Raw genomic sequence first — 60,948 nt, 5'->3', positions numbered from 1 at the left:
TTTTTTGAGTCAAAAATGGGAAAAACCTATTTTTACCCCATAAAACCCCCCATAAACCCCTGATCCCATGGTCCGATCATGCTGGATCGCGAACTCGTTCGAATAAACGTAGGTTTACACGTTTGTACCAAATTTCATCAAAATCGGATCATTTTTGCTCGAGTTATCGTGCTAACGGACAGTATATATACTAGTTGACCCGGCGAACGATGGAAAGAAAGTACCGTTACGTTTAATTTTCAAGATGATCTCGTTCGCATCGCTCAATCACGTCCTGGTTGAAGTTCGTTCGCTACGCTCACTCACCTTTGGGTTGGAGCTCGTTCGCTACACTCACTCACCTTTAGGTTGGAGCTCGTTCGCTGTGCTCACTTGCCTTCAGGTTAGCTCGTTCGCTACGCTAACTCGCCTCCAGGTTGAAGTTCGTTCGCTACGCTCACTCACCTTTGGGTTGGAGCTCGTTCGCTACGCTCACTCACCTTTAGGTTGGAGCTCGTTCGCTGCGCTCACTTGCCTTCAGGTTAGCTCGTTCGCTACTCTAACTCGCCTCCAGGTTGAAGTTCGTTCGCTACGCTCACTCACCTTTTGGTTGCAAATTAGCTGTTGTCATAAATGTAAAAGAAATAATAGTGCTGCACCCTGTTGGTAATCCTTGTAACTTTAATGCTATTGAACATCATAGAACAGAACCAACTTGTTTAATTGAAACAGCTGTTAAGATTCATTAATTCCATTTCTCATAAGGTTAACATGGGAAACTCCAGAGCCACTGGGGCGGAGCCCTTTTAAGAATTTCAAAACGGGAAATAGTTTACGTCCGATTCGCATACCTACAGAATTTACACACCAAATTTTATAACGATCGGTGAAGTCGTTCCGGAGGAGTTTGCAGACAAACACTGTGACACGAGAATTTTATATATTAGATACCTATATACATAAATATATAAATATATATATATATATATATGAATTTGAACGAATGTTGTTTTTGGCCTCTAGGGACCTCAAAACGAAAAAAAAAATCCGTCCCGCGTCCAGGTCTTACCATGAGTACTACGGTAATAGCTTATTCCCTATATGGGAAATTCGCTAATAAGATGTTCAGAACTTTAAAATTAGCAAATGTGATAGAGACAAAAGTATAGTTAGGTAGGTATAGTCTAAAAGCTCAACCGATGTTATTGTAGTAATTCAAAATTGACCATTGGTCTATTAATCCGGCATCTGTTATCAACATAGATGTTAAATAACACATCCTCATAATTCATCACTACCACACTATTAGTTATGATTGAACTGTTTGTATGTGTGACAATTCCTGATTCACTAAACCTCATATCATAAATAAACATGACATAGATATAGCCAGGGAAAAATAAAACTAGAATTCCAAAATAAATGCTTCTTTCAACAAAAATAACACTCATTACAACTAGTTCACCTATTAATTTTAAAATACTGTTACTTGAACTGCACCTTATATATAAAAATAGACAATACATCAAATTAAAATTATAAAACTGACACACTGGACACTTTGGAACATGTATGCAATTATGTTCAAGATCTTCATTAGACTAAACCTTAATATAAAGTAATAAATAATACAAAACCATAACGTAGCTACTACTATGAAATAAAAAATTAAGTAAAAAATCTAATACTACATGAAATGGTTTATATTTTGTTTACATTTTAATAATTAATTAAAAATATCAATGGTAAGAAACAACGAAATAACCTAAGATAGTTTTATCTGATATTACATAAGTACTAATTTTTATATAAATACTAAAACTCATAGAAACATTGAATGTTGACTAGATGGACATAAGGTTAAAATTAAGATTCATTTCTTCTTAACCCCAAGTCAGTTGTACTTCGTTAGTTGTAACTTAACCTGGAACAAAAAAAATTGTTTTAGCGAAAAATGTTAGCGAATTTCCCTATATAGGGAAGCACCAACAAATTTCCTGATAAGAAAGATTGACAAATATCTCCCTACAGTAAAGTTGCTAGTTCCATAGTCTTCATGGCAAGACCTAGTTTTGTATTTGATCTTTTAGCACTTAAAAACCCCAAAACCAAAAAAATCATTCCTCATTTATTCATTCAGATGCCATAAAAGCTCAATTAAAATAGAATCCGCGCAGGCACTTGTTACTGTGTGGCATTTAGCTGGTCTCTTACAAAGATTGAAAACAAGAAGAAAAAACTCAAACTTTTGTGCAAACAAGATCTATTTCATCTTGAAATACCAATGACTCTCTCCAATTAATTAACCAATTAACATGTGTATTTTCCAGAATCCTATTTCCAAGACACCAATGTAATTTACATTCATATTTTAATTGAATATGAAAGCTAGCTGTGTGATTGTGAAATGGAGTGAGATTACCTGTGTAGCTTTCTAACTGACTAAGTCAACTTGATCTTTATCCAGGAATTATTAAAAGCCCAATCAACGATGAAGAACATCTACTTTCAGTTCTAAACCATCTAAAAGCTATTGACTAGGCCTATTCTCAAAATATCACCAGTAACTTTTTGGTCATGAGGCAAGCACTATAACCACTCAACAACCCAAATATTTTTTGGCTTGCACATTGCAAATACTTTGTTACTAAGTTCTGTTCCATCGTTTGATTTGAATTTCAAAGTTTCAAAGGAATGAAAGTCTTTAAACGTTCAAAAGCATACTTACGGTCTTGTGACATGGGATAGAGGAATGTGGTGACAGAATCCCTGCCTAGAGGACTCTCAGCGACACAGGTGAAGTGACCCATGTCTGACCAACGGACCGCTGAGATCATCAGGTCTCCAGAGTCTAGAACCTGTCAACATAGATCATCATTGTTACACTACGATGGCTTACATTATCATCATCATTATCATTATCATACGTGCGTAGGCTGAGTATGAAAGGAAGAGTGTAGATGGGAGTGAGATGATTGCTCACTGCAATCTTAGTGTTGTTGTCTAAGCTTATAAGCTTTGTTACCAACTAAATATCATTTATGAAAAGTCAAATAATCAAGGATAGCCCAGGTTCTGACCATCAAAAAGCAACTGACTTTTCTCAGGTGAGTTGAGAAATAAAAGACGGTTCTCTTTTTCCTAGGATACATTCCTTTATTCACTATCAGGTCTCACAAAGCCCGTCATACAGAAGAGTTTAACATCTGGTAGACTGTTTATACTGTACGTTATAATCACGATCAATTTTGACCAATCATCATCAGACACAATCGCAGTCTGAGTCAGTGATCTGAGTAGTCAATTTGATCCAATGATGAATCCATACAAATTTAAAAAAATATATATGGTATTAAATTATTGTAGTGTCAAAACAAAAAGGAGTAAATAATTCTACGAAGGTTGTTTAAAGAAAGTGTCTGTATCTAGCAGGTTACAGGTCAAAGTGTGTTCTGAAAACTCCCCTTAGGCAGTGCTATGAAATGACTACCAGTAATAAACCATTTGTGAGTAGCCAGGATTAAGTTTCACAATTTAGACTAGGTGTTACCAGATAACTGGAACTGGAGCTTGCGGTTTAAACTCACCTTATACCTATCGTCAGTCTGTAAGTCGTCACCAGAGATGAGTCGGTTCTGACCATCCAGCCAGTAGACCTGGGGACTTGGAGTTCCAGAGGTGACACAAGGGAGCGTTACGTCGTTGCCGATGGTCTCCATCATGTTGGGACTCCACGCGAGCACCCGAGGTGGCGACATCATTGGCTGTGAGCAGGAGGGCAGCAGACCTGAGGCGTTGTTACCTGCATAATGAATTTGATGTTAGGAATCAGATTTAAACATTGATTATGTTAATATTGAGGACTTTAAATGTAGATCTTGGTAGATATTCTGTTCCCATGTTAAAGCTGTACCGGTATAGCTAGTTATGGAAAAAAATAATGTGGTTGAATTAAGTCACCGACAGAGTGCACACAATCACACACTCTCATTTCTGTTATACTTCAACTTTGTAACAAGCCAAACTAAAAATATAACTTATTGTAAATTTTAATATCATTTTAAGTTACATAGACTCTAATAGTTTTAAAAACCAGAAGATAAAATATAATTTTCAATTTTTACTGTTGCAAACTCTTGTGATGGCTCATTCAACTGTGTTAAATAAAAATATGACTAGACCTGGTCCATATAGACGGAATGTCTACTTATTTAGTATCCGAGAGTCAATGATGTAATAAAATTGACTTTTGTAATTACAGGTAGATAAACGTTCATTTCTCTAATAACCTAAGCTACCAGACTCCATTCATTTTTGTATATTTCCTAACAAATCATCCATTCCTTTTCCTTCTAATCCCTCAAAAAAGTAAGATCTGAATTATTGCTAGACATGGTGAAATAAAAAGAGTAAGCCTACCTGAGACGGAGAGTATTGATGGTAGGGAAGTGACAGTCTCGGTTCCTGATATCGCTACACAGGTGTATTGTCCTGCGTGTCTCGGAGTGACGCAGTCCAGTACAAGCCGAGCCTTGACGTTACCCAGTCTCAGGCCTCCAATGCTATTGCTCTCGTCTACACCCTGCGTACAGCATAGGTCAGTTATGAAGATGATGCTTTGAGCTGCGTACAGCATTGGTCAGTTATGGAGATCGAGATGATGCTTTGAGCCATGTACAGCATTAGTCAGTTAGATGATGCTTTGAGCTGCGTACAGCATTAGTCAGTTATGGAGATCGAGATGATGCTTTGAGCTGCATACAGCATTGGTCAGTTATGGAGATCGAGATGATGCTTTGAGCTGCATACAGCATTGGTCAGTTATGGAGATCGAGATGATGCTTTGAGCTGCATACAGCATTGGTCAGTTATGGAGATCGAGATGATGCTTTGAGCTGCATACAGCATTGGTTAGTTATGGAGATCGAGATGATGCTTTGAGCTGCGTACAGCATTAGTCAGTTATGGAGATCGAGATGATGCTTTGAGCTGCATACAGCATTGGTCAGTTATGGAGATCGAGATGATGCTTTGAGCTGCATACAGCATTGGTCAGTTATGGAGATCGAGATGATGCTTTGAGCCACTTACAGCATTAGTCAGTTAGATGATGCTTTGAGCTGTGTACATCATTGGTAATCAGTCATGTAGGTGATTGATGCTTTTAACCAAGAGAGTAAAAGGATAGAGGAATATAAGGTTTTGATTGAGGTAAAAAAACAACAAGAATATGGTTTTTCATTTTATTGGTACAACTTTCTCTATATTTTAAAATACATTTAAAGTATTAACTTGAACAAACATTTTTTTAAATAATTTTTCAGTAATTAAGTTTATCAGTCAATCATGAACAAGTTAGAGCTCAATAATACTGTATGTTTCCATTCGGATTCAACCCAATTATTTATTTTCCAAGACAATTGATAATCTATTCTGGAGAGGCCCCTGATTGCAATGCAGTGTGTTTGTGAGAATAAATACATAATATTTATACTGTGATTAGATAGATTTGAAGGTTTAAAGAGTATCTCAATATCTCTCCAAACAAATAACACACATTATGTGTTGAGGACATTAGTTCTCAACCAAAAACACATTGTCCTAGGTCCATATCTTCCAACACGTGACCTTGGCTTGAATGCAAATATGTTGACAGGGGATGATTCAGTATTTATTTTATTTAATTCAATCTCATACTCACATTTCCACGAAACTAACAAATAATGGTTTGTTGCATTGTCAATTAATTCATTACTTCATGTTTAACGTTTAACTACTGGGAAATTAAGTAAATCAAAAAGAGAAATTAATTAATGTTGTTACCTGTGAGGCTGGCTGGTTGTTGTGGTACCACTGGACGGTGGGTGGAGGGCTGCCATTGGCTTCACACTCAAGCTCCAGTCTGCCACCTACAGACACTCTGGACATGCGAGGTCCACTGTGCTTGATACGCACCCAGTTACGAGCCTCGTACACAGTAGGGCCTGCAGCTGTTAAACATACAATACAGATAATGTTAAACAATTTACTTGATTTTGTATAACAAAACTGCATATTAAACATTTAGCAAGATATTTGATGCATCAACTTAATGAAACTATCAACCAAGGATTTAAAATTCAACCAAAAATATGCAATATGTATAGACTTCTGTATTTTCACCCCACGCTGTAAATAAAACATTGTTGGAACAAACATGATTGGAATTCCTCCCATTTTGTTTTGATTTTCTGTTTAGATTTCGTCACCAGCATTGCAACCCATAAAGCCCATGTTAATTTTTTAATTTTAAATTATTTTTTTGTGCTTATGTTTGAGCCTATTTTAATTTATAAAGGGATTCTGCACATCTACAGGAAAATATCTTTCCAACACGATGCGTAGATTTTCCCCGTGATGCACACAACTTTGAGTGATCCATCCTTCATACCAACGTGTGCGTTACAGTTTTGTACTTTGCGTTTGCTATGTGGATTGTGGAGGATGCGGTTTTGGAAAATTTAGTTCTTTAAATATATGGTATGAAATAGTTACATATCTACCATAATGTTCTACCAGCACTTCACTTAAACTAAAGAAACTCCCCCGCCACAGCAAACATGTGGACTAAGCGAATTTCCATTTTCTTGATTTGATTTTTACAGTATTTGCTTAAATATGGGGACTGATTTACTTTTTCATTTCGATGTCCCGAGAGGCCAAAAACACACTCCGTTCAAATTCATATGTATAAGAGTAAATATAGTGTGTGTGTCCGTTATTCCAATAACTTGAGTAGAAATATGATCCGATTTTGATGAAATTCGGTACAAACGTGGAAACCTACGTTTATTTGAAAAAGTTCGTGAACAAGCATGATCTACTATGGGAACGGGGATTTAAGGGGTAAAAAATTGTTTTAAGCGAATTTCCCATATAGGAAATAAGCTATTACCGTAGGTCTCATGGACCTGGTTCCGGGGCCGATTTGTTTAAATTATAAAGGAGGTAAGATCTAATACATGGTATATATTTCTTCAACTAAAAGCTGTAACAAAAACTAAGAAAACTGCAGTTTTACTGAAAACCTCCTGATATCTGGTTGTTCAAACTTGTTAGACAGTTTGCATACGATAATGTTAAAATTTGAAATATTTATTTTAAATTGGGGAGTAGGTCTATGAGTTTCGCATCGCAGATATTTTAGTTACAAAGCAATGTATTAATTTAAAACATAATGTTGTTACATCATGAAAACAAGATTTTTTTAACACTTAATTTTCAAAATAACTTTATCTAATTAATTGTTTTAATATCTTAAAAAAACAATCTTATAAAACACCACATCGAATACTATAATATCCTCAAGCACATTGAACCTACGTTAAGTTAAACTATGGCTCAATACACACTTTCATTCACAATTCATAGAATGATGTGTGGGAATGAAACAAGTGTAATCTGAAGAGATAAAGAAGGCTGTGACAGGGTAGTAGGAATGTCCTATAGGAAGTCAGATCTCAAGTTCCCACGAAGGAATGCGTAATTCATCATATCAGGAACTGGAAGTCAACAGGAAGTAGGTTGCCATTTCTAACCGCCAAGCACAAAACAGCGCTGGTGTCGCTCATTTTATATTCACGCCGATAAGGACCAAGATTTTCGCTTGGTTTTTAGTTTTAGTTCTGGAACAATATTGGAGGAAAAATTACGGTAAAATAATTTAGGAGAAATGCTGAAATGTCAGGCCATTGAGTTTCTGTAACCTCCAACGCTTGTCTTCGCCCGGGCACTTTGATGGTGCACTCAGTCGTGCTAAAAGCCTCCGATGCTGCAAGGAGATTCATACTCACTGCCGGAGGTCAGAGACAGTGCAGTGTGACCCCTGGTTTGACAACGGAAGATAATCCGAACAATTAATATATTTATTTATGAAGATATTTTTGTAAACAGTGTAAATTAAATTTAACCATAAATAAGGTTTTATTCGTTTTTTGTGATTTTAGACTAATTTATTTGTTAATTTAAAAAGCCAGTAAAATACGGTGAAATATTTGTGGGAATAGATGGGTTTTTTGTAATGTTTCCCAGTTTCCGAAAACACCCTTCAGGGTAAAATCGTTATGAAAGACCAGGGCAAGTGAAACACTTAAATAATTTGAAAAAATCGCATCACTAAGTACTCAAAATATTACTAGGAACTTTTTACTGGGAATCTATTTCATACTAGTGGTCACTTGCGTTTAATTCACCAAATACTGTAGCCGATTCGTCATAATCTCACGAACATTTTCACATTACTATCTGGAATCAATAAACCCCCCATTACTATAACTTGTACGATGATAATCAACAAATAACGCCCGATATTAGGTCAGAAATTTACTACGCGACTGTAATAATTGCATCATTATATAGATTAATGTCTAAAAATATCGATGATAGTGGGCTGGTGTAGACATTGATAAGTATTGTATGAATGAAGGAGTTAAAGGTCGCGTGGTGCCTGGCGGATGTGATAAGGTCCGGGCAGGTCAAATCTTATCTCAGCCCAGGCCTTATCAGTCCTGTGATCAGTTACATAAATTTTCCTTGATGCATCACGATATGTAATACATGATATTTTCGCTGTAAGAAAATCACACGGTACTTGTGAACAATTTTGCAAATAAATTTACCACTTCAGTTCGTACTGTTCAAATAAAACGTTTATGTAGTTCAAAAATAAAAAATTATGTATTTTATCTCAAAAACGATGACACAATTTACCCCAGACAAACAAATGAAAAGAAAAAAATACCCTTTAAATAACATGAAACCTACAAGTAAGTATCATGAATTTTGCTGTAATATAAAAAGGGGTTGATTATTATTGCTGGTGAATGGTCGATGTTTTATTCAAATCGTAATAACAGCGCAACTAAATAAATTAACTATACAGGGCTAGTATTGAAGCCCTATTTATTTCTGATAAAACAGATAGGCTACAGTAAAATGTCTTTTTGGGGGGTAAAAAATGAACACTGGTAATTAATTGCTGTGAAAGTTAACAAAAACGGGCTACCGATATGCAGTTTTTAATAATAAATTGATTTATCACACATTATAAAGCCCTTCGAGGGCTAGGCCGCTTAAAAAAATAGAATTGCGCCAGTCTACAAATACTAAATTAGTTAAAACGTGTTTCATTTTTAAACAAACGTCAGTGTCAATAGGGTCTAAGCTATGTTTCACAATTTCACGGATTCTATTTTTTATAAAATTTGTATAGGCCTATTTTTAACAACAGTTTTTTTTTTACTAAAAGATTTTCAGTTTTTATGTTACAAAAATATCTATTTCTTCAAATGCAATATAATCTTTAATGCCATATAAATGTTTTTATTCATGAATCTGTAATGTTGCGTTTACCATGTTGCCTATCCTATCAGTTAGCTGATAAAACATCACAGTATAACTCTTAGCGATGCAACTCAAGCATATTCATGTAAATTGAAGATTTGATTGACGAGAGTATAGGAAGTAAAATGTTCCACTTAATGCAATGTAAACGAAATTACGCAGATTTTAGTCATAGATTATTACAACAATAACCCTAATATAAATTCAAATAGAAGTGTGTCTTCCACTAAAAACAGTTTAATGACAAAAGGGGGTTTTAAAATTAGTTTTTAAATGCCCTGTGGCTTGAATAACAATACCTGACTAAAGAAAATTTATACTGTTAGTGCAATTTAAATATTAAACTGGATAATTACACAATTTCTAAAAAAATGATATACAATTTCGATCAAACCTGTAGAAACCGCTTAACAACCGCAAATTCCAGAACACTCTGTTTTATTTAACACTTCACGTTATATATTGCCGTAATTGTTCTTTCTTTTGAATCGGAGGAGGAAAAATATATAGATTAATTTCTAATGTATGTAGTAGAGAGAGTTTACGATCACTTTTCACATTAGGCCTACATGTTGTTGATGTTATTCTAACTTTTTTTACTGTTTCACCAAATTTGGAATTATTTTAACACCATAAAATCTGTATGTAAACTATAATTTTCTTCTAATATTGAAACCGATTAAATCAGCGCACGCTTTGATTTTAGGCTATAAAATACAGTAAGAGAACAACATTTAATCGGCGCTCTCACAAAAAATTTAGTTTTTAATGTAGACCATAAAATACAGCAAGAGAACAGCATTAAATCAGTGCTCTCGCTAAAAAATTTTAGTTTTTAATGTAGACCATAAAATACAGCAAGAGGACAGCATTAAATCAGTGCTCTCGCTAAAAAATTTTAGTTTTAAATGTAGGCCATAAAATACAGTAAGAGAACAGCATTAAATCAGTGCTCTCGCTAAAAAATTTTAGTTTTAAATGTAGGCCATAAAATACAGCAAGAGAACAGCATTAAATCAGTGCTCTCGCTAAAAATTTTTAGTTTTAAATGTAGGCCATAAAATACAGTAAGAGAACAGTATTTAATCGGCGCTCTCACTAAAATTTTGATTTTTTAATGTAATCTGTCAACTGGACAGCAAACTAATTTCAAAGTTTCAGATTTTTTCATAGGATGAGAATGCAGTATCGAAAACCACAGCTAAAATAACAGAGCTCCTCGATCGTGATGACTTGCAATAAAATTGTGATGAGGATGAATTTTAGCCTTAATTTAAGCTAAGCGCAACGTGTCCTGCGATCAGTCTACTACTACTTCCATCGTTGGAGGAATTTCATCAGAAAATCTCTACGGGGATGTTAAAAATTCATTTACAGCAAATTTAATATTTATCAAACTATGATAACAGGACAAAAACAATTTCAAACAAACATCGGAAGATGCGGTTTCAGTATTGTTTTTAAATAACGAAGTTCGTGAACTAGTCGAGAGCTATTTTGAGCATAACTTGCGTCAATCTTGATAATAAATCTTAGGTCTATGACGATTGTAACCTTTTAAATCGTTAGAAGATAGTAACCTGATTAACTTTCTATTTAAAATTGATCAATTCCGCATTAAGCATAAATGAAAACAAAATAAAATTTTAATTCTTGTAATCGGAGCCCGTCTTCCTTGATTGTAGATGTGTTTATTTATCTGACTACGGGATATTTGATTATACAAAATCAATTTACTCTGTCAAATTGCATTCCTGATCAGAAGCTGCAGATAGTGTATTTTATCTAGCATACTCCGAATGAGATATCTGTAGTAGGAGAGCATTTTTTATTTTAGATGGAACTTCGAGTGCAATTTTTAATGCGCCTCTATTTTAAACTGAGTTTAACATGTTTTAGGTGCGTAAGTACAGTTTACATAAAATGAATTACCTCATGTAAAAACAATGCCGTATAAGGTTAAAAATTACAGTATAAATATTGTCAAAAATGTCCCGAAATAGTTATTTGTGTAACTAGTGGGCAAAGTTGCACTTTGCTGCACACGAGAGCAATGTTTACATGCTCGCCTGCGGCTCGTGCGGAATGATCTCGAGTGCAGCAAAGCCCTTTTGCACTCGTGTTACACATTATATTTTTCCTACAGTCACTATAAAGCATTTAAATAATTAGTCTTTCAAACACTATTCAACACGTTTTTAGGTTCAGCTGGCAATACAAATAGGTGCCCTAGAGAAAGTAGTACCCGGTCCGTATCACTCCGCTATTTTTTCCTCAGCAAGAAATGTGCTCCGCGACTTGAGAATATAGTTCCGTATGTTTTTGCAATTTGAAGTGGTTTCCGCGCCTAAAAAATGCTTTAAATATATTTTCTTGTTTATTAAGATCGTAGGAATGTTTTAAAAACGTTTAAAAGAAAAGTCCAGAAAGTTCAGAAATACCGAAACTATAAACACGAAATGACAGGTTAAATCGTAATTATAATAGTCAATCAGCTGCTCTAAGTATTATTATATTTAAGTGTTGCCAACCTATTTCTAAGCGTACACGGATTACGTGCATAATAGAACCACGCTGTTTTGTGTTGTTTCGTTGGAATCCTGAGGTGCGCTAAAGTATAAACCGTACGACAAAGTATAAATATGCAGCAATTAGCAGCTTTCTGTACTATAAACAGTACAAGGAAGCCAACTTTGTCGGGCGACTGTAGGAAAAATATAATTTCTACTAGTAATCCCCATTAAGCATGTAAAGAATGACAGCAAAAAACTAAACTTATCATACATAGAAATATATCAACTTTGGTCAATATCACAATATTCCACCGTCATAGCAAACCTGGTTGTCTTAGTACCTAAAGAGGTTTTTTAAAGCTAAAACTAAAGATCTCCATATTAATCCAATAGGCCTAGTACACGTCAAATATGTTCATTTTAGCCAAACTATGAACTACAAAATCATGAAAATGTCATTATGTCATTATGCTTTTACTAGTGGATCGAAATAAATATATTGGTACCCCAAAATTGAAATGAGCTTTAATTCAAGTTTACGTCGATTAAAAAACTGTATTGAATCATACTGTATTTGATTAACAGGTGTGTGAGTGTATACTTAAACTCTTTAAAAATGAAAAGCGAATTATATTAAGGGGGAAAGGGATTTATGCAAAGGGGGTTAATGCAACCAAAAGTGGTCCACTTAAGGTCCTTCGATAATTTACACTCTAAACTATTGATTTATTTCAAGGTACATTGAGCAATTAATCAAAGCTAGATCACTGTATTGTATTTTTTACATTAACCATAAAATATTTCAACGAAATGTTCTTTTCCTCAGAAGTATTATTACCGTAAAGAATTCGAGTACAACCATCGATTAAATTACATAGACATCGTGGTAGGTATTTACTAAATTTAGTGAGAATAAAATAGATTTCACGCATAAATCCGACACTACACGTGTACAAAAACACGCATAATTAAGAGTCCCTTCGAAAAAAGTGTTTCAAGTTTTTTGCCAATAGTCTGGTCGGGTTTCCTGTAGCGTTGACGTCATCGCCATTTGTTCCCCCGCCCTCTGCTCAAAGGCCCGCCAGAAGGTGGCATTCGGTCTCCGATCCACGGAACGGTCGTTTTTGCCGCGTAATGACCGTTGACTCATTGGTTCTGAATGTTAGGAATTCCCTCTATTCTGGTTGGATACTATAGTCGTGTACTTTTGATCTTTTGACTGTTATTTTGAGGAACCAAGTCGATGATTATAATTTTTTTTATTAAATAGTATCTTTACTAACAAGCAATGAATGTAACAAGTATTTTCTCATGTCTTTAAGACGTATTCGTTTCGCAATTAATTTTGAAATTTAGATGTAGGCCTATTGTATACAGCCCTAAAATAAATTGATGATTTATAGTAAATTCATAAGGTATGAATATTTTAGCTATCGGCATTTTGCCGACAGTAACAAGAAATGGTGCAGATAATTATGATTAAAAAATATGGAAATACACCGTAGATGCAAGGATACAAAATAATGTTTAGGATGAAACCATACTGACTAACATGTCAATGATGAAACCAAAAATTCCATAATTTTATCAGAACTTAAATAAATATCTAAAATAAACAGGATTTTTTCTAGACTATGGGACTTAGGGGCAAAAGATAAATAGTTGACTAGGAATAAGTTTATCAACTTACCACCATATTTAGCTACCGGCGAAAGCGAGTTCTGTAAAAGAAAACACACTTTATGTAAACCCATTTTTAGGTAAAATCTATTTTACATAACAAACTGCAGAACCTTACCACAATGTGTCTTAAAAAACAGAATTCAACTTCAATCAGTATATCTATGTCCTCACTATTACAAGGTTGTAAGGTTGTAAATATTGTGTAGGAACAAAACATGCACAGCTAAAGCTAAAAACTAAAAATTCCCTTTTTAAAATTTTCTTAAAATTATAATAGCTGCAACGCACAAGACAAAACTAGATTTTTACCATACAAAACCCTTAAATTAATGTTAAGTTACTTTTCCTGACAGACCAACCAATCTCGTATGATATGCTTATGATATTCCGGACAAGCACTAATTATCAACCAATTATTTAAATTTAAAACCTTACTTTGAATAAACCGGTTTTGGGGAACCGTGCGGCAGAAATGAGGGGCACGTTAGAAAAATGATGTAAGAACGAAATTGTTTCAGTAATATTAACCAGGCAAAGAGGAAATGTATTATTATACAAGTTTTACTAAATTAAACAAGCAAAAGGTAAACATGAAAACTGTAGGGGAAGTCTTCACTTGACGTTCGGTAAGGTTAATTTTTTCACTGAACACAAAAATGTAAGTTATTCATCCTACATTATTTTCACCTGACGCAAGCATGATGTGAAATAGAGTTGGTTGAATTCGGTTTTAATTTATGCATGTACATACATCAAAATGCGTAGCCCTTTAATTTACTGCAGCCAGTAAACTACATTGATTTGAAAATGTAGTACGGAATACAAGGATAACTGCCGGATACATAAATATTTATAGTTAGGTACAAACATTTTAGTACAAATAATGACCAGGACAGAGCTTAGTCTTAAAATTAATTTAATCAAAAATATAAATCGTACTACTACACACTCCATGTAGCATTTTAAAAGTACATTGAATTATGTAATTTTATTTCAAATTGCACCTTAACAATCACTGCACTTGGCAGTAGGTGCAATTCATTTATTAAAATATGTATATCGACTAAATTTCCAACCATTTTCTGAAAAAGAGTTTCCAAGTGAATGTATAGTCGTAAATTAAATTTTACCCTACACAGGTTAAAATAGATGTTTATTGATCTTACGTAGGGTTTTTAGTAAAACAAATTAATATGTTTATCTTTTAAGTTTCTACAAATGATGTAATAAAGGTGTGGCATAATCATCATTACAAAAATTCATTTTGAAACCTTCTTATGCAAGTTATTTTGCTGAGCTGATTATTTATCAATTAAGCTATTCTAATACAAAAATAATGAAAATTAAACATACCTCGTCGATGAACAGTGGAGTCCGGTAAGGTATTCTTGCTGCGCTTGCGTAGAACAGGAAAGCTGCCACGAGGGGTAGCGCGCACGGCGACATCGTCTGTAGACAGAAAGTGAGGTTAGGAACAGTCTGAATCTCTCACTAGCGGCGTGTCGCGGACAACTGACTACTGAGTACTGCCGCTAGCCGGTAGAGACCGGTAGTGGTCAACAATGGTGTCTAGCGGCCCAGGGCACAAAGTGATGTATGCCACAGAGTTGGAGTGGTGGGGATTAGTTTGACACCCTTTTGATTTGATTTGAATACTGAAGAGCTTAAGTAGACATATCATCATTATGGGATAGCTGTAGATCTAGATATTGTTGTTAATATACATCGCACGTAGTTGGGTGAACAGAATGTGTTTGGTCTAAAATTTTTCTAAAATACCTTCTCTCCTATCTAAAAAAATTTGGACATTCCTCGTTCTTCCCTTGGTGTCTTTACAATCACACCAAAATACCGACGGAATCGAACCATTGTTAGTAAATGCAGCTAAATACTTGTTTTCTATCCTCATCAGGTTTTTAAACCGCACAGTATTAAGTTTTATTTCACTTTTATGTTTCACGCTTGTGTTATTTTTCCTTTAAAAAAAAACTGTTCAACCTTTGTCACATTGCTATCTGAAGTCGACCTTTTTTACATAGCTTCAGAAATGTATAACCCATTGAAGATTGCGATGACCATAAACGATAGGCCTATACATTTTCTAATACAATTAATTAATAAAGTAAAATGAAGCCTGCATGGAGATGTATACGGAGCAGATTAATTAATAAAGTAAAATGAAGCCTGCATGGAGATGTATACGGAGCAGACGTACACTCTTATTGTGCACCGCGTCGCTAGACATATCAGCTGATCATGTTGTATTGTTGCGTAACCCAAGTGAGTGAACTCGGCGATACCTACGTCATGTCTTTCGCTTTTGAGAACCAAATCTGAAAATTAGGTCGCTTTCGTATGGCATTGTTCACTTATCAAGAACTAATTTCGTGGTATGTGCCAATTAATGTTTTAAATGTGTCCGTTGTTATCTTCGATATTACTGCAAATGATAGTCAAGTCCTCTACTGTAGGAAATAGGAAATAGTGACCATTTATATTTTAATGATAATTTAAGTGGACTTTGCTTAATGATCACCCGTAAACCTGAAGCTGCCGAATGGGATTTTAATGTTTAATCAGAACAAATTAAGCTTTATCATTTGGAAGAAAAGTAGAATATGGATAAGACGTTAAAACTACCTATTTTTAACTTGTAACTTAAAAGCCTATTTTCCCATATCCTATTGTCTACAATCTGACTGTGGTTAAACATACAACTGAAGGAACAGCTATTCAATTGCGATTCACAAGTGCGTGCTCGTTTTAGCGAATTTCCTTATAGGGAAGTAGCTATTACCGTAGGTCTCATGGTAAGACTTAGGCCCGGGACCGATTTACTTTTTCATTTTGATGTCCCAAAGGCCAAAAACACCATTCGTTCAAATTTTATATATGTATATATAGATTTATATAATATATATGTGTCCGGGAACACGATAACTTGAGTAATTTTTATCCGATTTTGATGAAATCTGGTTTGAAGGTGTAAGGCGGGATAAACTTTAATTACTTATTAATTAATAAACTTTAATTCTTATTAATTACTATTCGCAGGTGCGCTAGATCATAAGCTTTAAAATGACACTTCAATCGTAAAAATTGGTTAAGTAGGGCTGCTGGAAAAGAGATGTAACCCTTACTGTATTTATTATTCTGTGTGTATTTTGCTTGTAACATATATCGATGGGAATTTTTAAATCTAAAGAAGAAAGTTCTGAGTTTGGGATGTGTTCTACCTTTGACAATTTATACAACTAGACAATCCATCTTCGTGTTAAAGTTGTCATCAGTTTTTTAAATCAAAATGGACGCAGTTGTAGTGAGCCGCCGACAGATTGCACTGCTGTAATTACTGATTCAACACATGTTGGCCAATATGCGGCCAATTTTACCAAGATAAACTGATCAGAGGACTTACTGTAAGCTATAGTATCTTTTATGTCAATCATCTCTACAACAAAAGTGAAGGTAGAAAATCGCACTGTGTGACTGGTTCAGAGAACTACAGTATGTTCGTTTTTAATGAAAATTTAGGGACAACTTATACATATAGGTAGATGTCTACTTCAGTACCCAAAGATCAATGGCTATAGCCTGAAAATTCTATAGTAAAGAAATGATTTCATTAGATGCTAGGGTATTGCCATTTACCATACCACACTCCTGTCTGTAGAAGGACATTGACTACTTGGAACTCAGTAGGCTCGAGCCCCAGCCCTCAAATTGTATTTATTTTTATTTTGTGTTGATCCTTGATTTATGTATATTAAAAATTCATTTGGGACAGGGAAAAGAAAAATAAATAAATAAAGTTTATATTTCAGACGGCACTAGTGAAGTGTGATCAAATCTTAGCCACAACCTCCTTCAAATCTCTAGTGGCATTTAAATTGGAACTCTGGTTTTGACACATCGCCATTGCAAAATTGACGTTTACAATTTTGTAACGTTTGTGGGAAAATCTGGTTTTAGTTTATTTAATTAGTCTAAATAGTTTGGTTTAATAATATATAGAGAAGATCAGCCATAAAACATCAGAGGAATGTGAATTTTGTATTTATAATTTAAATAGTAGCTAAGCCCAATGTATTATATGTTGTTGATTTCTTATTTACATTAAGGGCATTTGTGCCCTGATTAACAATAATAGGGGTCGGCTTTTTAACAAAAGGTAATACATGTTTTCCAATATTTTATTTTTTCTTATTGTGATATATATACACACATTGATCTACAGGTAAAGATTCCTGACAAAAGTTCAATAGGTATAGGGTAGAATATATTATATGTGGAATAAATATAAACTCTTTTTTGCATGTTGTGCGATTATTTTTTCCCTATTGACTTTATATGTTAGTTTTTTCAACGAAATAAACGTTTAATAGTAAGCTTATCATTTGAAAATTAAATCGTATGGGTAGATTATTTCATACATGCATCAGCACCTCATATAATCATCGATATATAAACACAATTGTGTTTAAATATCGATGCATATCATACCTACTAGGTAGCCTTAAGTTAGCCTAGTATTCAAGAAAGATATTTTTTCAAACCAATCCAAAATTGGTCCAATTTAATTTTGTTTCTGAAACCAAATGAGGATGTGTAGATATTTTATATAACAGATTTAAAGATCAAAATGTTCGCTTCAGTGTCCTCTCGGTTGCGAAGTGACCGGTTGTAAGCTCGGGTACATCAGCTAGTTTATTTAATAAGTAAAGTTAATGTAACCATACAATAAAAAAAAAATCTTAAAATACATGACAACTGTTGATATGTTTTTACTATGATTACAGGGTGGTGTGACGAGTTGGAAAAATGTTAGCAACTTTTTACACTTCCAATTTTCCAATGAAGAGTTTTTGTTCCAAATATAATTCTAGCTAATATTGAAGAAACTATCAATCTAGGAACGAGTGAGAACAATTAACTTATTGAAAGCTAATCGAACAGCGATTACACAGATCAAGTGGCATTCGTGGAAGTGAATGAAATAGCTTCATTTGAAGGCCAGCCGATCGTATGTGAAGGGTCAAGTGGAATCAATGGTCTTCAGCTGTTCACTTCAGCTATCAGCTGTTCAACAATAATCAGATCAGCTGACACGCGGGCCACCTCATTGGACACTTCGGATGAAATGATTTTTATAGCTTTCTGTGAACGAAGTAATTTAACAGCCGACAAATTTCCTTCGGGTAGTGTACAAGTAGGTTAAGGCTGAAAGTGATTGAACGACTCCAGGAAATGTGATATATATTTTTTTTTAGTTCAACAGGTCAGTTCTTCATGCATCAGTGAGAAGTATTTTTTTGGGACGAGTACCTAGAATATGGTACCAGTTATCAATTAATCTGATTTGATTTACAATATCTGTGGCAAAGAAGCCGACAGCTGTCTATATTTTTTCATATAAAAATGTTCGCATACACTTTATTTTTGTTATTATAAATCAAAATGTAGAGGTTTAGTCCAAGTTTAGCGTTGCTACATCTGAGTTTCAGTTGTGTAAACATGATCATGATAGTAGTCGTTCACTATACTATATATTATCTTGGTTACACGGCGGATTCTAGCCAACTTCTACTTGGATTTCAAAGAAATATGGATTTCTTTTCCAAACTGATTTATTCATTATGAGGTTGTTTTGATCGCTACCAATATATTGCTTAACCGATACAGTAGTAAGATGTGCAAAGTGTTTTACACATTTCCTGTGACTCCATTTGTAATAGTACTGTATTTTCCGCTCTTAACCCATTCGTTATGTCGTATCCCGTTTTTTATGAAAATTTACCGTCCTAAAACAATCGATGAAAAATTAAGATAACCAAAAGGAAGTAGCACGTGGCTTGTTCTTGAACTTAGGTCAAGAGAGAATAGAATCAATGGCTCTTGAGGGACTGAAATAGCCGCCGTTTAAACTCTCCCTTAATGTCAAATCTTTGATTTTAACTTGTAAATTTTATTTTATTTCAAGTCATGAATGATGAAAGTGTAAAGAAAGTTAAACTTTGTAAAGATATTTGTGATGGATTTCACAACTACGGTCAACTTACGTCGTCAGAGTCCAGAAACTATCGATACTAGAATCGAACTGGCAACCGCTAGTCCCCCAGGTCAGTGAATTGAACCCTGGCATAGCTATATTTAAACTATGACCTGATATTCTATCATAGATGCTCTATTATCCATTTTCATGCGAGTCAATACCATCGCTATCAATTATGCGAGCTTTCAAGGACAACAATTGGAATAACTATGTAATAACACAATTAACTTATTAATTAGTAAAACTGAGAAATTTTCTGAGGAGTCAACATAAATTTCATTCTTTTTTATGAAACTAAATTAGAAGAACATACTATACGACATTATGTGTTCGTGGAAAAAGATCGTAGCGTCAATTATTTCTCCCGTCGCCTAAAAGCATCTTTAACTCTATTATTTTCGTAAGGAAAGTTCTCACCTACAGTATTTCCTCAGCAACGAGCCGACTCAAGCTTGCATGTGATAGAAGATTGGTAATGTTAAGAATGTTAAAAGCTAGGATAGTTTGATTTTGATACACTCTCTAAATTAATAACAATAATATAAAAAAATGGATGTGAATGCAATAAAAATAGTATTTCATTATTTTAACACACTGTATTGCTGTGTTCCGATATAGGATTTCTTTTTAAATTCTATTTCAAAGCTATCAGTCTTGGTCCCATTACGTTGAATTGAATCACGACTGAGTTTCATTCAATACATGCAATTATTGTGACAGAGCACTCTGTTGAATGGAATGCGCAATTTGATAAGTCAAGTATCTAGTGCACACTTGAAATTAGAAATTAGGGTACAATGTTTAGATGAAAGATAGACAATCGTTATTCACATAAATAACAAAAATAATCTCTTAGATTGTGACTAAACCATTATTGGAAATTTTTCGTAATGAAATAGACAGTAGTGAATTGAACTTTCAAATATTCACGTGACATATTTTCTTTTCTGTTTTTTTATTATTTTTTTAACGAAATTTCACATTTACATTAAGCTACTTTCCTTATGTAGAAGATTAAGTATTTATAAGTATTGAAAAATCGATGCCTAGGGAGACTTCACTAATGATGTTTTCGAATTAAATTTAGAAGCTAATTAATATCTCAAACATATTACTGTAAATATCTACAATAAGGTAAGATTTGTCTTAAAATAGCCTTAAATTAGATATTCTTGAACTCATTAATTAAAGGAGCACACTTGATCCAAGGAACTAAGCCTTAATAACGATACAATGTCAGTAAAGACGATCAAGATCAGTTTAACGATCAAGTTACAAAGTTTAATGGCCGTTAGCGAGTGTCGAGTTAATATTAATACACAGTCGGGTTTACAATTTATAATGGTTACGAGTGGCGATTTACTGCCATACATAACATCTACAAGTCGGCGAGGCGTTTCAACACGGTTCATTTGAATATTACATATTTATTAATATTCAGTATTTCTGTTCTTGAATAATCGTATATTGATTCGAACTGTCTATTCAATGCCAATACTCCCTAAATCTATGCTGGTTTACTTTTTTGAACATTCAGCCCCTCAATAAAAAGTGAAACTTCAACAGACCGAGTTAAAAGTGGTGTTTGTAGTAAAGAAATATGTTTTGAAATAGCTAGAAAAAACTGTTAGCTAAATTCTTCATTCTTATTAAAATCTCGTTTGATACATTTTACCTCTACAGCGGTCAAGAATTTCTAACTCAGATCAGCTCCAGGAATGGTTATTTATATAAAAACACTTTGTTATTATCTGTAAGTGCTTTGTAAGACCTTTCCATAAATACATTTTTATTTATTATTTGTAATTTAATTTGATGTGCATATCGACCTATGCTTACGTTAATAATTTTCTTCCGAATTCTCGCGGTCGCCCCTTCGAGAAGGTAGCGTATAATAGCAATGTAAATTCAATACCATCTTTGAACAGCTGTAATTTTGGACTCAATGGTAAATGGTTTATAGGTTTTCTTGAGAACGATCTAAGCTAAGCTTTATAAACAACTGCTGTTCCAAACATGTCAATCCTTCCCACACTCATTATTTTCTCATATCTGGAGTAAAATGCCCTCAGTAGCTTCCCCACCGTAGTTTGTAATTGGTAACAGATTATTGCAATTAACAGTGGAAAGTTGTTAGAGGTCAAGTTTTGACAGTAATGATAAATGGAGTCAAACAACAGAACTTGGAAATTCCAGCCACAATTCCCAACCCACTACTTCCAAACTGTGTATGGTAACGGTTCCGATAGTTAGATATAAGTTAGATATATTTATAACAGTTTTTGAACTTAGTATTAATAAGCTGTTTGTTTCCCCACAACTCTAAAACCAAACAGGTTTGAAGCAAAAACAAGTACAGTATTGATAATGTCATCAAACGTACTAAATGCCCACTGTCGCTCTGGTAACCAATACACTATTATGGAACCACCTATCATTAAATCGAATCCAAAAATAAAATGTTACATCTTTTAGCTGACATTGTCTATTTAAATTCATTGTTAAGCCCCTGAGCTGTAGATATCTTACAATCTTACAATGACATTGTCCTTTAAAATTTATCTAACACCTTTGGTCACGATTTTAAAAATATCCTTAAAGAACCCCCAGGAATATTTAGTCCATCAAAACGCAATAACATCTTACGTTCTCAATCCCCCAACAGCTGATGGTTCTTGCATTGACAAACCTGCACCTCATAAAAAATTAATTTAACCCGATTGATAAAGTCGCCACCAGTGAATGGCAATGCAGCACTTTTGATTCATTTAAAAATCATTTTTGCGTACACTCGCAGATCATTTTCCCATCGCCAAACACGATTGCACCACCAGAATAGTTCTCAATCCCAAAACCGCTGATTATTCTTGCATTGACATTAGATCACCTCATCAAAAATTACTGGGTCAAACCGATTGATAAAGTCGTCACCATTGTATGACGAGGCAACCCGAGGTCGTTGTAGGGCTGAGCTCTACAGAACGCAGATCATACGTCTACTCAGCAGCCTGGGCAAGCTGGCGTGGGAATATAATATTATGTGGTCCGTGCAACGCCCAAGGTTGGAGCTACAGGTTCATTGGTAGCTCTGGGTCAGCTGATGGAAATAAGAAAGTATTTTAATTCAATCGACAATGTGGAACTTGACGCAACCAATCATCAGGTGGTAGAACTTCATGGTGTACTCGTAGATTCCAACGCGTATGTAAGGGCTAATACTGCTGAGAAACCTTTTTTAGTAAGCTTTAATTGACTTCCTGTAGCTTTATAGGAAAATTTTATTTTTGATAGGTGGTAATTATTATTTTAATGCATAGCAAAAAAGAAGTTGCTGTCTACGTATCACATAGTGTATACAATAGTATGGTGTCTATCAAAATGAATACTATTTTCTTCTCTAATTTTGGTACAAAAAAAAACATTAGCACAATAAACAGGAAATACAATGGTTTTTTTTTATAAAAACCCCAATCTTACTTGAATTTTTAATGGTTCTGTATGATTAAACCAATAAGGACGATACGATGTTTTAATTTTGAAGGTCGAATTATTTTATACAGGGTGTTTCTAAATTGTCTGGACAAATTTCTGACTTGTTCCTTGTGCTAAGACAAACATCAAATACCGTATAAGTATGGGTCTAGAATGCCTAGATTTCTGTTTGTGATTTAAATAATTATTTTATATCTTGGGAATTTTTCGAGATATAAATTTCAAAATTAGTATAAATGTGTACTTTAGTAGGTAAAAAGTGATTACAAAGTTTCGTTCCAATATATCATCCCGTTTCAATATGGCGGCCATTCCAAAGCCACAAATCTAGGCGGATTTAGGTGTTAGGTGGATTAATCTTTAATGCCAAATCTCATGAAAACCGTAAATATTAAGAAAATATTTCTTCAGATCAAAAAGATAGAAATTATAAATCCAAATCAAATGAGACCTTGTTTGTTAAAATCAGATGACTGGCAAACAACTGAGTTATCAGTTTTTCTTTGACATTCGGATACGCAATTTAATATGACTTCCACATCGTTTATTATTTGTTATTTTACAGAGCAGTCAGTAATGGTAGTCCTATTAAATTGTGTAAAATGTTGTGTATTGTATGGGTTTTATAAATGGATGTAGAAAAAACTGATAACTTAGTTGTTTGTCATCCGATTTTAACAAACGAGGTCTTATTTGATTTGGATTGAAAATTATCAATCTTTTTTATTTGAAAAAAATATTTTCTTAATATTAACCGTTTTCATGAAATTTGGCACTAAAGATTTTAAATTACTGCCATATTAAAACGGCTTGAGATATTGAAACGAAACTTTGTAAGCTCTTTTTCACCTACTAAAATACACATTTATACCAATATTGAAATTTCTGTCTTGAAAAATGCCCAAGATATAAAATAATTCTTACAAATCACAAACAGACCGACAAACAGAAATATAGGCTGTTTAGACCCATACTTATATGGCATTTTATGTTTGTCTTAGCCCAAGGAACAAGTCTACAAAATATGTCCAGACAATTTGGAAACACCCTGTATATGTCCTCGAGGTTATTATTTAGATGATAAAACTAATAGAATTTTTATATGGTCCTTTGATGCACGTGTATTGCAAATTTATCTTTTTCACTTTCTCCTTGAGAGCGATTTTAAGAGGAGCTGATTTGAAAGACAATTCATTTCAACTCGTTGCTTTTGAATTACTGTAATGTAATAGTTTGTTTTAACGAGATCCATGTTTACAAAACGTGATTGTATATTTGTATCAAGATTATCGATGTTTTGGGTTATCACTGTCGTTCTAAAATCCCAATTAACATAAGCATAGTCCAATATGTTAAAGCATGGTTCCATAAGTCATAGAGGTCGGGGCCATAAGATAATGGTTTGTATTTTAAGACAGTTTCGTGGAAATAAAAAACTCTAGATAGTTAACTTAATGAAAAATGTGTTTAGCTCTAAGAGACATTGAAATTACAAATACATAATTATAAAAGTATGAAAAATCCTTCCTCATGTACTTCGTGTTAAATACCGCATAACAAAATAAATAAAGAGATTTTCTGTATAATTTCTTAAAATGTATTCAGGTTTTCACATTTTATGTGGACCGAGTACTTAGAGTGGACATTCTCTATACATTTACACAACAAATTAAATTACAAACTTTGTGGTTGCTTAAGGAAATTTGTTACTGTAAAACGGTGGTTTTTATTAATAGAAACAATTTTTGAAATACATTAAATGAACACATTGGGGTATTAACTGAGTGTTTAACTAACGTGCAAACAATTATTGTTCTTTGGTACGGGTATCAACATTTAAAACATTTAGCATTTCACATTTTTGCTGGGGCTGTGTAGTAATCTTGTTATGTTTTAGGTACTTCTCTCTCGCCTGAGGACGATATTAGATTTCAGATTCCGAAATGTCGCGGAAACTTTTTATTAACTGAATCAGATGGAAAACGTTAACAATAATCTCTCAAATACGATAAACATACCATCACCAAATAATAGCGACAAACTTCAGATAAAGGCCAAAACAACGCTAGAACGCTACAAAAGGTTGACTATCTCATTTTTAATTCCTTTTTAAGACACGATTTACTTACATTCCCATCTCATAATTATGATTAAATGATAAGTAACAAGGATCTATCAGGGATTATTCAGCCAATATGAAATACAAACTATGCAGAACATTTTTTTATCTTGGATTTGTTGAATCGCTGTCTGCAATAATTTCTGCATATCGACAAAAATAATTATATTTGGTAGATTTGGAGAATGTTTTTTTCTGGATTTGTTGAATCACTGGATTTGTTTGAATCCTCCTAGAATCACTCTCTTCAATAATTTGTTCATATAAAAAAATATTTCGTAACGGTTTTCTAAATTTGGTAGACTATCGACAAAAATAATTATATTTGGTAGATTTGGAGAATGTTTTTTTCTGGATTTGTTGAATCACTGGATTTGTTTGAATCCTCCTAGAATCACTCTCTTCAATAATTTGTTCATATAAAAAAATATTTCGTAACGGTTTTCTAAATTTGGTAGACTAATAGAGATCTAAATAAGTACTAGTTTGGTCATTTATTCTGTCCATACTACCTAATAATTCGTTTGCAAACAGCAGTAATCAATGAAAACATAGTTAAAAAAAACTAATGACTTCTCAAGTAATCGTTCCATATATTCTCCATTTCAATTCAATGGTTTTATTTATGCGACTATATACGTTTCAGAAATAGAATCACTCTCAAAACTTTCGAGGTTTTGTTAAAAATTCAACTAATTCTGCTAATTAAACAAAAAATGTTAGGGGGCGAAGCCCCGTAAAAAAAGTACTGCACAGTGCACGTATAATATTGAGTGGGATCTTTCATTTAGACCATGTTTGCGAGGACAATTGAAGAAAAATGGTCAATAAAAACTCTAATAAAACCTTTTTTGCGGATTAAGAATATTTATTTTACATGAATATATTACATATTTTTAATTGTTATAAACAAGCCCCCCTTACTTCATTATACTTTACAGTAGCGGGTGAAGACCTTATCCAAAGGGGCATCCTCATTCTCAGCGTTTGGAACCGGTACGCCCAGTCTCTGGGGAAATTTAAAGCATCTAGAGCGAAAAGTTCCCAGAATTTGGAATGTATTTACATAAATGTACGATTCAACATTTGACAAATGGCAGACGTATTTCCTTGAACTACTTGAGATTTGATTCATTCAACAGACAAACCGGTAAAATGGACGATCCCATCAGTCATTAGTGACCCCGTGTCCTTGTAAAATCTGAAAGTCAATCAAATGGAAGCTCCGTCATGTAGTTCAGAATGAAAAATGGTGCAGATACGCAAATGTGTTTGGTAACATTTGAAATGTTGATTGTTGGATTTCTTATTAAAATTTTAAATGTCCGTATGAAGCTGCATGAACTTTGATGCACACAGTCGCAATCTTAACAATGCCAATAAGAGAGATTTCATCACTTTTAAGTGACATGTATTTTGTTTCTAGATGGACCAGAAGCTAAAGTTGAGATCCGAACTCCGAGCCCAGGCGTTATCACATAGCTACACACCGTTTTTGGTTTTCAAGATTTGAACATATTGACCGTTGTAGGTAGAATTATAACTACAACTACAACCTAATAATTACACCACTCAACTCAACATTGTCAACAATTACAAAAATAGAATAGTTAATAATAATTTATTGTATATACTCATAACTAACTGTCTACTCAATGCTAATTATTCAGTTTTACCATTATTACAAATTTGAAATCCACTACATATCCGTACTGAATTTTCAGTGTTTTTGACAATAAAAAATAATGAAATGATAGTGATAAGAATGTTCCATACGTCTCGTGTTAATTTTAATTTTAAAATAGTTTCGGAAGCACGTATTTATATTGTTAAGGGTTTATACTACAGAAAATTGTGTTTACAGTATATAGTGATAAAGCTCAATTTTATTTTAATTCACATATCTTTGCTAAGAGTAAATTTCTAGATACATTGGGTGTTAGGTCAATCACCCCCTGTCAATCAAAAACTTTAGTATCGGGGATAAGTAGTAGTTTGCCTTGTTTATTTATGTTGGGTGGAATTTGAGCATAGGCTATATTTGGGAAATTCAAATAATAGTTTATTAACAGTTGTGATATTACGCTATGATCTGCCGATGTATCCGATTATCACGCATCCAATGTTAAATGTTTATATTTAAGAGCAACAATGATTATAGCCTACACCACGTTCCGATAGAGGCGAGTTCGTATGTTTTACTAATGAAACATTTCCGCCATTCTTTGAGGAGGCAGTAAGATAAGCCTATGTCATTAACACCTTATGCCCGTAGACCTGTAGACATACATTAACCCTATTGACACCTAGGCGTTTGTGTGGTTAGGTGGTTGTAGGCCGGTCCACCTGAAACAGTTCTCACTCACGTCGTATAGTCCTACTAGAACGAGTATTCACCGATTCTGTACTGAACTTTGTGTTACCGACTTCATTTACTACTTGAATCCTCTTAAACCACAGGTTTTATAAAACATTATCATTTGTGGTTGCAAGTTGTTTGTTACAGTTCACAATCAGTGACTAACTTTGAATTGCATTATAAAATAACAATTCAATTAAATAGTTATTTGTGTAACTAGTGGTGAAAGTGGCACTTTGCTGCACACGAGAGCAATGTTTAGGAATGATCTCGAGTGCAGCAAAGGCCTTTTTCACTCGTGTTACACATTATATTTTTCCTACAGTCCCTATAAAGCATATAAATAATTAGTCTTTCAAACACTATACAACACGTTTTGAGGTTCAGCTGGCAAAACAAATGGTGCCCTAGAGAAAGTAGTACCCGCGGTCCGTATCACTCCGCTATTTTTCCTCGGCAAGAATTATGCTCCGCGTTTTGAGAATATAGTTCCGTATGATTCTGTAATTTGAAGTGGTTTCCGTGCCTAAAAAAAATGCTTTAAAGTTATTTTCTTGTTTATTAAGATAGTAGGAATGTTTTAAAAACGTTTAAAAGAAAAGTCCAGAAAGTTCAGAAATACCGAAACTATAAACACGAAATGACAGTTAAATCGTAGTTATAATAGTCAATCAGCTGCTCATAGTATTTTTATCTTAAAGTGTTGCCAACCTATTTCCAAGCGTACACGGATTACGTGTATAATAGAACCACGCTGTTTTGTGTTGTTTCGTTGGAATCCTGATGTGCGGCAAAGTATAAACCGTACGGCAAAGTATAAACCGTACGGCAAAGTATAAACCGTACGGCAAAGTATAAATATGCAGCAATTAGAAGCTTTCTGTACTATAAACAGTACAAGGAAGCCAACTTTGTCGGGTGACTGTAGGAAAAATATTTTTACGTCTACATATCTGAGTGCCTATTTAGAAGTATAAGAAGCCTTGAGGATAAATAATTGAGTTGAGATCATTAGCTTTGTTAACGGCTAAGATCAGCTGGTTCTGTAGCAAAGATCATTTTTATTCAGGAACAGTCTAATGATCAAATACACCCACCGCAGCAAACCTGCAGACATATTTCCATTTGCCTGATTGGATTTTCACTGAAACTATTTGTTTTTAAGGTCTAAACAATTTTCAAAAACGAGATTGAAAAATGTTATGTTTTTAGTGTGAAAACAAATGGGAAAACAACATTTTACCCCTTAAAACCCCCATAAAACCCGTCCCTATAGTCCGATCATAGTTTTTCGCAAACTCGTTTGAATAAATGTAGGTTCACACGTTTATACCAAATTCCATAAAAATCGGGTAATTTATGCTCGAGTTATCGTGGTAACGGACATATATGATGTGAATTTGAACGATGGTGTTTTTGGCCTCTGCGGGTCTCAAAATGAAAAAGTAAATCCGTCCCAGGTCCAGGTCTTTAGCTTATTCCCTAAATGGGAAATTCCCTAAAACAGCCGGCCCCTGTTTCGAACTATACAAATTAGCTGTCATTTTTCAGGATCGAACCGGCAACCCTTTGGTTATCGCGCGTTAGTACTCACCTGAGCACTATAACCAACTATTGGTAAATTCCCTATTTCTATCGAATATAAGGGGATATCACAATCAGACAATCGTATCTTTTTACATTATTTATCATGTTTCAAAGCAGTATCAGTTTCTCGCCCAGTTTCCTCAACACGGTGTTGAACTCAGAGCGATGTTCAATTTATTTCGTTTTAACTTGATTCCATTCCAAGCGTCCAGTACAAAAGTTGATTTCAGCAGTCATATAGCTAATGAAAGTTGTAATTTGTTGGTATTTATGGAACTTGATTTTGATAATAAATGTAGGAATTAATTCAATTTCGAATATACTTTCCGTTATTTTTAGTTTTATAAATTACAGCTTACAAGGTTGAAAGGAATATTTATCCGATTTTGAGTCAGGGTGTATAAGATGTGCAAGTGTTCCAGTAAACTGTTGTAGTAAAAAATAAGAATTAAATTGGAATCAACTTTTTGTAGTTAGTTTCACTTGAGTAAGAAGTTAAATGTTATTAATCTAATTATTACTTTAAATTCGTTGATAAAAAGGTGTTAGAGTTTGACGGCAACATTTACTTTTCCAATAAAATACAATTAAATAAAAGACGATAAGATACAGAGATAGAAAATGATTGAGAAATATTAGGATGAGAGACTTGAATTATGATAAAACATAAGACAATTATCATTGTTGAATGATTTGGAAAGATAATATTTTAAAAGTACACTAAACATTTTGTATTACAAAAATATCTGTTCATAGTTAAAAAAGGTGTCAATATATTAAACGTTACAACTATTGTTTACCCATTTGTTGGCCAAGATCGTTGTATTGGAAGTTCGTCGACACGCAATGGAAAATCTTGTTTACCGTTACTGGCTTTAGTTATTCAGAATCATTTAAAACTATTCCACATAACAGTTCCGCTACGGAAAACATTTAAAATGAAAATAGTTTTCAAATGTCAATAGACTTTCTCCTTTATAAAAACAGAGTCTTGACCTCTAGTATTCCTATATACACGTGATGCAAGGTTTTATTGAATTTTGTATTTAGATCGTCTCATGCGGACTCAACGCGTTCGTGGGGAAAGACACACATAACCAAAAATTTTGTTACGTGGGAAACGTGGTCAGTTTCAAGGGGTTGTTGGGGCTGCACCCCCTCCCCCTCCTAAAATATGTAAGTCTCAAATGTATGTGCAACTGAATATTATTACCCGACGTTATGTCGATAGATTGCTCCAAAATACAAGTTTTCAGTTTATTGTGTCCAAAATTTTCAATGAGGAGGAATCCAAACCTGCTTATTTGTATTAAATTATTGGAGCAGTCCCTCTTCAACTGGCTACATCGACCATTGGTGGGAAGGGAAATGGAAGAATGAGTTAAGAGTTGTTTGAGGGATAAGGAATGTCAGGCAAGTAATCGTGAAGACGATTTGTATATCTTAATATCAAACTGCACTTAAAGTAGTTTTTTTATATTATATATTTCGAAGAGTGTTAAACAAAATTGTTTGCCTTTAACAATAATCATGCATTTAGTTAATATTTGATGATTTGGAGTGCAGTTGTGTATTATTTACCTACAATATTATACATAAATTATACAGTTGTTGATAAAGACTAAATGCTGATACTGGTGACAAAATATGCCACCTCTTCAATTAGGCAAACCTCACGAATTGTTCGCTTCTTCTACTAATAAAAGTCATATTACAGTATCCGCGGCGGATGTATTGATGTATTGATTTGGTTTTGCTCGTTAATTTTATTGGTCGTAGATTTCGGGTCAATTAATTTTACAATTAATATTATTTTCATTAAATATGTTACTATGATACAATTTATTCATTTTCAGTACTGTTTATTTAGGCGAATACTGTAAAAAAAATATTTAATGAAAATAATATTAATTGTAAAATTAATTGACCCGAAATCTATGACCAATAAAATTAACGAGCTAAACCAAATCAATACTGTATTCTGCTCGATTTTATTGTACATTATACAACTGAACAATAAAATCTCAGTTTGGTCCAATTACTAACTAACCAAATGTGTTCTTACATTCAACTCTGAGGTACAATTACCATAAATAGCAGGGGAAGTTACCCCTACGTAGGAGGAGAAATTCATCCCAGGAGACGAACATGATATCCTCAGCAACTTATCATAGTAAGCAGGTATGAGAATAGCAGGCTATACATTTGACTGTTTTTCTTGCAAATTCCAAGGGCATACTGTTTTTATGGTTTAAATCAAATGAGTGTAATATTACATTTAACCTATTCAAATCATTTAAAATATAGGCATATTGTTGTAAAATATTAAATATGTGACCATTTTGATTGGATTTAATTGTATTTCACATTTAAATATGCCGTCTCTTAAATGTTTACTAGTACTAAAAAGAATTTGCTCGGTACTTTACAATGCAATCACACATATTCCCTAAATTCTAATACAACGAGAAAGATTTTCCTCGAAAACACTTTAAATTCATTATTTGTCATTTTTTCATTACAATTAGCAATAAGTTAAACTGATTAAGTAATTTAAAATAACAATAAACAAAAATACCCCACAGCAAACCTGTAGACTAAGCGAATTTCCATTTGCCTAGTTGTATTTCTACTAAAAGATTTCCTAAAAAAAGTCGGATATATTCCCTTTTTAAATACAGTTAGGTTTAATGGGTCATAGGTTTGCTGCGACAGGAAAATAACAAAGTGCGTTTTTTATTTGTAAAAAGTCAATAGTTTGGTAAAAAATTAAAAGAGTTTGCAAATTTTTATCCAAATGTATCCATAAATAAGCAAACTACAACAGTTTATTTATACTCTATAAAAATAGCATGGATACAGCAAAATCAATGGAAATAAAATAATATTTTCAAACTGCAGTTTTATTTTATTTTTTCCCCATAGCTATTTAGCGTACAATACTTCAGTATACTAAATCATTTGTTTTTAAGCTCTACATAATGGTTTAGAAATACACTGTTAAAAATATTTGTTGAGGGTTAAAACGGGTAACTTAAACACCATTTTCACACCATAAAACCCCCCATAAACCCTCGTTGTCCGATCATGCCGGTATGCTAACTCATCCAAATAAACGTGCGTTTACACATTGGTACCAAATTTAATCAAAATGGGTTGATCTTTACATGAGTTATTGAGCTAACGGACACATATAAAAATATAGATACAGTGTGAGTTTTAATTGTCATCCCCCCAACCTTTTTCTACATGTTTTCAAATATCAATCCCGGATCACTTTTACACATGGTTGTGTAGTAATAATACATATAATATGAATTTGAAACGCTGGTGGTTTTGGTCTCTGAGGACCTCAAAACGAGAAAGTATATCGATCCCGGGACTTTCCGATATTTTCCTGACACGGGAAATTTGCTAAAAGATAGTGATCGTATAAAATTTTTATTATTTTAATTATATTATTTGTACATTTCCATGAAGATTTCCAGGTCAAATCCATTTACAAACAAAATAAAACAAGATTCCTAGGAATTTTTTTACATTAGAAATTTACATTTTTAGCCATATCTACAAACAAAATGCCTTACCTGTCATCCAAATCTTTATTCGATACAATTTTAAACAAGAATGCTCAAGACTTTAAAACAACAATTAACATACAAAATGCCTTACTAGTTCTATTTATTAACTGGGAAAACATAATTTTCTTACTATTTTACACTAAAGAGAGCTGTATTTGTTTAAGATATTTGAATATTAAGAGTGTTTAAAATAGTTTTCCCAACAACCACCTTTGTCTTAGTACTTAATTAAAAGGTGTTTAAAAACTAAGGTAACGTTTCTATCAATAATTGAAAATCTCCCCCGCCACAACAAACATAAGCGAATTTCCATTTGCCTGATTTTATATTCACTTAAATCTATTTAATTAAATAACGTTAGTTTTGACGAGAACCTAGGTTTGCTGCTACAGGGAGGGTAGTAATGTTTTTTTAGTAAAATGTTAATGACTAAGTATATAATTAATAAATTTTTCTATTTTTATAAAAATATATCCATAAACAATCAAACTACAAGAATTTCCGTATCTCCGCAAGAATAATATACTATGGTAATTTAAGGATTACGATTTGTTGAATCTTCTCCTTGAACAATAACCGTAAAAAACCATTCAATAAACAATTTTTTAAGGTCTACAAAATGGTTTGAAGAAAAAATGCTGAATTCTATGTTTTGACCATAATATTTACCTTATAAACCCTTAAAACCCCGTTCCCATGGTCCAATCGTGCTGGTTTGCGAGCTCGTTCGAATAAACGTCGGTGTACTCGTTTGAAGCAAATATATGAATTTTGAACGGATAGTGTTTTTGGCTTCTGCGGACATTAAAATGAGAAGGTAAATCGGTCCCAGATCTAGGTCCTACCATAAAAATCAAAAAACGCTTATACAAAAAAGTACTGCCTATACATAAGCATGGATACACGAAAGATATTGTACTTTATTTTCAACCTTATACAAATAACCGGAATGTTTCCTCATTTGCGATGATAAAGTCAAATTACCCATGTTTGGACGGTAATTAGCATCAAATGTCCTCCCTTTAATACAATGTACAGTAATTACATTTTTCTCGGTGTGGGTGTCTTAATAGTGTCAATTAGTGGCAGCTGCACTGTTACTTGAATAAGGTAATTATTTTAACTACCAAAACTATACAAAATGTGCCAAGTATACATTAAATTAAGTAAAAAATAGCATCAAGTTTGTATTTAAGTATACCTGTAATATTATTAATTAAGCAATGATACATTTAATTATTTTGAAACTATAACACATTGGGGCCAAGTTTAGAAAAAAAAAACTATAAATATAACTAAAACTATTTTTGTAAGATGTATCGTTATTGTATTGTTTGTAATTTATCGTTATTGTTTTTGTATTTATCGTTATTGTATCGTATTGTTTGTAAACTTTTTTTGAGGGACGTCCTTAGAGTTACAAATGAACTATTGGAAATGTTTATAGAAGGGGCTTAAGTTGGGATAAAAATGTGGTTGCTGTATTTGAAAAACAATAAGTGCAGACGAGGTAATAACCTTCACCTTATTTTAGTGAAAAACAAATTAAATAAATTGTTAAATGAAACAAAAACACTACTGATTGAAAAGGTTCTGTACAAATCAGCTATCCATAATGTTATACTACTGTATATAGTTTTTTTTAACCTATAATCATAGAAAATACATAAGGTTAGTCTATGATAAAACATACTCCTTTAGTAGATTTCTCATCATTATGGAACTAAACAGCTGAAGCCAAATTTATTGTTAGTTAACCCTAAAATAATAGAAACAAAATTTTGTGTCACCGATCATGAACTAGACACGAAAAACGAGGTTCAAAATTCACGATGGGATGAGAAGTCTGCTTAAAGTTGGTTAGTCTATGCTATAAGTTTAAAACTACTAGTTACTACTAGTTATAAAGTACGAAAATTTTTTACTGTATTAAACTAAGTAACATATCCGAAAATAATATGTTGACCTAGGCTAAGATTTTCCATAATCTGTTTTATTGATTTGCCAAGTCATTGGGTAGTTGTGTTCATAAAATTGTAAGTTGCAATACTCGGCAAAAGTGTATTTGTTTAATTCTTTTATAACTAAGATCGTTAATACTGAATATATTTATGAATGCTGGTTTGAAACTACAGAAGATTAGCCATTAAAAACTTATCCAATGTATATAAGTTAAAAATCTTATTAGAACTGACCTTTCTAAATTTAGTATAAGCTTGTGAAAATCACAAGTGAAACAACAATTGACTACAGATAGCCCACGTGAACGAGTATGCTCCTTTGTATAATTATATGGTGATATACCAAATTTCATCAAAATCGGATAGTTTTTGCTCGAGTTATCGTGCTAACGGACACACACACACACACACATATTGTACATGATTTCAAACGGATAGCGTGTTTGGCCTCTAGGGACCTCAAAACGAAAAAAAGTAGGAACATCGGTTCTGGGTCCACGTTTTACCATGAGTACTACGGCAATTGCATATTCCCTATATGGGAAATTCGCTAATAAAAAATAGAAGTATCCAGTATGGGAACAAAGATTTTCAACGTTAGCGAACTATTTCAACTCAGTTCTCTCGTTTGCGGACTTTGTTGAGTGTAATTTAAAACAGTAGCATTGGCTACTGTTGTTGTTTAACTTAAAAAAATATGACTTTCATACAAATGTCCGTTTTTTTACAACTATAAATATTTCTCAAAATACTTCTCAAAAACTACAACTGTTTTAGGTGAACTTTTTTGGTAGAATGATTACAATGTAATATTTTAACTGGTCTTTGCTTGTGTTGTTCGTATTTAGGGAGCTCATGGATTCTAAAAAATAATGTTCTGTGTCTTAAAACGTCAATTAAATTGTATTCAATAATTAAATTGCAAAAATTGATCATTCGATATTTTGTTTCGCGAATGACAGATTGTTTGATTGGTTGAATTGTTAAATTTCAGTAAGTTGAATACCATAATATTCCCAAATATGTTTACCTCAACAATGTCATATTACTGTACAAGTAGGTATTTGAAAGTGTCTGAAATTTCTATTTTAACTTAACAGTATTGTTCTGGGTTTGTTTTCATTACGTAATTGGTTTATTATTACTATTATAGTTTGTAGTTAGTTTGTAACTGTCTAACAAATCGACTGATTGGTTGAGTTTCAGTAGAGAAACGTCTAACCTCAATAAGGTTAGCTCAAAATGTTAAGCAACCTTAATACTTAATACCTTAACACCATATTTCCTTTGGTTTTAACAAAGTGTCAAATAGTGTCAAAATATTTTATATTAGTTTACTGCAAATGCAACTTCTGATCACCCCATTTTCTACCATTACTTTCAACCCACATTAAAGTAAAAAATTTCAAAAATCAATCTAAGTAAGATATGATTATTTTGCATGTAGATTTGTGTTAAGATAATGATTACGTGCAAAACTGATGATGATACTCACAGTTCGAAGTGTCGACAAGGAAGACCGGTAGCGCAGAGGAGGACAGCTTATATCTATCTCCTCCCCCATCCCTCCCCCACAATCAGCTGTTATCTCTTATCAATCAATGGACACCTGCCCCTACCTCCCCTAACTACTTGTTGCAACCACAGAACTATCAATGGTGAGCGCTCGCCACATTCCGTGATGTCTGCTGGTTCAGTCCATAATCAAGACAATAGTATGGTTCTACATTTATGTCATCCATTGATTGACACAGATCAAAAACACAAATTTTATAATTTTGGACATAACATATAACATCTATTACGTATCTTTAGGTAATAAATAACTAAAATTTTCTTTTAGGCTTAAGTTTTGTAATTTTTTTTATGTATAAAAGGTGTATTTCCTTAATTTTACTTTATCTTATCTAATATATTTTACTTGTATAGTTATAGATTACAGCTTATAATTTTAATTTCTTGCAGAGAATTCTTGTTTAATTATACGCTATTGTAAAATTAAATAGAAACAACGACGACTCTTTAACTGATTTTCCACACACACAGGCGAGTAGACTTGAGGTATATTTGTACTCTTTTGGCCACTGCTGTATTGGAAACATATCTTTTGAATCTTCAAATCAGTTCATAGTAAGGAGAATTAATTGTTTCGTGTTTTATCAATAAAATTGCTTGCGTACATGTTCTAGAATTTGAAAGATAACAGAAAACGCTACGTGAAATTCATGGTTTCAAATTATGTCCCTAAGTCACATAAGACTGCTAAGTATACTAATTACGTGTAGGTGTCAAATTAATTAAATAATGGCTCAATGATATGAGCATACATTTTTTTCAGTTACGTTGTTTTTTGGAAACGTTTAAAAACTTAAGTTTGTTGCTCATCCGAGGACTTTCAAAACTTTACCTTTAAACGTATTATATCCATCAAAACTATTAATCAATGATACTCTCTAAGAAATTATTGACGTTGGATAGTAACAACTAGGATTTTGACTGTTCCCGTTAAAAATATAAAAAAAATAAAAATCAAAAGACGTTGATAAAAGAACAGCCCTTATGTCAATTGTGGCCTATATCACACATAGCATTTACTTATTCCCACGTTCTATTAGGAATAGTAGAGGTTACATAAATAATGCAATTCCTCAGAAATCAAATTAATGTCATATGCGTTACGCAACCTTCATATAGGTTATACAAGTTATAGGTACCATAACCTTGGTCACGTTTAGATTCGATATTATCAAAGTTCAATGAGCATTGCCTTCAAATTTTATCTAGAATGAATTAGAATGTCATAAATTAAAATTCACGCGTATGATAAAGTAGAGAATAAATTATAGGATCATTTAGTGTAAATTATTTGATGAAAGTTATTATGTAAGTTAGATTAAGATTTTTTTAACAAAGTCGGTGAGGTTTTTAACCACCTTATAATAATCTGGGTAGTTTATAAGTTTGGTAGAAATATTAAGGAAATTGTAATTAATTTTAACTCATGAGAGGATTTATATTTATTTATAAAACCGTATTGTACAGTACCCTCAATCTCTTAAGTATTAAAGAGACCCCTAATGTGATTGTTTCTGTAGTTCCATGCTGTGAACATAGAAATTCGATTTATTCATTTGTTCACCTGTTTAATAAAGTTTTGGAATCTGAAACCAGATCCAAAATCCCGGCTAGATCCGGGCTTTAGGGAGAAGAAAAAATATCGGTGAAAACCCTGGAATTTGTAAAATCTAAAAATAGCCGATGTTTAGATCAGACAAAATAGTGAATACGAAAAAGTTAAAAACTACATATCACAACTATAATTAGTTTCTTTCACTTCTTTATAAGTTTTCCTTTTATTTTTGTGTTTATCAACACAAATGGTATTCTTAATTTTTTTTAATTTAGTTTACTAATCGTGTCATGTTCTAACTATTTTGCCACTTGATGTTGTTAGATACCAGATCTCAAAACGTTGTTAACTTACAATTTTGCCATTGATAGTAGCCAATGGTTTGATTAATGATAGGTAAGAACTGTTCACATTTCCTTCAATTTAAAACCAAACTTTCTATTATTAATGAACTTTAAACTAAAAAGAAAATTAATTCAGTATCATCCTATCATTCGCTGCAGTAGACCTATGTATTCCTTACATCGAATCCCGTCCTGAAGTGAGAAAATATTCTCTAAAAGAGTTTTAAAGTTTCTCACCTGATGACAGGATCAGATTCCAGATCTCAAAACCTCGTGAAGACTTTGTTTTTACTAATTGTGCTGGAAATTACTGCAATAATGACTTAGAGAGTGATAACTCGCCATCAAGACAAATTAACTTGAAATAAAAGTGGTTTTATATTTTATTATGTTTCAATTTCAGCTCGTCGTTTCTTCTCTTTATAGGACTCCGTTTCTCCCTCAACCCAGACTGAGCCAATCGTCAAGTGAACTTTTGCTACTCAGCCAATCATTGGCTGCCCTCCAAGTGCGGGGAGATCTGTGAGTTTGAATCATTCAATCTTCGGCTTGACGTTTTCCTCGTTCTTAGCATGTAATTTCCATGTAGACTCATTTTCTATTCAAAATTGTCGTGACGTGCGTTAAGCTCATATTATTTATCTATCCTATGCTTGTTTTGTTGTGAAATTAAGTGCGTATGATTGATTGAACGCAATTGGCATGTTTCAAGTTTTTTAGGAAACATTTGTAAAGACTTTCCACTGGCGCTTTACACTATATGACAAAAAAATCTCGAAAACCATTGGGTCTCTAGCTGTTAGAGAACAGGACTTGTGGCCTGGAGTCTCGGGTTCAAATCCCGTCACTCACTAATACCTCTAAGCTACGTAACAGTATCGTACGGTGGTAACCTGCTTCAAGCGTAATTCCACCGATTTACAAAACAAAGATGTCTCCCTCGTGAACTTTCCCTTTATCGGAGAATCCGCCTTCACTAGAAGCCATTCAATAATGAAAATCATTAACTATCGGTTAGTTAACCTTGACAAACATTTGCCCACCGCTGTCCACCATTGGTCTAATGATGGAGAGCCATGAGTCACTAATTTGTACCAGGAACTGTCCCCCCAGGGCGGGGAAACTTTTAAGGTTTATACTCGGTCAAGGATCCTTGGCAATATGATACTTTAGCACGACAACATACCGTGAGGCCTTCAGCCTTGTAACACTTAACGTTTCTCTCTGGAAACGTCTTCCAAAGAATTAAAGGAAAACTCTTGTCAGTAAGGAAACTTTTTGCCAAGTTTGTTTAGCAAAGATTATTACTAGTGATACACAAAGTAATCTTTAAAAGATTTATATTAAATTTAGGTTTGTAACACTTTTCAGGAGAACAGCAGATTGGGCTGTTAAAATTTGGAAAACTAATTAGCAGCTTTCTGTATTGTAGAATCCTTTTTACAAAAAACAATATTTCTTTATTACATGGTGTTAAAAAATAACTAATATTTGTAAACACCATTTAATGTTGTAGGAATATGTGGTTAAAACATTATTAAAAACATAATCTACCATTATTAGCATAAGCCCAATCAGGTTCAACGTATCTTCTTTCTGATTGTTGGCGGGATACATTGTAAAAAACTTCTATTTTCCAATTAGAATCTTTTTGACAAAAATCCATATTTTTTATTACACGGTGTTAAAAATAACTAATACTTGTAAACACCATTTAATGTTGTAGGAATATGTGGTTAAAACATTATTACAAAGATAATTTACCATTAATAGTACAAGCCCAGTCAGGTTTAATGTATCTGCTTTCTGAATGTAGGCGGGACACGTTGTAAAAAAACATCTATTTTCCAATTAGAATCTTTTTGACAAAAATCCATATTTTTTATTACATGGTGTTAAATAACTTAAACACCATTTAATGTTGTAGGAATATGTGGTTAAAACATTATTAAAAACATAATTTACCATTAATAACGTAAGCCCAATCAGGTTCAATGTATCCGCTTTCTGATTGTAGGCGGGACACATTGTAAACAAAATATATTTTCCCTAAAGGGATAATATCTACGTTTTCTCTCCATAATTTCATGTTATTCAACCAAAATATATCTTGTTTTAAATCTCAATGACAGAGGTCTCAAAACCTGTAAATAAATTGATTGCTAATGGATTTATATATATATTTTATATCTGTATCGCAAAACTATAAGTTAATTATTTTTATTGTAATCATCATCAAAGTATGTTTTGTATATCCCAAGTGGAACTTAGAGTGATAAAAAAAAAAAATATTATTAACTAGATGGCTGTATAACATTTCTACCATTTAGAATACCTTCAAGTTGAAAATACGCGATCGATCACGCTTACTCTTTAAGATTATTATTACATCAGTAGGACGATTTTATTTCTATTCTAAATTTAAACTGAATCAGTCATCAAGAAGGCGAAAATTCTATTTCAGTCTCAGGAACAGTTGTATATTGTGATGGCATCACCAGAGTTGTACTTTGACATATCAGTTGTAAGTGTTAATCTGCCAATGGCTATTGAAGTGGCGCTGTTTGATATTTCATATCAGTTACAGCTTTTATAAATGAGGCACGAGCGACGGCGCGAGTCAAGATAAATATGACGTAACCATCGTCTGATACTCGTACATTACGTATCTGTAAAACGTGATTGCCACTGTCGTTGGTGAGATGATTTTGTAAGGCTACTGTTTTACTCATTAGACATTTTGACGAAGGACTAATATGTAGATTATCACAAGAAGTTTTATCATACATAGGTTTAGGTAAAAAGCTATGAAAAACTCCGCGTATTATGATATAGTAAAAACTTATAAAATACAAAATATACACCTAAGATGATTTGGACTAAATCTTCGTAATTCATTGGTTATTTAACAAAAACAAAATTATAAACCCTCGTCGCTTAAAATATTAAGCGACGAGGGTTTATAATTTTATAAAATAGATAATAGATAGAGTTTATAAAATAGATAAAATATTATTTTTGTCCATAATAATGGACAAAATTTAATTTTTAATTTGTCCATTCATAGAAGAAAACATTGAAAAATTATACGGTTTTAATCACTTACATAGCTTCTTTAATCTATAATATTAAAATGTATCAGGGTTTTTTTATTTCACGATTCTGAATCAGCCACTTGACGGATTTTCATGATTTTTGTGTTGAAAGAAAGATAATTTTGAGAACTAGGGAATGTCGAAGCCATAATTTTATTTTAGGGTCCCATTTTTTTAAAATTAAGTTTTAATTTTTAAAAAGTCTAGCAGCCGACGCTAACATCATCCTACACTCATCCTTCACTCATATTTGGGTTAAAATACGCACATAGTGGCGTCCCCATCTTAAATAATTGATAATTGATAACATTCTACACTAGCTTTTGGTATAAAACCATTTGCTCAACGTAACAGCTGTAAACATTAAGCCTCTGTGACACAAACTCAGCATTTGGATAATAACGACATGCAAAGGGTTGACTTATTTATACTATGTGTAATGCTATACTCATTGATAGGTTCATTTATTTGGTAAGAGGATGGCAGACTATTTAAATATACGTGGTAAAATGCTAGATGTTCTAATTAGTTTTTTAAAGCAGTCTTTAAAGTTTCATGTGTGTTTTAGCGCAATATAATTTGTTTTAACTAACAGCTGGTTGAATATAAAATTAATCTTTAGAACTATCAGGTTAGTTTATTATTCTGTGATTTTTGCCATTGATTATAGGATATAAGTAAGATTCTATAGCCACTGATGTATACAAATCGAGGCTCTGTTCCCGAGTTTTCGAAGGAAAGCTTATGCACATTATTATATATATATTTGTGTTCGACTGTTTCAGGAAAGAATGGGAAAATAACAATGTTTATATGTTTTGATTCATTTTGGCAACTTTTTGTTTACAGTAAATCGCTTGAACTTTGCTTGGATTAGAAATGGAAATATTGATATAACTTTAGTTTTAACTTAGTTTAACTTAGTTTTAGTTGAACACTCAATTCCCGTACGTAGGACGGGCCAACATCTCGTCTATATGAATTGTTGGATAATATTTTAAGGAGAAAGTCGATACCTCTTCTCGAAGTTTAAAAATCAGGTAGAATTAGCATTTTGTTCACAAATGTCATAAAATGGTTTATATTAGATTTTGTAATTTTTAAGGAAAGTGTATGCCACTTTTACCGATTGCGGCGGTTGCCCTATAATGAAACCCTATTTTAGAAAATTGTCCCGGTTTCACCAGACCTGCATAGTTTAACGACCGACGTATTTACGGCAAACATCGTACGATATGACGTCATCGTCGATGTCAGCGATGTCCTACCAGCTTACGTTGTGATTTACTGTGCTAGAAACATCAACAAAGATATACAATAGTTACCGGCCTCACATTGCGACATCGTAGCTTGGTCAGGGGATTTATTTGCTGTCGATAGAATCGAAACCTCACGTGATCAATGCAGTAGCACAATGGGAAAGAGGTTAGGGACATTGCTAACGTAATGGGACTTTTAAATAACGAGAAATTACATGACAGCGCTGATGGTAACAAGGTCATAATTAACGTCTGTGGAATTTTTTAAAGAAGAAGAACAAAAGTTTTTAATGCAGGGTGAACCTAAACCCTTTAACTCTTTGTGACTATGGGGAATCCATCCTCTAGCTCCCACACCAAAGTCAGAGAAGCAGAGTAGAACATCACAACCCGATCAAGGGGTCTGTGAGGGGTTTTGATAGTTTCTTTGAAAAAAAAACAGTGACTTGGACCAACAAAAATTAAATCAGAAAGTCCCTAACAAATAAAAAAAAAAAAGGTTGCTTTTTGCTTTAGTAAAAGCTGAATTAAATAAATAAATGAATTGATACAATTTTGATTGTTTATAACGTCAGAGCCAAGCAAACAAACAAAAAATGGTACTTACGTATTAAACGGAGGCCACATTTTGTCAGCGCGCTGCGGCGGTTATGTTAGGTTGGGTTATCATAATAGAAAGTATAACTCGTCTGGTATCGTTCGATTCATAACGAAGCGAGGAAAGTCCTACACACATAATATTTACGATAACCCAACCTAACATAACCGCCGCAGCGCGCTGACAAAATGTGGCCTCCGTTTAATACGTAAGTACCCAAAAAATTACCTTTTATGGCGGTCTTGGGTTAGGCCTTACTGTGTGGGTCGAGAAAATAAGTCACATCTTCCCAGCAAATTCGCTGTACAATGATTTTACGTTCCACGTATCATTTTAACGCTTATGATCAAGCGGAGGGACGAATTGTAACTAAAAAGGTAACTTCATTTAGAGATACGCCCCAATGCGTTTTATTTTTGTCTAGAGTTTACTTTCAGAATGACCAGTGATGCTAACCAGATTCCTTTACAATGGTTTTAAATCAGAATTATTATTCGTCTAGTTAAATGTTAACCACAGTCAGACATTAAAAACAAAAAGCTAATCAGTTTATGGAAACGGATTTTTAATTAGCATAATATTTTTAAGGTAAGGAGGAAGGTAAATGTTATGGTACAAATGGTAAATGGTAGTAAATGGCGTCATGGTATAGTTCTACAAGCGGATTGCACTATTCGTTTTACATCGGAAAAAGATATGTGGTATCTTACAATGCGCAATTTGGAGGGTTCCTCTTGTGAAATTAATTTGTTGACGAAGAAATGTAACGAATATAGCTAAACAAATGTAGTTTCGTGTATGCTAAACCTCATTAACTCCGATCAAATACATTGTTAAATGACTAACTGGACATAAAGGTTAACACAAAACAAATATTTCTATGCCGTTAATGTTACATTATGATCACCACACAAAAAGCCGAGGTTTATTTTTATATACAATTAACCAGCTTGAAGCCAATATTTTATTATTGAAAGGTTTCATTCATCCCAAATATTCTTTGGACTTTGACAGACATGAGCAGCTTTTTAAGGGCTCAAATAGATAAAGTCCTGAAGCAACTTTGTTGTTTAAAATAACCTAAGGTAATTTTGAAATAGATAAATTCTTTTCATATGCCTCTCTTTACAGTGGTTTAATATATATTTTGTATTTTGAGAATATGCTTAGGTAAAAAGACCACTACAACATTCATTAGTGATAGCATTCCCAATCGTAAGTGCTGTAATTTATAAGTCCTATCCCAATTATTGCAGTTTATTAATGTTTTAATGAAATTATTAACTTATCTAACAAACTAAATTGAGATATACGGATTGGTATAAGTCACACTTAATGTATATAGTAGAAAATTTGGCAGTAAAAATAGTTTTCCAGAAATAATTTAAGCTGTTGTAATGAAGGCCATGGCAAAAACATCGAAATAAATTCACAAGACACACTAACACGAAGCACGGTTTGGTCTATAAACCCAAAATTCAGTAACATTTCATGCCCAATTTTAGTGGATTACAATGGAATTTACACTTGTCTGAATGAATCTTAGATAAATCAATTAGTGAGCTTGTAAACAGAATTTCCTACGACGCACTGGTGTTGAAAGCTGACGAAATGATGCGAATATTTCGTCATGTTGTAAAATGCTGGTGAAATCTGGGCACGCTTTGTCAAGATGTAAAAATTAAATACAAATTAAATTGGAATTAAATGCAAGATAATTTCAAAAGTTCACAAGAAACCAGATCTCTACATAAAACACATTTTTGCTGTGCCCGTGCAGTTTACAGTTTTACAGTTTTTACAGATTTACAGAAGATGAGGCGGACGATAATAATGGTGCTCTTTAGATCTGCTGTATTCAATAGCATACTAGTTATTCGCTTGTTATATTAGTTATTTATTCGTACTAGTTATATTAGAAACAGAACTTAATTTCTACCACTTAGTGTATTAAATTTCCTATCATTAAATTCAGATAAGGTGTGTACATTTTCTAGGCTACCAAGTGTATAAAGGCGCTTCGCATGCTTAACAGTACTGTAATTTTATGATTTAATTTAAAAGATAAACTTATTTAAAAGTGTAGACCTACTTACATTCAAAATCCTACTTATATCTGAAGTCAATAGATCCAAAATAATCTAACAAAGTACCGTATTGTAACAATAATATAAATTATTTTGTATCGATGCTTCACAAAATAAAGATACTTTAACATAATTCTTAAATTTTACCCCAATCAACTTTACATGAAGCTCATTATATTAATTACAAGAAAAATAAAACTATGATGGTAAATTCTACAAAACGCAACTAAATTTCTTTAACTAAACATAACACTCTTGCTAAATAGATTACAAATTCTTACCATGCAAATAAATAAATCACCAACCACCTTTTCAAGTAAAATGAACAAATAGCTGTTAATTTCATTGACGAGCTTAGCATTTTCTGTTATAAACTTAAAAAGGGCGTAAGGTGGAGGAACATGCTTTCCGGAAGGAGGGACAGAGCTCATAGAGAATTTGTTCATACCAATAATTTTGGCAAATGTACACACTTTAAGCTTTATTTTGATTTGTTATTTGCCTATATTTGATTTTTGTTAAATCTCTTAAACGAGAACCACAAATTTGAATATATAAAATCCAATGTATGTTTGTCCTTTATGGACTCCAAAACCGCTCGACAGATTGTAATGAAACTTTCAGGTATTATTAAGCATTATTCAAGCATGGTTTGTGTGAAGTTTGGTGTAGATCCGTCAAAAAAGGGCTCCACCCCAGTGGCTCTGGAGTTTCCCATGTTAACCTTATGAGTACTTATATTGAAATGGATAAGGGGACACGGACGTCCCTATCCCCGCCATGTTAAATCACTATATTTTAGGTACACTTTATGGAAAAACCAATACAGCTGTAATTTTGAAATTTGGTGTGTTGCTTCTATATACTGTTGTGAGTATTTTGATGAACTAAAATTAAAATATTCCAATTATTAAAAAAAATATGATTTTATTTATTTTATAATATTTTTATTTGTGTTTTTATGTACATTTATGTGGCTCAAATTAATTATATACAAGATAGAAGATTTCTGGTTCATCATTATGCTAAAGATAGCCCCCTGGACAACCTGTCAAAATTTCAGAAGGATCCTTCCATAAATACCTGAGTTAAGTGTACCTAAAGGGCAAAAAAGTTAATTTTTCAAAAACGACGGGAATGTCAGGCCTATCTTTACCCGTAGGAGGACTATATCTTAAAAAACTTAGATTACTTACATTCAAAAACCTCCTGAGACATAAGATGGGTCATCTGCATCCTCATCATCTTCTAGTCTCCTTTTAACACTCCTTCTATGCTGTCTTGCCAATTTTTCGATCCCTTTCATTGCGCGGTCAGCATCACGTAATCGCGCCAAATCTTGATTTTTCAGTCCCACTACTGCATTCAACCCTGCTTTGCCACATAATTCTTCTAGAACTTGCACTTTGGCTAGGCTCCCTTCATTGAAGCATATAAGTGCATCCAAAACTCCAAGCTTCAATGTATCGATCCGAACGAAGACATTTTTCGGAATGCGGGTCCATATTACGTTATTGAAAGATTCGGTTTGATTTTGGGTTTTTCCATGGAGACATTTTTTTAAGAGATTCTTGTTGCACAAGTCTTTATAAATGGGCTTGATAGCTTCCATTACTGGCCTAGGTATTGAGTTTTGATGAGGTGGTTGAGGCAACTTCTGCGCTTCGGCTTGGTTGTGCTTGCACCATGAGTCCGAGCCTTTTGGGCAAAGGCCGTGATAAGGGGCTTCATCTGTAGATATTTTGTGGTAATAGGTGGCCCATACTGCTTTTTCCATATCTACAAGATTCCGAACATTGGCTCTGATGGCATTGCCATAGTATGTCTGAAGTTGATCCATAACAACCTTAGTAAGCCTACCTTTACCTGACAATGGTTTTCCATCCGAACATACTTTTCCTTTGAAGGATTTCTTTAGGTTACGCAGCCGAGTGCCCATTCTCTTTTGCACATGGCCTATGCACTCTAATTTATTAATTATAACATCCTGGCCATAAGGCTTACTATCAACTACGGATTGGAAAGCTTTGCTGTCACCATCCCCCAAATAGTTCACATACCTCACCGGTATGTCACGAGCCAACGATCGAGCAAATAATACACGAGCACCGTCGACCTCCATGGCTCCACTTGACCCAGAGTAATTTGCTTGGCAACCTTCATGATTCATAATATCCTTCCCTTTACATATAAAACAATACTTAGTAAGGCATTCAACATCTAAAATTTTTGCTGTATCAATGCTACTTGCTGTGAATACGCCATTGAGCGACGAGTAGCCCCGCTTCTGCCAGGTTCCGTCAAACATTGCGCCTATGTCACTGTTACCATCATTGTGCACAATTGCATCTCGGACTGCATTTGTCATTGAGCTCCTGGCCACCTTTTCAACAGAATCTAAAACTATTTTATTGTACCGATGAAATTTAGCTGGAGGTTGGGGCATATTCATGACAGCCGAGAATACTGATGCGGCCTTTTCTCCCTTACCGATACTTCTGAAGGCATAAACCAATCTTAAATTATGTTCATAGTAGTCATTATTTGCTTTAGGAGATGTCATGAAAGAAGTTTTAAAACTACACATCTTACATTTGACCTCCAAGTTACATACAACTCCTTTTCTCTTGGCCGGGATTTCAAAAACTTCCAACGAGTTTTCTGCGGAACACTCTTTACACTTGACTAATGAAAGAAGTTGAGTTTGTAGAACAGAAATGTCTATCAATACATTGCCTTCTACCATCTTATCCCTAATATAATCACTTTTTTCCCCACACATAGATACATACTTCAATTTTTTCCTAGATGAACTAGACCTAGGGCTGTCCTGCTCAACTTCTTCTGACATAGGCCTAGGCCTACTTGAAGTTTCATTTTGTGCTAAGGCTGGTGAATTTTCTGAGCCAGTCCTAGTAAAAATGTTACCATGAAACTTCCGTTTATTGAATTTCTTTATTCTAGGCATTGTAATTCAAATCACAACTCACACACTAATCACTATTATTCACAATGAGAAAAACAAACTAGTATAACCATAACCTCACAAACTAGCAGAATCACTCAACAGAAAGCAGCTGATTTTTGACATTTGATAATAACATCATCACCATGGATACGTAAAGGTACAAAATCAGAAATCAGTGTTTGGAAGAAAAATATAATGTACTATACAAAGTGAAGGTGTAGAATATTGATTTTTTCGCTGGTGAGAGTGATCTACAAAGTGCAGGCATAATTTATATTTTATTTTGTGAGAACAAGTAACACGTAAATATATATGTTTTTGGTATCAATAGTTTCAGGATTAAACGTAGAATTGTTTGGTAAAATAAAAAATATACATAAAAAAAATAATATTTTGACGTCTGTGTCCCCAAAGATTCTTAACAGCTGGTTCAACTAAAGAATTTAATTCTGTGATGTTCAATAGCATTAAAAAGTTAATAGGTTTACCAACAGGGTGCAGAACTATTATTTTTTTCAATTTATGACAACAGCTAATTTGCAACCAAAAGGTGAGTGAGCGTAACGAACGAACTTCAACCTGGAGGTGAGTTAGCGTAGCGAACGAGCTAACCTGAAGGCAAGTGAGCGCAGCGAACGAGCTCCGACCTAAAGGTGAGTGAGCGTAGCGAACGAACTTCGACCAAGACGTGATTTTGCCATGCGAACGTGCTCATCTTGAAAATGAACGAGCATTTGACATAAAACCATATTAGGACAGGACGACATCTGTCGGGCCAGCTAGTACGAAATAAATCACGACGATCGAGCACTTTTAGGACTACATTATTGTATATTCGTTAAATAATTACTGTACATTATTTGTTGGAATAATGTATTTCAATTGAGCTCTTTGGTGAAAAAAAGGATTGGAGTAGTTTTTTTTAGAAATTGGGAAACTCTTTGCCTAATGCCCTAGACCTAGAAGTAGCCTAGACATTATATTCCCGAGAAACAGACATAATAGAGACAACTATATTTTAAAGTTATATCGTGTTTAAAAAGAAATAAATAAAAACTTTTCAACTAAGACATGAAAAGAGCTTGCGGATGTTACACCCGTGTTTTTCTTATATCCAATCTCTCAATATTGCCAAACTGAAGGAAACTTTGTAAAAATGTACCATCTCTCAAATCCCCAATACTTATTACAGCACAAACAGCCATTCAAGACAATATAAATTATATAGCACATGTCCTTACAATCATAGACTAACCAACACAACGGAGTTTATTTTATCTATGATACAATCTAACTTTAACCTACACGGTTTCCCATAAATAACGATCTAAAGGTTTTCATAGACTAGACAACAGCTACATTTATGTTCTATCAGATGATCATTATACTGTATCAGCTTCCCAAAATACTCTCCACTCGCCATCCTTTCACAGTGTTATATTGACGAAGCCATCAACAATGTGGGTAGATTGGTGTCTGAAGCCCTTCTAATCTAACTTGTTCTCTTTAATTACAGGTCTACTGACTGCAGCGCCTTTCAGCCATGGACAAGCGGTTGTTGGGTTAACAGTATTTATCTTAGATTGTCAAACTATCTTGGTATCTTATGGTTGAATATGGCCTGTGTGAGGGTGTAGGCTTAATAATTCGTGAGAGCATGTAAAAAAGAATAATTTTAATTATTTTTTTTAGAATAGTTTTTTAGTTTGAATAAAATAACTAAAACTAGTGTTTCCACCATTTAATTTGTTATAAAAAATTGAAAGTATTAGCGAATTTCCCATATAGGGAATAAGCTATTACCGTAGTACTCATGGTAAGACCTGGACGCGGGACCGATTTTTTTTTTCGTTTTGAGGTCCCTAGAGGCCAAAAACACCATCCGTTCAAATTCATATATATATATATATATATATTTATATATATATATATATATGTGTGTCCGTCAGCACGATAACTCGAGCAAAAATGATCCGATTTTGATGAAATTTGGTACAAACGTGTAAACCTACGTTTATTCGAACGAGTTCGCGATCCAGCATGATCGGACCATGGGAACGGGTGTTTACGGGGGGTTTTATGGGGTAAAAATAGGTTTTTCCCATTTTTGACCCAAAAAACATAAAATTTAGCAATTTATTTCCAAACCATTTTGTAGAGCTTAAAAAAACAAATAATTTAGTATATTGAAGCGTTATTATGCGCCTAATGGTTACGGAGAAAATTCCAAAAAATTGTAAATTTAAAATTCCCATGTTATTCTTATGGAGAAAGAGTAAACTGTTGTAGTTTGCTTGTTTATGAACATATTTTGATCAAATTTGGAAAATGTTTTTATTTCTTACCAACTATTAACATTTTACAAAAAAAAACAGTTTTACCCTCCCTGATGCAGCAAACCTAAGTACTTGTTAAACTAATTCTATTTAAATCGGGAATAAATGCTATATTTTTAAGTAGACATTTCAGTGTAAATCCAATCAGTCAAATGGAAATTCGCTTAGTCTGCAGGTTTGCTGCGGCGGGGGTATTAGTTTTTTATTAATATCGCAAATAATGTTTTAAAGCGAGTAACTTGGCTGTATGTTGTGCTGTAAAAAAATATAGGTATCGGTAAAATATAGAAAAACTAGATGGATTGTAATGGAACTCAACGTGAGTTTTATCGGTTTTATTTACTGATATAAATGTGAGTATATAATTTATTACTATATCAGCAGGTAAAACAACTTAACCGTTAAAAAATTACCCTTGACCGCTCAATTAAAGTGGGTTTAGTAAGCAAAACAATAATCGGTATCAGAAGCATTAGTTATAGGCCTAATATATAAAATATTTATCCAATTGTAAGATTTAACAATTCTGATGATTTTTTAAAGACTAATTCGTGACTGTCAGTGGAGGTTTTCCAACTCTATAAAGAATATGTTTAAAGGATATCTATTTATTGTGATAGCTTTATTTTATTTGACACGAGTCCTCCCTTTCGATTTAGCTTGGTTAAGAAGCTGGAGTAGACAGGAATCAGTAATAAAAATGTGCGCACCCTGTCGGTAGGTTGATTCAACTACGTTCATTTTGTATTAAAAATTGGACATAACTTCAAATTAGAAATGGGATGTCTAAGTCTCTCAGTAACGAGATAAATAGGCTAGCTATTTGTGTAACTAGTTATTAGCGCTCGTTTTAGACATTATGTTTTTCCTACAGTTACTAAAAATTATATGAATAATTAGTCTTTCTAAAACTATACAACACGTTTTTAGGTCAGGTTAAACCCAAACCATGAACGTAATGGGAAATACTGCAACTGATTGTAGTCTTAGTATCTTTAGGTGTTCTTGTTTTCAAGAGTACACGTATTAACAGTTATAATCAGTATAAACAGAATAAACAAGTAATTTTGTAACTTTCTTACTTACGAACCAAGAAGAAAACAGTTCGTATGTTTGTTCAAACTTCGTTCTTGATTTTTTAGGAAACAGATTTAATTAAACAAGTTTTGCAGTTTCTGCTACATATTTCTTCTGGTGTACACAATATATATTCACAATCACTGAGTTAATTATTCTAAAAGATGTTAGGCCCACTTATAATTATTATTCTTTCAAATAGTTATAGATTCTAACTTATGTTATAGGTTGTGTTCAAACCAAGCGTTGAACGAAAATAGAACATAAACTGTAAACACGAAATGACAGGTTAAATCCTAGTTATAATAGTCAATCAGCTGATCAGTATTATTATCTTTAAGTGTTGCCAACCTATTTCCAAGCGTACACGGATTACGTGCATAATAAAACCACGCTATTTGTGTTGTTTGGTTGGAATCCTGATGTGCGCCAAAGTATAAACCGTACGACAAAGTAAGTACATGCAGCAATTAGCAGCTTTCTGTACTATAAACAGTGCAAGGAAGCCAACTTTGTCGGGTGACTGTTGGAAAACTGTATTTTACAACAGCGCAACCTGTCGGGGACACAGTTGATCAAGGTTATTATTTTGATGTTAAATTTAACATTAAAGTTCTACTAGCAGCCTACATCACTTAATGACTTCAAAATCATCTACTAAGTATTGAAGTATTGTAGAAGCATAAATAATGGCTTGTGATCCTAAATACTGCACCGCTTAGTCGATTTGTGAGGTTATGTAAAACAAACGTTGAAAGGTCAGATGCAAAAGGCGGTTCGTGGTCTGTAATCTTATGTATTCAGCAAGGAGATATAATAGACACAAGACACCTCATTTGTAATGTCCGACAAGTCTCCTGTTTTCCCCCCTTTACTCGGCCATAATAAGGCAGGGAACCCCTTATCCGGCCAGAGAGTTGACAAATGTGGAGGCAAGGTCTTCAACCTGGCACGGTTATAAGAACTTGTGGTTCCTTTAAAAACATAATCAGGCAATCGTGTTTCTCTGTTGGTTTTTTTTAGATTTAAAGATGGATAGGTCACGTTTCCTCATGTACCTACCAGTTAAACAATTTTCAGTGAAAACTAAATTCGAATAAAAACTTTTTTGAGATGAATAAAGTCTAATAAATCGATTTGCCTAGTACGTAAACCTTAGGGCACATCTTGCATTAAGTATACTTCGAATGGATGGGTTTGAATTTGCATGGTAATTTGAGTCTGTATTTATATGAAACTGAGAGAGATGTAGGAAAGACGCCAATAGAATATGAAAAATTTTAAAAATCTAATTTTCGAAAAACATTCAAATTATTCTATCATGACTATTAGCTTCTATTAGCAAATTATAATTATTATTTACATTTGGCAAGCATTTGTAACGGTAAATTTAATACCCTCTTTAGCATTTTAAAGCAGAAATAAATCAAAGGTGCATGGCCTACTATGAACTCTAATTCCAAGTGTTTGTAAAATTATAACAATTAATTGTAAAAGCTAGAGACATTTATCGAAACCCACTAAGAAATGAATTACGGCTGACTGGAAGTTTCAAGGGACAATTATTGAATCCAAGGAAAATATGGCACTGTTCTAATATGCCAGCCAATACTATATACATTTTTACTAGTATCTTTGCAGCCAATGCTTGTATACTACGTAGATCAGTTTTTTCAGTTTTTTTAAGCCATTTGAAATTAGGGGTCAATCAATGGGGGTTTCTGTTTAAATAACTAAGGTTCTATCTTAAATGCCCAATTTTAATGACCAAATTATAATTCTACACATGTACACGATAGTCGGCAACTACAGTATTCCAAATAGAAATAGAAAAATATGTAAACAAAATAATTGAGTTGTTCAGTAAAAAAAGGTTAAGAGGAATGCAGTTCCCATGTAAAAATGGGGATGATTTCATAAAAAATGTAAGGTGTCTCCAGACTTTAAAAACTGTGTTAATTAAACCGCACACTAACCAATTTGTACACCACATACAAATTCTTAATTTTACAAAGTTAATTTTCTGAACCAAGACAATGGAAATGTTCTGTTGACAACCGTACTAGAATTTTTGTTGGAGTGTGACCCGCAGTTTCTTTGCCACCATTCTGTCTCGAGACGAATATACGAGCCAGCAGAGATGTCCTTACTTGGTCCAGAACAATCCGCTGGTGTCAGCATTTGGACCAGCTTCCGCATTGATATCTCCTCAAAGTCTCTTTGGTTGTCTTGGTTATCCTTGTTTGATTCAGCATCATTCCACATCATCTCAACTGGTTGATACATGTTTGAACAGGATTTCTTCTTTTTATTTTTATCTTTTTGTACGAAACAGACGCTAGATGATTTCCCATTTTTTACACAAAGAGTAGGTTTTACCTTTTTGTTAATTGGAGTTTTAAGAACGGCAGATGTATCTTCTACCGCTGATTCACATTCAGAAATCTTTGATTGCAATGAAATTATGCCACCAAAAGAAATGTGGGCTCCGAGTGATAAAGGGGAATGTATTTTAGGCTCTTTCCTCTTCTCTTGTCTATTCCTCAAAATATTTAGAACTCTTAAAGGAATCATGGAATAATCTGCCTTTTCTGCCGGAGAAAGGATTATCCCACTCCACCAAAACTTCTCAGATGGCGATTCCGTTTTCAAATCCGACGAGCCATCGGATTTCTTTACTAGCTTTACAAATTTCTTTACATTAGAGTTGTCTTCTCTAGGTGGTATATTAATAGCATTTTTGTGTTCCTGATGTATGTTGAACATCTCAACTTTTTCCAATGTATCGAGCTTTGTAACGTGGCTTTTATACTTACAGCCGCAGTTTTGCTTAACCACGTCAAATCTAAATGCCTTTTCTCCACAGCATCTGTATGTGCCAATTGGATGATGTAGGTTGTTACCCATCGGGAAATACTCCACTTCCCCTGGGTGATACGAGCACCAGTCACTGAGACCCAGTGGGTACCAAGAACAACATATCTCGCAGTAGAAGAAGTGGCACATACCCCACAAGTACCAATATACCATTCTCCAATCTCTCAGCTTGTCAAAGACGATCGTCAAGTAGTCAGTCAGATTCCAAGAGGAAGAACATTCGTGATGAAACTCTAACTTTCCATCAAAAGTCATCTGTGTGCAATCAGCTCTGCATGGTATATCCTTAGCCAAACGGTTGTGCATTATCTTTTCACACAATCCGCACTGGAAGATAGTGGAAAGACTGTAAAAATGGCCGAAACTATGACAAGGCTCGGGTTCGGCTAGCATCTTAATTAGTGTAATGAACAGCATTGTTCTAAGACTCTCGTGCTTTAAATTCTCTACGTCTGTGTTAGAAAACCTCTTGGCAAATTCCAGCAACAATGTTTCATCATGAAACACATTCTCTATATCTTCATCGAGTTCGAGAACTTTATCAATATTTTGGCGAAGAAAATCAAGACACTCCTGGACCAATTTTTCAACGCCAAGATGATTGGCCATCGTCAGAACAGATTTCAAATTTACCAAGTTTAAATTGGGCTTACACATTGGAATTTCAGACGAAATCCATTGCAACAACCATTGAAAAATCCCAAAATTACATCTTACAATAATATCTAAATTGTCTAGCCCAAACTCTTTTTCGACTTCTTCGAAATATTTTATTTTCGATACCAAACTGCTTTTAGCTATTCTTACACTGGACTCCATTGGCTTTAATGTGTCTATGATATTAATCAAAATATTAGGCTCACCAGTGTCAAACGATGGCATAATTTTGCTTTCAATTGGAGCTTTTGGTACAAACTGGATATCCAAAATTATTTGGTTATTGATATCGTCCACACGGAATCCACATACAGGTGTCATGACTTGGGTATAATCTCCAGTATTTTCTTCTGTGATGGTTTGATCTTCGATTTCATTTTGTTTAACAACATCCAAATTACATGACTTACTAACACATTCAACTACTTCTTCATTACCGTTATTTGTGAGGAAAGACTTCGACTCTTTGGTGGCGTTATCTAGTTCACTTTTTATTTGTTGGAGACTAGTCAAACTTTTGATGGACAGAAGGGTTTCATCTATTTCACCATCTATGTTCCTATTTCTGAGACTCGTTGTTGATGTACCGGCATTTACTTTGACGTCTACCTTTCCGCAATGACGTTTGCCTACATCATCTTTTCTAGGGAGTGCTCTCAAATTTTCAACAGAAATGTTGGCCCAGTTAACTTGATCTTTTTCAAAAATTATTCTTGAATCTAGTTGCTCTGTACCATAAGTGGAAGATAACAGTCCCAAAAAAGAGTCTAAAGAAACAGCTGCGTGATTTGAATTGTACAAATTTTCATTCTTTCTAGGACTGAGAGGCATCTCATTTAGTAGAGATTAAATTAATTCTAAAACACTTTGACACAATGCTATTATTATTTGCATTACAAAATAACTAATACATTTAGAGGTTATTGTTTACAAATCGTCTTTCACAGCAACATCTGATGCGTCTTCGCCAGATGATTACATTATTTTCAATACTCATAGGATTTAAAGAGCATTGTTTATTGGTTTACCAGAGTATAAACTATATAATTAATAAAAACACGGGGTTTCTCTGTATTTTATTCACCTGATAACCGTTTTGAACAAACATAATATTTGAAAGGTAAAAGTTTGTTACGTTATTCGTTTTGCCCCAGAAAAAAAGGTTTTGAACCAAGTTTTATAATGCAAATTTTGAGCGTGGGTCCCCTCTTAATTGTATTGTGTGCGCTAAAGAGAACGGAAATTCTAGATAATAGATTACTTTATTTAACTACTGATGTAAAAAAGAGGTTTGTCTAAGTAGCAAAATAATATTTTGCTTCAAAGACAACCCCTCTTTCTTTCACTCAGTAGAAGAAGGTTAATACGAATCGTATGTTTAACTTTATTTCTTATGATCAACACAAGAAAGCTTAAAGTTTGTACATATATTACTTACGTGTGAATTAAAAATAGAATGAAACCATCTGCTTATATAAATAACTGTTTGTCTTCTTATATGTTAACAAAAAAATTAATCACACACTACAAGACACACATTAAAAATACAAAAAATTTTTGATTACATCAGCGTACTTAAAAATAACAGGAGATGAATCGGAATCATACAGTTAATGAACATTGCCATTCATCCATTCATTCATGATCATACACCCCAACCGGTTGTTTATTTTACAATAGGATGATAACTGGCCATAGAGCATTCAAAGTTAATGAAAAACTAAAAATAAAAAATAATTTTTTGTATTAGAACTGACTAAAAATAGGCACTTGGCATTGCAAAACACCTACTGTCATAAATATCACCCCGAATAAGTATTTTTATATTCAATACAAATTGTGCTGCCAATCGAAATCTTTATAACCCTCGTTTTTCTGTACCTTAAATTACACGTAAACTATACATAGCAGAGAGAATGTTGAAGTTTATATTTCCATCACAGCAAAAATGTAAATAGGCCTAGATAAGTTTTTGTATGAAGTAACTAAATTTATATAAGTATGAAGTAATTAAAAAATTGTTGAATGATAACTACTGTTATTGATGAAATGTCACCCTCGCGAGTCAAGATTGTGGAAAATCAGTTATAGGATATCACTATCTAATAAGGGGACACTTAGAACATATTAAACATACAGACTTAAAACAAAATAATCAAGCTACTTTCTTTCTTCTTTATTTCTTATGCTTGCGGGTTGGACTAATTTATATAAACTACAGAATTGTGGGATTAAATAATAGTGGACTTTTCCTGAACCTGAAAGTACGTCTAACATAGTAATAGCATAATTCGTAAAAATGATGGACTAATAGTGTAAAGAAATCGATCGAACAAGAACGGATGCAAACCAATTACTAAATTGACTTGCTTGTAGAGACAATTTGCATAGAAACTACAGAATCACAAGAAACAGTCTGTGAACCTTGGAAGTCGGCTGACTGTAACTTGGCAGCCTGTAAAGATACTCGCGTACGTTTTAGGTTACAATACAGTTGTGCGTTTATTATCTTATAATTTGTAGCTAGGGAAACATCGGGACTGATACATTATTTGTCAAGACAATGTTTGTTCGTTTAACACTAATGAATAACATTTTCTTAACCGTGCCTATTTTTGAACCAACAGCGTTTATGAACACTTAATCATGAATAATTATTTAATTTATACTGGTTCAGACCAAAGTGGAAATGATAATTCAACATACATTCTTTTTGGGTAGTAGCCTACCTATGAATCATTTGCATAGAAAATAAAATGTAAGGGCGAATGTAATTGTAAGCTTTTAAATCTGTAAAACCTAAAAAAGTGCAAGAATGATTTTATTTGCACTGTGTATGAGCAAAATTAACAGATTAGTAGTGTTGAACACAAAATTATGCTCAGAACAAGCAACCATACGTGTTACGTCACCAGTTGCTTCTATCCAGCCAAGTTTTTCTATCTATAAAACATCATTTACCCCTCAATTGAACCGACGGGGGCGCTCTCAGTAAGGGGTGGCGATATGTTTGTCACGACCCAAACTGATTCCGACAAATGAAAAATTCACGTCAATTAATGTGCAGGGTGATACATGTCTCTGTTAATGGATGACACATCTTGTTGGGGCGATTGTTCTTTACCAGAATTCGTTTGATAGTTGTTTTAATGAAGGGAATTTTTGTTACTCACTATAAAAGTATCCATTTCGAATAATTATGCTATGTTCTAAATATTATTTCCAATTAAATTTGGAAGAAAATGAAACAATAAGACAATGTTTGGTGTGTGATTTTAATGTGTGGTAGAAAACTGTCGTACTGTATTTTAAAACACATTTAACGAAAGTCAATAGTTTATGTTTTGATCGTATTCAGTTATACTATCTCATCCATGCATAGTTTTGTATTCTATAATCTTCCCCTTAATAGTATGTGTAGTTTTGTAGCATATACGAAACAGCAATTAATTATTAATCTGAAATTTAAAAAAGAGCGGCTTTGATACAAGTTGAGCTAATATTTTCTGGTACAATAAACACCTACATAACAATAATCCTGGTTTAGTGATCTTCCATTGTATTAAATAAAAACGACGTGTAGGCAGATTTATGTACAGGATCTATATGGATGAATGGAATCACAATTTACAATAAAGAAACCCATTAAATCGACTGAATGGCGTGTTATTTATTTATAGCACATTCATCAATTCATTTACACGCCTATACACACAACAGCTAGGATATATTATATTTATAGATTGGTTCCATTATGTTGGTCGGCCTACAATGCATTGTACAAAATATGTGCGCATAACGTGGAAATAATTTGTTAAATATTTGAAAATTGATCTTGAAAAGCTCTTCACTTATAATGGATGAAAATGAAGGGGTAAACTCAAATAAAACATTAATGAGAAAGAGTAAAAGCAGTCAAAATTTATGTCTTAGTGACCTTTTCATATCGTACCTCCTACGACCATTTAGTTTACTGAATGTATCTGCTAATATTCATAAACATGAAAGATTTAATATTGTGTGCCCCTGATGCAAGTCACGTAAAGTTCAATAACCTCTATAGAGTTTTTGCTTCAAACAATTTTACCTCCATATGCTTTCACTACTAGGGAAACACCAAGAAAAGCATCATTAATTAAACAAATTTATTATTCAAATAAAAAATAAATAATATGGCAGTCATCATTTTTTACTATCAGTACAAAATCGCTGACAACCGCCAGTGTTAAGCAATAGCGCTCAGAGAACTCAACAGACGACTATAATTTGTTTGAAACCTGTTCATCCAACTCAAAATTTTTATTGAATGCGAATATCCTTTTTTTACGACTCCTAATTACAGCCCTAACGTCAGTCCAGGGTTAATATACTTGAATAGACACTTTCATCATATTCAATGAGGAGACCTTACAATCAATGAAACATGTTACAATATCCAATGAAAGTATTCCTACCGGTTTTATGACTTCACATATAAGTGTATTAAAGTTGTTCTATGATGCTCTACAGTGTTCTATTTTGAATGTTTGCGCAATTTACCCCCGGCTGTGCCAGTGTGCCGCAAACCACCAGTAATTGTGGTACAAACACAAACCTCAAGTAACGAACATTGAATCACATGATTGCGATGTTTTCCATACAATCAAGCCAAGATGTGCATTTCTAGCCCACATTTTCCAATTTGTAATGATGAACCAAATCAGTTTGACCCTGAAATTCCACACGATAATAGGCTTTTTCTTTTATCTGTCACATGCATTTCTAAAATAGAGTGTCCAGTGTGTAATCATCCAAACTCAGGTAAATGGTTTTACGGGTCAACACAAAATGAAAAATCAAGAATAAGACTTTTTCTAAAAATGCATTGTTAGCTAGATATCCACCATTTAGTTTTTTGTACCAAAAATGTATGTCTTTAAAACTAATAGGCTTCGTATGAAATTAGATACCGGTGTTGCAATAAAATGATTGTGAAGTAAATCATAAAAAATATGTTTGTTTCAATATAGTGTCCATTTTATTTTTAACATTTTAAATTACTAAATATATGACTAATTTAATGGAAATTAAAAAAAAATGATTTTATCTAGCATTTAAAATTTTCTATCTTGTCTTTAGGGGAAATTTTCTAATGGAATAATACCCCCCCACCGCAGCAAACCTGCAGGCTAAGAGAATTTCCATCTACCTGGCTGGAATTCCACTAAATTATCTCCTTAAAATTGTCAGGTTTATTTTTTATTTAGATAGCATCCATTTTAACAAGTACTTGGGTTTGGTGCTACAGGTAAGACAATAAGGTGTGTTTTATTTAAATATTGCTAGCTTAGTATGAAGTTGACAAATTTTTCAAATGTCATTAAAATAAGTCAATAGACAAGCAAGCTACAACAGTTTATTTATTCTCCATAAACATAACATGGTTATTTTAAATTTGAAATTTTGTGGATTTTTCCGTTGATTGTGAAAGCATACAAGTTATTTATTAATATCATAGGTAATAGTAGTTTACGCAACGATTGCGTTAAGTTAGTCTTTACGACACGAGTAGAAAATTTAAGGCACTCGCCAAGGCTCCAAGGCTTAATTACTAAAAATCTGGTTTTTTATTACTAACAATCACTACTCATAACTTCCTAGAGAGGTTATGTTTTCGTTTATTGTCATTGTCACTGAAAGTGATGCAACGACTTATTGTATAATCAGCTGATTTCATGTAATTACGTGTTTGTAAAACTTTGTTAAATAATACGTTACTTTTCCTACAGTTACCTAACAACGTACATGTTCTCTCACTGATTTGAGAAAGCAAA

At 33.4% G+C, this 60,948-nt stretch overlaps 2 protein-coding genes across 2 annotated transcripts; both read right to left on the bottom strand.

Moving 5' to 3' along the window:
• Positions 1-1,390: 1,390 nt before the first annotated feature.
• LOC128994740 (neural/ectodermal development factor IMP-L2-like) lies at positions 1,391-36,210 on the bottom strand. The gene is made up of 8 exons (XM_054419495.1): positions 36,203-36,210; positions 14,910-15,005; positions 13,564-13,594; positions 5,803-5,969; positions 4,399-4,561; positions 3,567-3,781; positions 2,708-2,837; positions 1,391-1,903 (listed from the first exon to the last, which is right to left on the bottom strand). The coding sequence occupies exons 2-8, from the start codon at positions 15,000-15,002 to the stop codon at positions 1,899-1,901; spliced, it is 804 nt and encodes a 267-aa protein (XP_054275470.1). The 5' UTR covers positions 15,003-15,005; positions 36,203-36,210; the 3' UTR covers positions 1,391-1,898.
• Positions 36,211-53,473: 17,263 nt separating this feature from the next.
• LOC128994781 (SANT and BTB domain regulator of class switch recombination-like) lies at positions 53,474-56,023 on the bottom strand. The gene has a single exon (XM_054419547.1). It carries the CDS (start codon positions 55,964-55,966, stop codon positions 53,609-53,611), a length of 2,358 nt encoding a protein of 785 aa, XP_054275522.1. The 5' UTR covers positions 55,967-56,023; the 3' UTR covers positions 53,474-53,608.
• Between the last annotated feature and the right edge of the window lie 4,925 nt (positions 56,024-60,948).

The sequence above is a fragment of the Macrosteles quadrilineatus genome, unplaced genomic scaffold, assembly GCF_028750875.1.
Source record: "Macrosteles quadrilineatus isolate MER2022 unplaced genomic scaffold, UCM_ALF_1.0 Scaffold_5__1_contigs__length_97177068, whole genome shotgun sequence".
Classification (NCBI taxonomy): Eukaryota; Metazoa; Arthropoda; class Insecta; order Hemiptera; family Cicadellidae; genus Macrosteles; species Macrosteles quadrilineatus.
The sequence above is the reverse complement of the archived record's forward strand: the minus strand, read 5'-3'. Positions and strand labels throughout refer to the sequence as shown.

What these genes read in the sequence shown, in the direction of transcription:
- LOC128994740 (XM_054419495.1), bottom strand. Translation starts at nt 15,002, where the DNA reads ATGTCGCCGTGCGCGCTACCCCTCGTGGCAGCTTTCCTGTTCTACGCA. An exon ending in GCCGGTAGCTAAATATGGTG is followed by an intron (nt 5,970 to 13,563) that starts GTAAGTTGATAA and finishes TATGTTTAACAG; the next exon opens with CTGCAGGCCCTACTGTGTAC. An exon ending in ACAACCAGCCAGCCTCACAG is followed by an intron (nt 4,562 to 5,802) that starts GTAACAACATTA and finishes TGCTGTACGCAG; the next exon opens with GGTGTAGACGAGAGCAATAG.
- LOC128994781 (XM_054419547.1), bottom strand. Translation starts at nt 55,966, where the DNA reads ATGCCTCTCAGTCCTAGAAAGAATGAAAATTTGTACAATTCAAATCAC.